Raw genomic sequence first — 72,089 nt, forward strand, 5'->3', positions numbered from 1 at the left:
TTATTATTTAATTATAAAACTTATCATATATACTAAATGAGGTCCAAATTCATGTCATGACAATACCAAAAAAAATTACAAAACTCCACCCCGAACAACGCTAAACATGTCAAGTTTTCAGGAATACAAACCGTAAAATTATTATTTAATTACAAAACTTAAACAAACTCCACCCAAATTTTTAAAGTGCATCATCTTCCCGCTCGCTTCGAGTTTAATTTTTCCGAATTCACCGTTCAACTCGAAATAATTTTACAAACACAACGTAATTAGGTACGCGCGAAACGGACTGTTTTTAAAAGACGCTAAATATTTCGAGATATTTTTTATACATTTACACACACGTATAATACAGATCGATGGTTCTGATCCCTTTTTTATGCGGTTTTTCGAGCGCTAAAAACGTGGAGTCTATTACGCATAATAGATACTAACCACGTGTTTCCAACCATACCCGTAACAACGCATTTTTAATTCTGTAAATATATAACGTTATGTTAATTATGAATATGCAACTCGAAAGATCTCGCCACATCGCGCGGGCCGGTATTTTCCTACTTCTCTACATTTGTTGTTGTTTTGCTTTTCATTTTTTTTAAGGCAATCAAAATTTTTATTAAACATAGTAAGAAAATTACAACCGAAACCACTGTACATATACAGTCGAGATCTAACAAAAACATAATAAATCGATGCTATGATATACATAATGGTTGGAACGCCACATACGAAAAGGGTAAAACAATATGAGAAAACAAACTTGACAATAATCAAGCTGGGAAGAGAACATGACACAGTACTGAGACAATCAACGACAAAGAGACCCAGACCCAACCCACTTAGCCACCCAAACGGATTACCTAGCTTAATGCAGCGTAACAACGAAAATAGTTATATGTTGTATTGAACATGAAACAAAGGCGCCTCAGACATTAAGATCAACGCAAACATGCACGAAACACGGTAACATCAGTCGATACCCGTTCGATTGGTTGAAACAGAATAACAGACCAGGGGTTAGAGATCCAAAGATTCCGATCGAGGACAAGGTTCTTATTAATTTTCTAAATCCACTCACAACTCCTCAATTGAATTTCATTAAGTACCATGTTACTTTTTTGCCTCGAGTTGGAGAAAGTAATCGCATTCTCATTTTTCCAAATCATGTAACCTGTTATCCATTCAATTGTCTGCATAAGGGTTTTCCTGTCGAAGAGGAAAACGAGTGACCATTACCAAGGAAAGCCAGTGCTAAATTTAGATGGGGTACCCAAAGACCACCAATTAAACACACGTTCCCAAATTTCAAAAGCCGCGTTGTAAAGATAAAGACACTGGTCAACACTCTCCAATCCACCATCGCAAACCGGGCATCTGTCTTTGACCTCAACATTCAAATCAACCTCTAGAATTGAAGTCTGTTGAATCTATCTTTTAAGGTCTCTTCGCAATGTCAACCTTCATTTCAATAAAAGTCGAATGCCCCTTTGCCAACAACCTTTATGAAAGAGTTCATGAAAGTAATGTTAGAGCTATCTATGACACTCCTGTTAAATTAATAGATGACCAAGTGCTTCTCGATGATGATAACCATGAAGTAGTATGATAGTGCTCCAAATGAACATATATTTAATAGCAATATCCTTCCAATATGTAAATTATTTAGTTGTAATTGTCCTATTTTAAGTTGTAATCGTTTATATTAAATAAAGTGCGAAGACAAAAGGCGAAAACGACGATTTGAAGACGCAAATGACCAAAAAACTCAAATGTACAAGATACAATCCAAGTGGTTCAATTTATTGATAAGAAACGTCTAAAAATGACAAGAGTACAAGTTGCGGAACGCAAAGTACAAGATATTAAATTGTATGCAAGGACGTTCGAAAATCCGGAACCGGGACATGAGTCAACTCTCAACGCGCGACGCAACGGACTAAAAATTATAAGTCTACTATGCACAAGAATATAATATAATATATAAATAATTATATTAATTATTTATATTTTATATTTATATATATAAAACGTCGGCAAAGAAAATCCAAAAGGGTGTGAGCTGTATTCCATTTCCCCGCGACTCGCGGAGTTCTCAGGCACCAAGTGCCGCGACTCGCGGAGCACAAAAATTTCAGAATGCCTATAAAATCTCACGAATTCTGCGAGTAAAAAGAACATAATAATAATAATAATACTCCGTAAGATAATAAATAAATAAATATATAATATATATATATATATATATATATATATATATATATATATATATATATATAAAATATAGATTAGTGTTATATTAGATTAGTTCGGGTGATGTAAAGGTTATTTTACGGGTTTTAAAGTCGGAGTTCTGTCCGTGTAACACTACGCGATAAATAATCAATGTAAGCTATGTTCTCCTTTTAAATTAATGTCTCGTACTTAAGTTATTATTATGCTTATTTGAGCTAAAGTAATCATGATGTTGGACTAAATATTAAAGACAGGGTAATTGGGCTTTGTACCATAATTGGGGTTTGAATAAAAGAACGACACTTGTGGAAATTAGACTATGGGCTATTAATGGGTTTTATATTAACTAAACAATACCTTGTTAATTTAATATACAAACTTATAATTCGACGTATTTATATATAACCACATACGCTTAATCGGACACGATGGGCGGGGTATTTATATGTACGAATAATCGTTCATTTAACCGGACACGGGGATGGATTAATAGTCAATGGACTCATTAAAACAGGGGTGGATTACATTCAAGGGTAATTGGTGTAATTGTTAACAAAGTATTAAAACCTTGGTTTACACACAGTCGATAACCTGGTGTATTCATTAAGCAAAGTATTAAGACCTTGTTACAGTTCGAATCCCCAGTTAGTTGGAATATTTGACTTCGGGCATAAGGTTAAATTTACCGAGCATTTTATAATTATGATCGATGAACTATTGTGGACAAAAACCAGATAGGTTTCAAATACATCCAGGACAAAGGACAATTAACCCAGGACAATAAATTAAAATCAAAACGTCAAACATCATAGTTACGGAAGTTTAAATAAGCATAATATATTTTATTTCATTTTTCCTCGTACTTTTATTGATTGTCATTTTAATTATTGTTATTTATTTTATATTGTTAGTTAAATATCGTCATTTACTTTATGCTTCGCTTAAAATATAAAATCGACAAACCGGTCATTAAACGGTAAACTCCCCTTTTATATATTATTATATATAATTATATATATTTTGTACAAATATAGTTGTTTAAAAATATAGTGTGCAATAAGCCCGCTCCCTGTGGAACGAACAGGACTTACTAAAAACTATACTACTCTACGATTAGGTACACTGCCTATAGTATTGTAGCAAGGTTTAAGTATATCCCATTTGTAAATAAATAATTAAAACTTGTGTAATTTGTAACATATTTCGTAGTAAAATATAGTACTATCACGTACCCCCACGCTACGACATCAAGTTTTTGGCGCCGCTGCCGGGGAACTCGGCGAAACGCTATATTTTTAATTTATTTTTGTATAAATATATTTATATATCATTTTAGAAAAATAATATAAAATTTAAAAAAAAAATTATAAAAAAAAAAAAACCTGTCGAACGATTTTGGCCTGCACCTAATCTAAAATTTCATACCCCGCGACCCGCGGGGTTTTTGAACTGGGTTCACCGCGACTCGCGGAGCCGCCCAGACAGGTCACACAGAAGCCCTGAATTCGCATTAATTACGGGTTTTTATTATTATTATTTAAATTAAACCCTAATTAGAGTTATATTTTTATATAATTTAGTTTAGTTTATTTATTATTTTGTATTTTTAGTTAAATTAGTTTAATTAATTTATAAACTTAATAGTTTTATAAAATAAATAATATAAAAATAATATTTTTATAAAAATTGTACTTTTTACAACTTTAAGATTATTTTTATATTTTGTATCTTTTTATTTGTTTTAGCGTAATATTTGTATTTTATCGCTCGTACTTAGTTTTAAGTCATAGTTTTTGCCGTAGTTATTTTTATTTCTAGATTTTTAGGCTTTGTCATAAAATCCCTTAAGAGCTTTTTCTTTAGACTAAGATTTAGGTGCTTTAGAATTTTGCGACGCCGTTTTTATATTTTAGTACATTTTTAAGTTATTACCATTTGGGATATAGTTTTTCTTTTAAGCTTTAATATTTTTAGACGCAACTTTTAATTCTTAGTTTTTAATTCCTTTTTATGTTTCGAAGCGCTACTTTCTTATTTTTATTTTTCGACGCCTATTATTTTTCGACACTTTTATTTTTTTGATATTTTTCGACGCACTCTTTTTCTTTCTTATTTCTCGATGCTTTAGTTTTTAGGACTTAGAAATTTTCTCTATTTCTTATCTAATATCTCAAACGGAAAGAAAAATTATTTAAGTGGTTAAATTAATGGACGTTGACAATTTTCTGCTTCGTAGTAATAGTTGGATTTGTTAGTGGCTGAGTTGTGAGCTTCCGATTTAAAGGGTTCTGGCTCCCTGCTGCATCTTTTGGCTATTCGAAACGTGGGCAAAAGCAGAAAAGTCTATTAATTGGACAACTTATATAAGTTTTTCTATTTTTATAACTAATAGGATAATTAGTAAATGCACCACATTGTAGCTAAAATTTGGCCATCACAATAAAATGGAAAATTTTGAAAACAATGCTATGGAAACTCTTTTTGATATCCAAAATCAATTAAATCAATACTCTCAAATGGGTGTTGATGACAATTCGTTCGGTCAATCTTGGATCACGAATGACGAAACAATAACTGGCTGTGAAATCTGTGGAGATTATCACTCAACATGGGAATGTTATTATTACGTTCCTATGGAAAATTACGCACCCACGGAACCTGAATGGAATGATTATGAAGAATACAATTCAAATTGGGTTATTCCCAAGAATATATCCAAACTCAACAACCAGTAGACGAGGAAAATTACGTGTCTGAAAATTTATTAGACAATATGAAAATCAAACTCGAAGAACTCAATGCTCAAAATGAACAAATGAGAGAGTTTGTAAACTGGCAAGCTGAAACTCTATCAGACTACACACCTGTTGATCTGAGGAGTATTGTGCAAGAAAATCTCATATCATCGAATTTTGATGAATTCGAGAGCTCCGAAATCACCAACTATCCCGATGATATTTTTTATTCAGCTTTACCAATTTCACAACATATCGACACATTAGCCTCTACCGACGAAATCATCGATCAATCAATGAATGAAGAAAAAGTAAGGGTGACAAATTGGTACTCTTGGGAAAACGATAACGTTAAAAACTTTACCCTCGAGACCAAAGTGGTGGGACCGATAAGTACCGTTAATGAAGACGAATCTACTCCAATCCCGAAATTCACCATTACACAACCTTCCAACCCAATATTCTCAATAGACGAGTCATCTATCGAAGATGAACTACGAGCTGTAATAGATAATGACACCTCAGATTTCACCCAATTGGGTAATAGAGGTGAAAACTTTGATCCCGAGAATAAAAGGAAGGAAATATTAGGAATTGTCCACCCTATAGAAATAAGTATGTCGGTGTATATCGATCCATTTGACCAAGAACCAGAAAAGAGACATATCCATTTACTAAAAGCTACACTTAAAAAAGAATTAGGTAGTGACGATCGGATGGGTCTAAACTTTAAACCCATTGATATAATATATACCACCCGAGATGTAAATAACTGGCTCACTATTTTAATTCGTGGAACTTATTCTACCGACTTCACATGTCGTCAGCTAAGTGTGGGGAAGTCTAACCCCACTTAACGTTAAATTAGGGGTTCGGGTTAGTGCATAACTCGTTAATAAAAATGCATGATAAGTTAGGGTAAAAGACGCATTTTCAAATATTAACAAACAGTTCAGAAAAGCAACCGTTTTTGAAGAAAAACATGTATGATAAAACAAGAAGGAATGAACGATGAGGCGCGCCATCTATCATTCGATGAGCTTTGTAATTACAAACTGGGTATTTTTAATCACTTTTCTACACTTATCACCCTCATGAATTTATAAATATAGTCTGATTTCATGCAAATGAGGGCATTACATGATCTCAAGTGTGGGGAAGGGTTATAAATTCTCTCGGGTTTATACTTGGTTTATTTTCTAAATTTTATGAAAATTTAAAAAAAAAAATTCAACTAAATGAATTCAAAATCATGTTTATATATATTTATGAACGGTGAAAACTAGGTGTTAATACCGAAATTATCGTTACCTCGGAAAGGACATAAATTGAGAAACACCCTAAAACGATTGAATTCATTTAAAATGGAATAAAGGAGAATAAAAAGGCAAAGAAAGAAACTAAGTGTGGGGAGAATGTATCAAGTTATTCAATTAAAAACTATATATCACATGTTTCTGTAAAGTTATTGCAGGTGCTTTTGTTTTGGACTAAATTAACTGTTTTACCCGATTTACTGTAATATATTTGAAAGAAAAGATGGATCTACACGATGAATCAATTCCATCATTAAAAGGAAGTAAAGTCTTCCGAAAAAGACACGCGCTTCTTGATTTAGGTCAAGAAGTTGTCGTCCAGACCAGCTGTAGGTTGACGAAAAATCTAGAAAAGTCATCACTAAAATCAGCAGGAAATCCACGGACCTCAGCATAAAACAGGGTCGCCATGTTGTCAGACTTATCCTAACCATGAGAGGATCTGTCTCGTAAAATGGGGAGGGCGCCGTGCAAATTAGCTTGATAAGACTAATGAATCAGATCCCCAGAAAGGATAATCTCCTTAAAAGATTAAAAATTAGCTTTTAAGACTGATATTACTCAATCCTTGAGATTGACCTTAAAGATTGAGAATTACAAACTCATGGAATTCGATGATATCTAAACTCGAGCTTGAACGAGAAAATATTTTGATCAAAATTAAAACCGATTTGTTTTCTGAAAAACCATTTTCAATGCGTTCATTACCATTGAACGTAAAATCCTAGGAATTCACCTGGAATTCATTAGGTCACCTGAACCAAATCGGGTGTCAACCGTAAGAATGGTGGTTGCATAGCATGGTCGGACACAGGACCTTGTGCCAGACCAAAAAAATCATAGGATGATCTTTACTATTGCTCCTACAAAGGATAGTAATAGCATCCGACACGTTTATAGACCATAATCAAAAGCAAGTCACGGGACATTGCCTTAACCGTTTCTTGTTCATCGCTTTCCTTTACAACCGGACGGTAGTTTACCGAAAGGTAATATACGGAGCAAGTATACTGGACGTGTTGCTTTCCCAATACAAGGTTAGCAAGTGGGTAACACAAAACCACAAGTGTTGAGCTAAAATTTTCAAATATGAAACCCACACAACCCACAAAAATAATTTGCAAACACCGGTGAAGGGTTTTTCCGGAAAACTTATCTAGGGTAAAAACTAGATTGAATTTTCAAAAGATCAAATATTTTCATAAAGATCCAATTTCCTTACGGATCTACATTTTCATAGTCATGTGGGACTGTAAACTGCCTTTCAAATGTGCACTTTGCTTTAGAAACCGAAAGTAAATCGGCTATTTGATTGTAAGTGTCGTTGACCTAAACCCGAGGCAACTGTGTATGACACACCCACCTTTAACCATGGTTCTATTGTTACTATCATTGTTTATACCACCATATCAAAATCACTGATGTACAAAGTGTGAAGAATAAAGAAGTGATTTGTGATGTATTATATTATTTCAAGTTATGTATTGCTTGAGGACAAGCAACGTTCAAGTGTGGGGATATTTGATAGTGCTCCAAATGAACATATATTTAATAGCAATATCCTTCCAATATGTAAATTATTTAGTTATAATTGTCCTATTTTAAGTTGTAATCGTTTATATTAAATAAAGTGCGAAGACAAAAGGCGAAAACGACGATTTGAAGACGCAAATGACCAAAAAACTCAAATGTACAAGATACAATCCAAGTGGTTCAATTTATTGATAAGAAACGTCTAAAAATGACAAGAGTACAAGTTGCGGAACGCAAAGTACAAGATATTAAATTGTATGCAAGGACGTTCGAAAATCCGGAACCGGAACATGAGTCAACTCTCAACGCGCGACGCAACGGACTAAAAATTATAAGTCTACTATGCACAAGAATATAATATAATATATAAATAATTATATTAATTATTTATATTTTATATTTATATATATAAAACGTCGGCAAAGAAAATCCAAAAGGGTGTGAGCTGTATTCCATTTCCCCGCGACTCGCGGAGTTCTCAGGCACCAAGTGCCGCGACTCGCGGAGCACAAAAATTTCAGAATGCCTATAAAATCTCACGAATTCTGCGAGTAAAAAGAACATAATAATAATAATAATACTCCGTAAGATAATAAATAAATAAATATATAATATATATAATATATATATATATATATATATATATATATATATATATATATATATATATATATATATATATATATATATATATATAATATAGATTAGTGTTATATTAGATTAGTTCGAGTGATGTAAAGGTTATTTTACGGGTTTTAAAGTCGGAGTTCTGTCCGTGTAACACTACGCGATAAATAATCAATGTAAGCTATGTTCTCCTTTTAAATTAATGTCTCGTACTTAAGTTATTATTATGCTTATTTGAGCTAAAGTAATCATGATGTTGGACTAAATATTAAAGACGGGGTAATTGGGCTTTGTACCATAATTGGGGTTTGAATAAAAGAACGACACTTGTGGAAATTAGACTACGGGCTATTAATGGGTTTTATATTAACTAAACAATACCTTGTTAATTTAATATACAAACTTATAATTTGACGTATTTATATATAACCACATACGCTTAATCGGACACGATGGGCGGGGTATTTATATGTACGAATAATCGTTCATTTAACCGGACACGGGGATGGATTAATAGTCAATGGACTCATTAAAACAGGGGTGGATTACATTCAAGGGTAATTGGTGTAATTGTTAACAAAGTATTAAAACCTTGGTTTACACACAGTCGATAACCTGGTGTATTCATTAAGCAAAGTATTAAGACCTTGTTACAGTTCGAATCCCCAGTTAGTTGGAATATTTGACTTCGGGCATAAGGTTAAATTTGCCGAGCATTTTATAATTATGATCGATGAACTATTGTGGACAAAAACCAGATAGGTTTCAAATACATCCAGGACAAAGGACAATTAACCCAGGACAATAAATTAAAATCAAAACGTCAAACATCATAGTTACGGAAGTTTAAATAAGCATAATATATTTTATTTCATTTTTCCTCGTACTTTTATTGATTGTCATTTTAATTATTGTTATTTATTTTATATTGTTAGTTAAATATCGTCATTTACTTTACGCTTCGCTTAAAATATAAAATCGACAAACCGGTCATTAAACGGTAAACTCCCCTTTTATATATTATTATATATAATTATATATATTTTGCACAAATATAGTTGTTTAAAAATATAGTGTGCAATAAGCCCGCTCCCTGTGGAACGAACCGGACTTACTAAAAACTATACTACTCTACGATTAGGTACACTGCCTATAGTGTTGTAGCAAGGTTTAAGTATATCCCATTTGTAAATAAATAATTAAAACTTGTGTAATTTGTAACATATTTCGTAGTAAAATATAGTACTATCACGTACCCCCACGCTACGACATCATAGTACCCGAACCAATACCCCTCGAAGACCCATATAAACTTTTAATGACTTTAACCAACAAGGAAGTTGATTCGGTTTTAAACCTCTATCACCACTTGCCGATTAAAGCCATATTTTTACTTTTGAGAAAGTATTTAGTAGAAAATACTTTTAAATTATATAGGACACCACTAAAATTAACTGAAGGACCTAAATATTTTCAAATTTATAGTTTTTCTTTTAAATTGTATAGGACACCACTAAATTTAACTACTCGGACCCCATATAATTTTCGAATTTATAGTATTTTTGAAGGTAAATTACCACTAATACTAAAAAATTGAACGGACCTCATTGAGTTATAATTTTGGAATCGCCACTGGATCTAGCGATATAATTCTACTACCAATTGTAACAATCAAATTGAACAAAGATGCTACTTGCAATGACCATGACTTCTATACATCTTGAATAGCATAATAAAACTCCGTAGTACTACGTAGTACAATTGGACGGACTCAAACGACAAAAAATAACCACGTTTTTGGCATGCATTTTTTGAATGTTCTATAAGTTTCACGTTTTCAGGTTTGTAAGAAAGAATTTGTCAATAGCTAAATGAATAGTACTCGTAATAGATAGAAGTACTAGATTTTTTGAGCTCGTGCGATGCACGGTGGATATAATATAACTGATTATAAAAGATTTTTTATTAAATTAGTATCAACAAAAGATATAATTTTTATTTTTTAATCACCAAATAAATTTATTTGAATTTGTGTAACAAATATTTTTTGTAAATGTTTCGATTATTCTATGATTAATGATTATAGCTATTTCATTATTTGTAGCAACAACTGGTAGTTGTTTTTAAAAAATGTTGATGCAAACATTTAGAAGTTATGATATGTAATTAATTGTTGATGGATCTCATAAAAATGAAACATAGTTCTAATTTTTAACAAAAATAACATTAAACATACATTATAGTTAATAGATTTCATAAAAATCAAACATAGTTCTAATTTTTTAACAAAAAAAAAAACATTAAACATAGTTCTAAACTTAAATCTATAAGTGTTGCAACACTTCTTTGAATACAACATTTTTGGTTTTGTTGGATATTTTATTATCATTGTCTAGAATTAATATGTTTATTCCTTGCCGATTGGTTACTCGAGAAAGTGCAACGTATAGTTGTCCATGACTAAAGACCGGTTGGAAGAAATAAACCGACATGCTCCAATGATTGTCCTTGACTTTTATTTATGGTCATTGTAAAGCACACCGACAACGGATATTGTCTTCTTTGGAATTTGAAAGGTATTCTCTTGTCCGTAGGAACAATTAGCATACGTGATATAGCTGTTATCATTCTCATATTTGAACCGGTTAAAATTTTGGCTTTGATCATTCTTTCCCCTAATTCAATAACTTGTAACCTTGTACCATTACGCAGACCTCCTGCTTGATCAACATTTCGAAGTAACATAACTGGTACACCAACTTTCAGCCTTAGATTGTGCTTTGGTAATCCACCAACTTCAATACTATTTAAGAAATCAGTATTGTATAGTTCAGAATTAAAGTCAGTGTCTCTTTGTGAAGCACATTTACTATCTGAACTCAAATAGGACCTTTCTTCACCTTCCATACAATGCATCATTCTATCATTAATGATGTCCACAACTTCATGAGTTGGAGCAAGAATAGCACGTTGTTGATAATAATGTAGATTGGCAAGATTAAGAAGATATTCTGGATAAATATTTGAGATCATAGAACCGATTGGATCAACAGAATCTGTTATCAAAAGATCTTGTGGAATCTCAATATCAAAAACTCCGTCTTCGGATTCACCGACATTACCATTGCCTATTTCTAGTATCCATTCAGCAAACTTTCTAGTATCGGCATCAGTTGAAGACGTACCAAGACCACCTAATCTCACGTTAACTGTAAGTTTCAAAACAGTAACATAATCCCACAAATAGGAGGAATTGAGTGATGCAGCCATTATATCTTGTCTTGTACCCTTTTGAATGATCGGTAAAATTTGTCGAAAATCACCACCAAACACAACAATTTTACCCCCAAATAGAGTATCCATGCTATGCTATGAGGATTGATTTGTCGGCATATATCACGAAAAGACCAATCCAATGCTTCAACACACATCTTGTTCACCATCGGGGCCTCATCCCAAATAATAAGTTTCGCCCTCCTAATGAGCTCAGCCAAATTGCTGTCCGACTTAATAGTACAAAAGGACTCATCTGTCGGTTGAAGTGGTATTCTAAAACGTGAATGAGCTGTCCGACCTCCAGATAACAATAAAGCTGCAATACCACTTGTTGCAACATTTAAAACAATTTCTCCTTTACTTCGTAATGCAGCTGTTAGTGTTTTCCAGAGAAATGTTTTTCCAGTACCACCATAACTGTACAAAAAGAACACAGCTCCTGTGCCTTCATCAACAGCTTTTATTATCCGATCATATGCATCCTTTTGTTCTGTTGTTAACTTGGTAATGAAATCTGCATGTTCAACTTCAAGTGTACTTTTGTCGTAGGAGAGCTCATCTATAATAAGATGGTTTTCAGAAATATTCCTTGTATTATAATATGTGAAAGGCATTGAACTAAAATTTCTCAATGAACTACTATTACGTTGAAGTAGTCTTTCGATCTCTTGTAAAGTTAAATCTTTCAAAAGTTCGATCCCAATTTTTGTTCCTGCAATCAATTACATTTGATTTATTAGTATATTGTATTTGACAAAAATCGAATAATATAATGTAAATATCATTACATGTTCTATTTGGATGAACGACATCTACCGACAAAAATTCAAATATTTTGTCAAATACATTTTCCGGTCGACTCATAGTGTTAGTTAACAGTAGTTGTGCAAAAAAATTTCTAACAAAATGTCTACCCTCCCCAAAAAAAGCCTCTTTAATAGCTTCTGTATACTCGTTATCATCATCCAATAAACCTAAATGGTAGCAAGCATCTTTGAAGTTATCAAATAGGATACCATTTACCGTCCTGATTTCTTCATACGAAGTTGGACCTTTAACGTTGTTGAGTAGAATTCTAAGATAAAAAAAGATCACCAGCAGCTGGTGAGACATGATGAATACGCCCAATTGCACCGGTTTTCCTTTTACGCAACTTCCACACCCTGTTGTCTTTGTCCCAAATGAACTTTGTCGGGAAATCAACGTAAGTCAACTGACGTGCTTGTTGGTTGCACCCATTACACTTCATCCATTCAAGAAACATTGATGTATTCACAGATGGTTTTTCTAATACTTGTTCTATTACTTCATCTTCATCAAAAATGATTTGGTGTTCTCCTTCAAAATGGAACAGCAGTCTTATAACTGATGGGCGATGATGATGTATATCGAATGAGAAAATTCTCCACATGGCTTCACAAGATGAAACACATCGATAATCATAGTATTGTTTTATTTCATCAGTTTCTTAATCACAGAGATGTGCTGTAATCTTATCATTGCCTTTGTTGATATATTTGAACAAATATCGAATTGAACCTATTTGGTTACACCACTCTACATTGAGATGTGCTTGGTACATTTTAAGTAGTTGAGGGTTATAAGGTACCACACAGCTGTTATCCAAATCGTGACCTTGTTTTCTGACCGTTCTTCCGTCATTCCTTATTCTGTAGATTGGATAACCGTCTTGATCAGTTTTTGTGACATCCGAGAAAGGTTTTGGAAACCTTTTTGTACATTTTTTGGTTTCTGTATCGGTGCATTGGCACGATGGATTCTTGTCCCCACAAGGGCCGTGTATCATTAAATCTGACACGAGTTGATACAGTTCTGGTTTGTTGATTTCATCCGGTATTTCAGCGCATATATACTTATCTACATCTTCTAGTTGTGGCATTTTGCTTCTTTCATCAAGGAATAAGCATATATGAGCATGAGGCAAACCACGTTTTTGAAATTCCACGGTATAGACTTCTAAAAAAATAAAGAAACAAATTATTAATAAGGGAGTTATCTATTATTGGATGATGTAAATTGTGTTGTATATTAGTAGTTATTGACATAGTATGTAAACATTAAATATAAAAAAATCAATTTAACACATAATGAAATTGGTAAAGTAGATAAAAGTTATTAGTCAAACCTGCTTTCAAAGTACCAAAAATCTTTTTTTTCCTTATATCTTTCATCAGTTGGTCGAGCTTCATTTTAAACATCCTTGCACACAAAGCATATTTGTCTTCTGGTTTAAAACCTGTACCGTCCAATTCTCTTGTGATTTCGGGACACTTTGGATTACATGTAAAAGTTAAAAATAAGTCGGGATAGCCAAATACACGACAAAGTGCCATAGCATCACGATAATTCTCAATCATATATCTAGCACTACCCGTGAATGAGAAAGGAAGTTTTATCATATTGCCCATCATACTATTCACCGCATTACCCGATAACGATGCATTCATTATGTTGGTGAAAGTATCAGCTCTTAGAATATTTTGATTCTTCCTTATGTATGATATTCTTTCTGCCTCAATCATAGTGTAAGCATCTACTACGAATTGTTGATACAACTTACGACCCAAGTGCACAAGTGTGGGTACAGCACGTTCCTGAAGTTTATATGCAAAAAATTCACGCATAGTAACCCTTTTTTTCTTCCATGTGGTATGCTCGTAGACATCGACATCACGATGAAGTATGTCTGCACGGTACCCATCTTCTGCATAAATAAACAGAAGTGGATATTGTAGAGCTAAATATTCAGGATGAAGCTCAGAGATTCTTTTTAATCCTTCAACGTGACTCTCAATTAATATATCCCTTTCGTCAAAGGAAGATACATTGATATCACCAACAATAAGTGCTGCAACTTCATCAACCGTTGGTAGATTATAATTACGTGCAAATTTGGTTCGTCTACCAATTAATTTAATTTTCAACTGCATATCAGGATCATCTTTAAACCGTTCACGGGCCATCCAAAAAGTCTTGACCAGAGGATTATGTTCACCGAGAACTTGCATTATTTGAACAATGAGATCCTCGTCTAGTGAATAACGTGAAGACGTTGACTTGTCTTGTTTTTCCTGATGTTATTAAGTCAAACACAAACAAATTAACCTGTTAATATTCTGAATTTGTTTTTAGTATTCCTATTATGTGATGTTACAATATATGAATTAGACTAATCATACCTGATTGCTTCTTTCCTGTTATTGGCTTCATTTGAAGTATCATATATGTATAACTATCCGAATCTGGGTTTTTGACCAATATTTGGTAATAAACCTCCATACTGGTGAAAATTTTGTCCACTCATACGAAATGTATAAGGGCCACGATTATTGTTGAATCGATTATCCACCTTGCCACCTATGGAAGTAAATGCAAAAATCATGTTGTACTGTCTAATATTCTCAAGGAAATGTTTACTTTTTGGATGCTTGTTGTTATATAGATCCCAAATTAATTTAGGAGGAGACTTGGTGAACTCGCGCGATTTTACCTTTTTGACAACATAGTGACTCTGCTACAGTAAAACATTGATTCAGTTTCCCACGTTTAGTCTATTTAAGCCACAATTTAGCACCGCAAGCAGAACATATATACGTAAGATCTCCGTAATCAACATAATCTGTCAAAACTAACAATTAATTAGTTTATCTTTTCAAATATATAATAAGTGAACAAATGTTAAAAAAATCAAAATGAGAACCGTTAGAAATTCCCTTGAATGATGATTTTTGAAAATCATTGGAGATCGGTTGTTCAATGTCGAAAGCAATTGGTGTAATATTTCGCCTCCAATGCTTGTTGGTATTTTTTCGCTTTGACCGTGCATCTAAAAATACATTTTAAACACTAATTATGACAATTTTAATAATTTAAGGTAAAAGCAAATATAACATTCCTCCAATATAATTACCTTTGGATACACTATCCGATGTACATTCACGTTGGTCACTATTTGTAAGTGATGGATTTCCTAATCTAAGACTTGGTGTTTTTGGTGCCGGAGTTGCAATGGTATGTGAACATTCACCCTCTTTATATGACGATTGTTGAAACATGTTTTCTTTACTGACGCTTGATGTAAATTGTGTTCTAGATGAATTCAGAAACGTTGTTCCAATTGTGTTGGTTAAATCCGAATCAACAAATAATTCATGTTTACTTAAAATCTACACCGGAAAATTATATACATATTTAAACCAACGCTACCACATAACTAAAGTATTAATAGCAAAACCACATGTTAGTATTAAACTGGATGGGGTGCATTGTTGCCCAATTGTTGTGTTTAGTTTTGTCTGATTTATGTGTTTCCTTATAATGTTACTAACAATTCTCTTTGCAGTGGAGGAGTTTCCTAAGAACGATAGAAGTGAAATAACATTTACAATTGATTCATTATCAAGAAATGCAAAAAATTTAAAATGTTAATGTAAGTTCATAAGTCAGGTAAGCATTACCTGGATTTGATCCATTAATATCAACCTCAAAATCCCCTAATGGTTGTTTTCTCTTGTTGATAAGTTCTTCGTTACTACTATTTGTTTCTTTTAGTTTTGATTGATTGTTACGTGATGATCTTCTCAAAACCCTATCCATTTCAAGTTTATTTTATGAAAGAGATGCTGAAAATTTGATTCTTGAAGATGATTTTAGTTGATCCATTTATTCATGTTTGATAATTTCAAATTTCAAATTTTGTAAAAGTGGTTAGTGTCTAAATCCAACAGGTAAAGGCATGTTTATTTTGTTAATTGTTTTATTGGTAACATGAACTAAAACCCTATTAGTAGGGATAAGTCTAAGGTAATCATGGTTTTTTAGTCAAACTTTTAAACTTTAGTCTTTCCAACACACAATTTACTTCTTCCACTCCATTTTGATGTGTATTTCTCAAAATGTCCTATCATAATTTAACTCTTATAAAGTTTTAAATAATTTGTGTAAGCATTTCATTAAGGGTAGTTTAGACAATTCATGTGGAAGAAGTAAAATTCATGTTGGATTTATGATCTCCAATTATTATTTATGTTATTGTGTAACTTTTTTCATAGATTTATATTTTATAATCTATTCTAAAAGTAAATTTAATCTATTGTAATTATGTAAGTTACAGGTTAAGGGATGTAGGTTTCAAAGTCCAATAACCAACAAAATAATAATTAAAGGTCATGTATAAGCCCAACAACTAAGCCATTTAATTAGAATAGATTACAATAACAACAAATGACTAAAACATAAAAATGTAGTATTGATATTTTCAAACATATTGTTCAAATACGTTTAACCCAAAATGTAGTACTTATAAGTGTGAGTAAGTATAAAAGTTCTTATTATTTACCACTTAATTGTTTTGTGGGATGTAAGTAATAAAATCTAATAATTGTTAGTCCTATGGTATTAATTATGAAATATTTTCTTTTTAGTATTCATACTATTAGATATACATCCACATTGCACATTATAACATAAATGAACGATAGAAGAAATATACACAAAGTGATATTTGTGATATTAAATTAATTTTTCATTAATGTCCATAACTTATAATATAAAATATGACCAAACTTTTTCACAACTTAGTAGAAAATATGTCCATAATTTTTAATACACCTATTGATAACGAAAGCGGTGAACAAAAACCCCCAACTCATAAGCCCAGAAACACGACATGCACTCGGGTGGTTGCAATTCTTGATCCCAGCCATGTGCATCTGGAAAATAACCTTGGTGGGCTAAGTTAGGGCACCTCCTTCTCACGTTCTCAAAAGGTTGGCGGTTAAACAACCATAACCTGGCTAGCATAGCAAAAACCCGGTTTCTAACCGCAACAATCAAATCAGGTAAGGGTGGGAATGTTTGAATTAGGATTTATAAACCGATACCCCTAAACTGTATTTGGTGCTTAGCAAACATTATCAAACCATAAACATAAACAGCTTCTAATACTTTCATATCCGAAGCTTGTTTTAATAAAAGAAGCCCTAACTCGTTATAGTGACTATTAAAATAACAGATTAAACCCTTTCGATAAATCATATTAGTGTAACATCCGTTTTTGTTCAGCATGTGGGACGCCGTCCAAAGGCCTGGGACGCCGTCCAAGTTTTAAGGGCTGGACGCCGTTCGGATTTTGGGACGCCGTCCAGAAGCACTGACTGGCCAGTTTGGGTTTTTTAGATATTTTAAAGGGCATTTTGGTATTTTCACTCTTGGAATGAATTGAAGGCCTTTAGGTCAGTTTTGGGGGAGTCATTACTCCACTTACACCAACCTCATCTTCTTCACTTCATTATAGAGAGAGAGTGATTCCTAGAGTGAGAGAGCTCAAGCAAAGGAGGAAGAAGTTATTTTCGGGTCTTAGCTCGCGTTGTAAAGTTGTTCATCCAGTCGCTAGCTACACGGTGATAGTGGTGGTAAGTCCTAATCTCCATTTTCTTACTTAATTAGTGTTAAATGGTTAGGGTTTGGGTTAGGGTTGAACATAAAACCCATATGTGATGATTTTGGGTAAAGATGGTTCATGAAAGACTCAAGACTTACTAACCTAGGGTTTCAAAGTCATAATTGGTGCTAAGGAGTCTTAAAGGTTTAATAAATCACTAGCTCACTTGTGTTGTTAGTTGATAGTGTTATTAGGGTTCATGGTTGACTTGAAATGGGTAAAATGGGTGAGTTTGACCTAGCGGGTTAAAATGGGTATGAAAACACCCTAGTTATGTATGATGAGAGTCTTAGAACCTTAATTATTAGTCTTTAGTGATTTGTTGAGGAGTTGGACCTTAAATTGGCGATTTTAGGGCAAATGGGTCATAAATACCCATTTGGGTCATAAATGCACTAGTTAGGCTAGTTGGTGGAAAGTCTGACATACTATGTGTATTAATTGAGAGTTAATTGTGTTAGGTGACTCGCTTTGAAGGATTCAAGTTGTTATTGGAAATCTCGCCTAGACGACAAGGTGAGTGGAATGATTATATATGTGTGTATATAATGTATTTACTTGTACAAGATTCGATGTGGGTTTAAGTTCGGGCGGTCGATACCACATCGGGTCAATATATGATATGGATTTAAGTTCGGGCGTTTGATGCCATGTCATGTATGTGTGTGGGCTTGTAGCGTGGGTTTAAAGTTCGGGCATTCGATACCACATTACACGTGACGGGTTGGTTTAAAGTTCGGGTGATCGATACCACTCCGGGGTTAGTGTTATAATTCATTGTACGCTAACAGTTGTTGGGAACACCGATGGGAAATTCAAAGTACCATTCCTTTGTACTATTGGTTAACCATGGTTATGTGTTTGTTGTGTGGCATTTATATTATTCGGGTTATATATGCTATTGTTCATGCTAGCTTATGGTCTTGGGGATTTAGCGTTGTACCTTGCGTTGGTATGTTATTTATATTGCTTGTATGTATGAGGTAATTGTGTACGTGATTGCAAGTAAGTAGGTTATATATGTATATGTATAATTATTGCATTCACTAAGCGTAAGCTTACCCTCTCGTTGTTTACCTTTTTAGGATCCGGCTTGGATAAGGGCAAAGGTATTCGCTTGGACTAGTGGCTCTCGGGGGTTCTAGCTTTTGGGGAAAGTTCGGCCAAGATTTGGGTAGTTTAACCCCAAACACCATGCTCTAAGTGTCGTTTGGTATTTAAACTTTTTTGGTCGAAACTTATATTTTTGAACGAAATTGTAAAACGGGTCGTTGTGGGCCCGGTGATGTAAACTTGGTTTTATTGTGGGAATCTCTTAGTTTTACATATATTGATGTGATGTGATAATTGGTTTCGCTGAAAAGTGTCGGGAGTCATTTTTTTTGCACACGTGTAAAACGGGACAGATCAGTCCCTGGCAGTTCATTGGGACGCTGTCCCAAATCCTTGGACGCCGTCCCAGTATTAAAGGCTGGACGCCATCCAGAATTCTGGACGCCGTCCAGATGGTCTGTCCAGGAATTTTTATTTTTTTGGGTCATGTTTTTGGTATAATGAGGGTTGGGTTGTTACAAGTGGTATCAGAGCATGGTCTAAGGGATTTAGGTGACTTGAGATAGGCGCCTAGACTTAGACTTTTGTGTTGTGGAATTATATGCGGGACTTGTAGGACTATGGGTCAGTGCGGGGTTTGATTAGTTCTTTGATGCATAAGTGGACAACTATGCTATGTTATGATGTTACTAATCGTGTGTTATTGTTTTAAACATCGAACAAGATGGTTGTGATACGTTTGAGCATGGCACGGCATGTGAGCGTAATAGTGAGTCGCGACCACTATTACGGTTGCAAGTCAAGTCAAGCAAGGATGTGCGACAAGTATCGAGCTAGATGTGGTGTGTGTGCGGTCATATGCATAGGTATATATGTGTATTAAATTGTTGGTGATGTCTAATCCATTTTTAATCTTTAGAATGAAGACGAGAAACGGAACGAATACGAATGGCAATGGTGGTCCCTCTCATGTGGAGGAAGATGAGATGACTACCAAGATTGAGACCGCTTTAGAAAACTATGTTTCGGTTTTCTCACGAAGGTTTAAACAAATATTCGAAGAGTCGGTTTCGGAACAAATTGTCGATATGATTCAAGAACGGATGACTAATGCTGTTAAAGAAGAAGTTGAAAGGAGGTTTCCTAGACCTCAAAATGTGGGCGAGTTGGAGTTTAGCTATAAGAACTTCTTGGCAACTAAGCCTCCTCACTTTCACGGGGATCCCGACCCTATGAAGAGTGCGGATTGGATTTCTGATGTTGAAGGTTGTTTTCGCACAACCAAGTGCCCTCCCGAAAAGAAAACAAGGCTTGCTACTAGTTTGTTAAGGGGCCATGCTAAAGATTGGCTCGATGGCAAGATTGATATGGTGGGTGATGCGGCTTTTGTAGGGTTATCTTGGGCGGATTTCAAGAAGGAGTTTTTCCTTGAATATCGTACGCAAGAGGATCTTTCCAAATTGCACAACGAGTTAAGGAACATGCGTTAAGGGTCTTTGGAACTAAACACTCTCAAAACCAACTTTCTCGCTAAGGCGAGCTTTTGCCCCGAGTATGTGGGGAATGATCAATTGTTAATGGAAGACTTTCATGCGACCCTTAGAGATGATTTGAAGGGTAAAATTAGTATTGGTCATGTTGAGACTTTTGCTAAGCTTTTGGCGGTGGCGAAGGGGTTTGAAGCGCAAGCTCCGAGTCCGGTTAGTTATGCGCCAAGTAAATGAAAGTTTGAAGCTTCTAATTTTTCGAACAAGAAGAGTAAAGGAGCTTCCAAAAGTGTGGGTAGTGTAAAGAAGGGTGCTTCTAGTGGTCACATGGTCACTTGTTTCAATTGTGGGCAAAAAGGTCACTACTCTCGTGATTGCCCAAAACCGCGTACTAATGTGATCACATGTTTCAATTGTCAACAAGAAGGGCACCGAAAGTCGGAGTGCCCCGAACTCCGAAATGATCAAGTTAAGAGAATGGAGAAGGCGGCGGGGTCGGCTAGCGGATGTAATTATTTGATGACCAATGACGAAGCCAAGCAATCCAATGAAGTCGTTTCAGGTACTTTCATGGTTAACTCAAATCCGGCAAGGATTCTATTTGATAGCGGTGCAAATTTATCGTTTGTGTCTCCAAAATTTGTGCCTAAACTTAATAAACCGTTAGCTAAGTTAAGTCGTCCGGTAGAAGTCGAAATAGCAGATGGCAAGACGGTGCTAGTGGTTGATGTGTGGAAAAATTGTAATGTTGTGTTTGGATCCGAGAACTTTAAAATTAATCTCATTCCGATGACGTTGGGTGATTTTGATATCGTGGTTGGTATGGATTGGCTCGATCATAATAGTGCCGATATTGCGTGCCATGAAAAAGCTATTCGTGTGAAGACCCCAAGTGGGGGAGAGTTAATCATTCATGGTGATAAACGTAGAAGACTTGTACCGGTATGCACTTTTGCACGGGCACGTCATTTCTTTGTTAGTGGTGGCATGGCTTTCCTTGACCATGTTGTTGATACTCGTGATGAGCCACCCCCCATTCGTGAAATTCCGGTGGTAAGTGAATTTGAAGATGTTTTTCCGGATGATTTACCGGGTGTTCCGGCGGAAAGACAAGTTGAATTTCGCATTGAGTTGGTTCCGGGAGCTACTCCCGTTGCTAAAACTCCTTATCGTTTAGCACCAATGGAAATACAAGAATTGTTGAATCAAATTCAAGAGTTACTTGAGAAGGGTTTTATTCGACCGAGTGCTTCGCCATGGGGTGCTCCAGTTTTATTCGTGAAAAAGAAGGATGGAAGTATGCGGATGTGTATCGACTATCGGGAGTTAAATAAAGTGACGATCAAAAATCGTTATCCGTTACCTAGGATTGACGATTTATTCGACTAACTTCAAGGCGCTACGTACTTCTCTAAAATTGACCTACGGTCCGGTTATCATCAAATGCGGGTCCGTGAGGAAGATATCGAGAAAAGGCCTTTCGTACTCGTTATGGGCATTTTGAATTTGTGGTTATGCCTTTTCGTCTTATGAATGCACCGGCGGCATTCATGGATCTTATGAACCAAGTGTGCCAACCTATGTTGGACAAGTCAGTAATTGTGTTCATTGACGATATTCTTGTCTATTCTAAGAGCATGACGGAACATGAACACCACTTGCGCGAAGTATTGAAGACGTTGAGAAAAGAGAAGTTGTATGCTAAATTCTCAAAATGTGAATTTTGGCTAAGGGAGGTTCAATTCCTTGGCCATATTGTGAACAAGGATGGTATTCAAGTGGATCCGGGGAAGATAGAGACGGTGAAGGATTGGGGACGACCGACTACGCCTACGGAAATCCAAAGTTTTCTCGGATTGGCCGGTTACTATCGTCGGTTTATCCAAGACTTTTCCAAGATTGCTTCGCCATTAACTAAGTTGATAAGGAAGAATACGAGATTCAATTGGGAGAACGAGCAAGAAATCGCTTTTCAATTGTTGAAAGAGAAATTGTGCAAAGCTCCGGTCTTAGTATTGCCGGAAGGTGTAGATGCTATGACGGTCTATTGTGATGCTTCTTTGAATGGGATCGGGTGTGTTCTAATGCAACGAGGTAAAGTCATCGCTTATACCTCTCGCCAATTAAAGGAACATGAAAAGAGATACCCGACTCATGATCTCGAATTAGCGGCGGTGGTCCATGCTTTGAAAATTTGGCGCCATTACTTGTATGGTGTCAAGTGTACGATTTATTCGGATCACAAGAGTTTGAAACATCTTTTTGATCAACGGGATTTGAATTATCGTCAACGTAGATGGATGGATGTGGTGAAGGATTATGATTGTGAGATACTTTACCATCCGGGCAAAGCGAATGTGGTCGCGGATGCGTTAAGCCGTAAGAGTCACCACCCGGCGTTACGATTGGGATTGTTACGTATGATTATTACTAACGATTTTTTTGAAAAACTTGGTGTGATTCAAATAGAGGCTTACGTTCACAACAAGCATGCAGAATAAATTGTGGGGCAATCGGAATTCATTACGATGGGTTCGCGTGGTTTATTGTCTTTTCAAGAAAGAGTGTGGGTGCCTAAGATGGGTGATTTCTGAAAGGTGCTTCTTGATGAGGCACACAAGTCTAAGTATTCCATACATCCGGGTGCGACAAAGATGTACCATGATTTGAAGAAAGATTATTGGTGGCCGGGCATGAAACGTGACGTTGTTAAGTATGTTGAGCAATGCGTCACGTGTTTGTAAGTTAAAGCCGAACACCAAAAGCCGTATGGTAAGTTGCAACCGCTAGAAATTCCGATGTGGAAGTGGGAGCATATTACCATGGATTTTATTACCAAGTTGCCAAAAATGGCAAGAACCCAATTTAACACTATTTGGGTGATTGTCGATAGATTGACAAAGAGTGCGTTGTTTCTTCCTATTAAAGAAGCAATTTCGTCGGAGGCACTCGTGAAGATGTTCATTAAAGAGGTGATATCGAGACATGGCGTTCCCGCGTCTATTGTTTCGGATCGGGACACACGTTTTACTTCTTGATTTTGGAAAAAGTTTCATGAAGACATGGGTACGAGGGTGAATATGAGTACGGCGTATCATCCTCAAACGGATGGTCAAACTGAACGTACGAATCAAACATTAGAGGATATGTTACGTGCGTGTATTATTGATTTTGGCGGTAGTTGGGACGAACATTTGCCATTGGTGGAATTCTCGTACAATAATAGTTTTCACTCTAGTATTGGAATGCCACCATATGAGATGTTATACGGTAGGAGGTGTCAAACCCCGATTTGTTGGGGTGATGTGGGTCAAAGGGAAGTCGGGAGCACCGACTTGGTATTGGAGACAAATAGCAAAATTGATATGATTCGGGCTCGTTTAAAGGCGGCGCAAGATAGACAAAAGTCTTACGTCGATAAACGTAGGCGACCGATCGAATTTGAAGAAGGCGATATGGTGATGCTTAAGGTTTCGCCATGGAAGGGTATTATTCGGTTTTGAAAACGGGGAAAGTTAGCTCCTCGGTTTATTAGGCCATTTAAGATTTTGGTTCGTGTTGGTGAAGTTACTTATCGGTTGGAATTACCCCAAGAGCTTGCGGGGATCCATAATACATTTCATGTTTCCCATCTCTGTAAGTGTCTTGCGGATGATTCTTCATGGATGCCACTAGATGAGATCAAGTTAAACAACAAGTTGGAGTATGTCGAAGAGCCGATTGCTATACTTGATAAAAAGGTGAAAATGTTGCATAACAAAGAGGTGAGGACTTTAAAGTCCAATTGCGTCGTAATAAAGGTTCCGAGTTTACGTGGGAACCTGAAGGGTTTGTGTTGGTTTATCTTCCTGCGTGTCATGCTGCGTGGATTGCGAGGACGCAATCCGGTTCAAGTGGGGGAGAGTTGTAACATCCGTTTTTGTTCAGCATTTGGGACGCCGTCCAAGTTTTAAGGGCTGGACGTCGTCCGGATTTTGGGACGCCGTCCAGAAGCACTGACGGGCCAGTTTGGGTTTTTTAGATATTTTAAAGGGCATTTTGGTATTTTCACTCTTGGAACGAATTGAAGGCCTTTAGGTCAGTTTTGGGGGAGTCATTACTCCACTTACACCAACCTCATCTTCTTCACTTCATTATAGAGAGAGAGAGAGTGATTCCTAGAGTGAGAGAGCTCAAGCAAAGGAGGAAGAAGTTATTTTCGGGTCTTAGCTCGCGTTGTAAAGTTGTTCATCCAGTCGCTAGCTACACGGTGATAGTGGTGGTAAGTCCTAATCTCCATTTTCTTACTTAATTAGTGTTAAATGGTTAGGGTTTGGGTTAGGGTTGAACATAAAACCCATATGTGATGATTTTGGGGATTTTGGGTAAAGATGGTTCATGAAAGACTCAAGACTTACTAACCTAGGGTTTCAAAGTCATAATTGGTGTTAAGGAGTCTTAAAGGTTTAATAAATCACTAGCTCACTTGTGTTGTTAGTTGATAGTGTTATTAGGGTTCATGGTTGACTTGAAATGGGTAAAATGGGTGAGTTTGACCTAGCGGTTTAAAATGGGTATGAAAACACCCTAGTTATGTATGATGAGAGTCTTAGAACCTTAATTATTAGTCTTTAGTGATTTGTTGAGGAGTTGGACCTTAAATTGGCGATTTTAGGGCAAACGGGTCATAAATACCCATTTGGGTCATAAATGCACTAGTTAGGCTAGTTGGTGGAAAGTCCGACTTACTATGTGTATTAATTGAGAGTTAATTGTGTTAGGTGACTCGCTTTGAAGGATTCAAGTTGTTATAGGAAATCTCGCCTAGACGACAAGGTGAGTGGAATGATTATATATGTGTGTATATAATGTATTTACTTGTACGAGATTTGATGTGGGTTTAAGTTCGGGCGGTCGATACCACATCGGGTCAATATATGATATGGATTTAAGTTCGGGCGTTCGATGCTATGTCATGTATGTGTGTGCGCGTGTAGCGTGGGTTTAAAGTTCGGGCGTTCGATACCACATTACACGTGACGGGTGGGTTTAAAGTTCGGGCGATCGATACCACTCCGGGGTTAGTGTTATAATTCGTTGTACGCTAACGGTTGTTAGGAACACCGATGGGAAATTTGAAGTACCATTCCTTTGTACTATTGGTTAACCATGGTTATGTGTTTGTTGTGTGGCATTTATATTATTCGGGTTATATATGCTATTGTTCGTGCTAGCTTGTGGTCTTGGGGATTTAGCATTGTACCTTCCGTTGGTATGTTATTTATATTGCTTGTATGTATGAGGTAATTGTGTACGTGATTGCAAGTAAGTAGGTTATATATGTATATGTATAATTATTGCATTCACTAAGCGTAAGCTTACCCTCTCGTTGTTTACCTTTTTAGGATCCGGCTTGGATAAGGGCAAAGGTATTCGCTTGGACTAGTGGCTCTCGGGGGTTCTAGCTTTTGGGGAAAGTTCGGCCAAGATTTGGGTAGTTTAACCCCAAACACCATGCTCTAAGTGTCGTTTGGTATTTAAACTTTTGTGGTCGAAACTTATATTTTTGAACGAAATTATAAAACGGGTCGTTGTGGGCCCGGTGATGTAAACTTGGTTTTATTGTGGGAATCTCTTAGTTTTACATATATTGATGTGATGTGATAATTGGTTTCGCTGAAAAGTGTCGGGAGTCGTTTTTTTTTGCACACGTGTAAAACGGGACAGATCAGTCCCTGGCAGTTCATTGGGACGCCGTCCCAAATCCTTGGACGCCGTCCCAGTATTAAAGGCTGGACGCCGTCCAGAATTCTGGACGCCGTCCAGATGGTCTGTCCAGGAAATATTTATTTTTTTGTGTCGTGTTTTTGGTATAATGAGGGTTGGGTTGTTACAATTAGGGTTTCCATAGAAAAAATAACGATTCAACAATGCTGTTAATTTAGGGTTTCCAAAATGTATGATAGGAAATATATCTAAGCAAAGTCGTTTATAAACCAAAGGATCAAAGGAGACCTTTAAAAAATCTTTGCAAACAGTCTTTGCTAAGAACAACTACTGACATGAATGTCGCCCAACTCTTGATAATATTTTGACCAGCATGTCCGTAGGTAGAGCTTCCATAATGCTATTTTAAGACCCTCCATTTATTGTATATTTTTTAAAGAAAGAAGGATGGAGGTTTTTGCTAATGTTTATTGTGTAATTTTGGGTTCTTGAGTGAAGTATGTTTAGAAGAAGATTGAAGATGACCAAATCTGTGCTTCAAATATGGTGATTGACAACTTTCTTTGGAAGTTGATTTTGGGTGCTATGAATCGACGTGAGAGGAAGCAAGTCTAATCATAATTAATGGTATAGGTTAGCACGTGTCTGGGTACAAAGCTCCAATTTTTTTTAATTAAATTAGAGATTAAATTGGAAATTTGTCTAAAAATGGTCAGCAATATTTTTTTAAAAAATATGTAAAGAATTTTAAGAGTTATTTTTTGTAATGGAAGTATTTAAAATGCATATATTAACAATTACTTATAATAAAATGTTCCACCACTTATTATGGTTAAAGAATAAAATAAAAGTAACCACTAATTATGAATAATTTTTTGAATAATATTTAAGATCAAATAAACTAATAAATTGTTTAACCACTAATAAGTAACCATTATTTTATGATTAAATGATAAAGTATAAAAGATAACAACTATTCAAAGATAATATAAAGTAACTATGGGTAGTAAACATTTTTAAGTATGTTTACACTTGTAATTTCATATGAATTCTTATGTTAGTTTTTTTAAAACGGAATATCAGTAAATAAAAACTATGTAACAGATAATTGGAAACCACATAAAAGGTTTATGTTACAACGAAAGTAGAAAACATTGTTTTGAATATGATGGTGGAGCTTAATGGGTTTAAACTTATACCATCACAAAATAGTACCGAAAGTTAAACTATTGTATGTTTTACATGCCGTTGCTGATCGGTGGCACAAATTAAATATTCAAAATTAACATTCTACAATAGTTTCAATGTTGATTGGGTTTAGGGTTGTTTCTCACAACTATCGGACCATTTTACCTTGGAAGTTGAAGACTTCATAGATCCGGGAGTAGTTAACAGTTCTTGTTTGATTTTTTTTCAGTGGGGGGCTAAAACCAATATCGTCACTTAGATCGATGGTCCGACTACCAATAGCAGAAGCATTAGAACCACACTACAATGTAAAAATTAATTAGTTTAATACTGTTAATGAATAATGAAGGTAATCAAAAATAAGTAATCATACATTAACTAAATAAGTCTGTGTCAAAGATGATGGTTCGAACTCAACATCTTCAAATTGAAATGGATGATCAACCTAATTCATATTACTCATTTGATTAGTATTGATTAGTTAAATAGAATATCAATACTAAACCCATTATATAATTAGAAAGCAATGTTATAGTATAAAATGTTACCTTGAAAGTTTCAAAGATTTCTAAATATTCAGGGTCATCGGTAGCATTTTTCACGGTGTAATTGCGAATACCCCGGTCGTTGTTGTAATTAGTGACCTCTATCTTAAAAAGTAGGGTCTTCTCTAACAAAGCTTCAAACTCATCCGGATAATCATCATCTTCAGACAACTCCTTCATTAACTGATATGCTGTTTTGGTAACAAACTTCTTCACAACCGTTTCAAAAACTGTAAAAGAGGCAGTGCCAAATGGATTTTCTACACGGATTGGCACTTTAAACCTATTATGTATAAAAATATTTATATAATTAAAGATTTACAAAACCATAAATCAATCTGTTAGCATAAGTTTTAATACTTATTTGCAATTCACCTGATTACAGGTTGCGGCTTATCTGTACATGCATTACACTTGCGTTCCAAAGCTAGTAGCTGATCAATGTCCAAAGTAAGATCATAGTTCGGGGTAACCGGTTTTGCACTCTTATTATATTTCTTGCAGGCAATGTAGTACCAAAGATCATCTGGAAGAATGGTGTTGATTGTGGCTTGAACGATGTAGATACCTTTCTGAAAGTATTTCATTTACACAGTATATCATTGGCATTAGATGTGTGTGACGACTAGGAAATTTCCGAACAAATTTAAACCTTACTCTTTATATGATTTCGACACGATAAGCAAAGTGTATTAGATTGAATCTTAGAATGTTTGAACTACTTTATATAAATGCATTTGACCTTTGACTATTACCGACGATTCACGAACAATTTGTTACAAATAAATATATATAGATACATAAATAACTGTGCATATATATAGGTAAATATATCTATATATATACATATAAAAATTAAATATATATATATATATATATATATATATATATATATATATATATATATATATATATATATATATATATATATATATATAATAGTTTGAAATAATAAAATACAATTTAATAATTTGAAATTAAAAATGTAAACTGATGAACAGAATAATTGGGTTGCTGTGAATAAATATATTTATGAAATCTATATATAAGTAAGAATATATATAGTAATATGTATAATTTATAAATATTCAATATATGATAAAAGATATTATGTAATATATATATTACGTACTTATTAAATATTATATCAAATTAATTACAAGTTTAAAATAGAATTGTTATACTAATGTTATTACTACATTCATTATTATTATTAACATTAATATTAGTATTATTAATATTATTAAAATTATAATACTGAAATTTGATACATTTGAATTATTGTTATTATTGTTAATATCATCATTATACAACTAGTGGTAAAGTTATAACGATAGTTATTACGATTAATATTAGTCTTATTATTAAACATTATTATTTTGTGGTTAATATTTGTATTAGTATGTTATTAATAACAATATCAATATTATTATTATTACTATGAACATTATCATTAATAATCATTATTATCAATAATATTATTATTTATTTGTCATTTTTATAACAAAATCATTATTAATATTATTAGTATTATTATTTATTAATTATTAGTTACTAGAATTATTGATATTATTATTATTAGTATTAATTTTATTATTATTATTCTTTATATACGTAATGCTAGTATTAATAATTACTAATAATACATGTATACATTTATTAATATAGATAATAATCATTTACATATACAGATATATATATTTATACAAAATACAGTACGTATATATCAATTACCTATACAGATTTATATATTTGAATGAATACTGTATATACATATACAAATATAAATAAATACGTATATATACTCAAGGAATCGAAATCAGTTCTAGTTGCAATCACACTATATCTAATTTTTGTATTTTGTCTCTAATTTGGTTTCAGTCCATATCAATTTACAAATGCAGGCAAATCCAGTACAGATCCATATCGGCTTTATGATTTTTTTTATTCTTGTCTGATTGAATTATTCCCGACGACACCCTAATTCCATAAATCAAGCCATTTACTAGTATTATTGGGCAACTACCCATTCGAATCTTACACCACAATTATCAAATATCAATTACAGCATCTTTTTGTTTGATGATTTCCTTCGAAATTTAAGAAAAACAGACGGTTCCCTGTTCTTATTACCTTTAAATCAAAAACTTGGATTTTGAAACAATTTCGAAAAAGTATTAATGCAAAGTGGTTAGGAATCGTTCACTTAAATGATTTGTGAAATCTCAACTTCCAATTCCTTTTATATATCTCAAATTTCGGAGTCAAAGGTTTTTGAAATAAAAGTCAACTAAATTGTTCTTGGCCAATTCGAATCCGTTTTTATGTTTTAGGATTAATTGTTGATCCAGGAAGTTTCTAATGGTGATTTACAATCTCTTTCATGTTATAAACTTTAATCAAAACGGCCTCTAATTCGATATCAATTTTTTTTTTTTTGCTGAGACGAACAGCAACCTGGTTCTACTTTTAATTTTTTTTAATCTATTAATTTAAATTCACTTATTACGAGTTGTTGTTGATTCATTTTCAAATTCCAAAACAAGAAATTCAATAACTCTGGGGTCGATTGAATTGAGTGACGAAGAAAGAGATAACAGAATTTATTACGGGTTATTTGTTTAACTTGAGGTATTAAAATAGAAATATGAAATTGGAGGAGTGGCAGGGTGTTGTAAGCAGGTTAGAGGGTGGTCGTGGGTTCGAGTCTCGGCTTCGACAAATTGTTATCTTTTTGATCCTTTAAGGTAGTAAATCATTTTTATTAGTATTACTATTATTAATATTATTTTTCTTATGATTATTATTATTGTTATTGTATTATTATTATTATTATTACTATTATAATCATTATTATAATCATTAATTAGTATTATTGTCATTATGATAGATATTATTATCAACAAAACGATCATTAAAAATAATTTACGATATTATCATTATTATTACTAGTATTATCATTTAAAAATTTATTGGTATTATCAATTCTAATATTATTGATATTATTAGCATTATTATTATTGTGTTATTATTGTTAGTCTTATTATTATGAATTTAAGGTTATTAAACATGTTAACATCACAATTATATAATAAAAGATGTTATATTAAAGAGTAATAAAATTGGTTATAATTATATGAAAACGTGTAAAAATTTTAATTATGATTACAAATTAATGTTAAAAGAAACTATCGTCATTAGTTTATAAATTAAACGCGAAGGTTATGATTATTATAACTATGATTATACAGGTTTTAATAATATCGATAAGATAATAAATATAGAAATTTTGGATATCAATATTACTATGGAAAAGATTAAAATCTTAATTAATGTATGTTTTAATAGAATTATTAAAAGTATTATAATTATTGTTATCATAATTATCTTTATAAAACTTAGTATTATTATCATTATTAATATCATAATTTTCATTAACATTATTATTATTATTATTATTATTATTATTATTATTATTATTATTATTATTATTATTATTATTATTATTATTATTATTATTATTATTATTATTATTATTATTATTATTATTATTATTATTATCACTTTTATCATTATATAGTATCAATATTTTTTTTACTAATACTAGTATTATTATAATTATTAATTTCATAAACAAATGATCTTCATATAAAAGATAAATTTAATATACATAACTTAATTATATTAATCTTACTATATATAAAATATATATATAAAGATAAATAATGAAACATATAAATTATTAAAAATAACAATTACATCACTAATAATAATATATAAATTATTCGATTACAAATATACGTTTTAATATATATATATATATATATATATATATATATACAAATGATATAGGTTCGTGAATCCGAGGCCAACCCTGTCTTGTTCAATATCGTCATATGTATTTTTACTACAAAATACATTACAGTGAGTTTCATTTGCCTTTTTACCCTTTATATTTTTGGGCTGAGAATAATGCGCAATTTTTATAAATGTTTTACGAAATAGATACAAGTAATTGAAACTGCATTATATGGGTGAATGATCGAAGCCGAATATGCCCCTTTTGCTGGGTAACCTAAGAATTAGTAAACCGATGTACTAACTGACGCGAATCCTAAAGATATATCTATTGGGCCTAACGAACCCCATCCATGGTTGCGGATGCTTTAGTACTTCGATGTTGTTTTATCATGTCCGAAGGATTTCCCGGAATGATAGGGGATATTCTTATATGCATCTTGTTAATGTCGGTTACCAGGTGTTCACCATATGAATGATTTTTGTCTCTATGCATGGGACGTATATTTATGAGAACTGGAAATGAAATTCTTGTGGTCTATTAAAATGATGAAAATGATTATTTATGTTAAAATAATGAACTCACCAACCTTTTGTTTGACACTTTAAAGCATGTTTATTCTCAGGTGTGAAAGAAATCTTTCGCTGTGCATTTGCTCATTTTAGAGATATTACTTGGAGTCATTCATGACATATTTCGAAAGACGTTGCATTCGAGTCGTTGAGTTCATCAAGATTATTATTAAGTCAATTATAGTTGGATATATTATGAAATAGTATACATTCCGTCAACATTCGATGTAATAAAAGTTTTTCTTTTAAAAACGAATGCAATGTTTGTAAAATGTATCAAATAGAGGTCAAGTACCTCGCGATGTAACCAAATGTTATTGTATTCATTCTTATGGATTAGGACGGGTCCTTACAATGTGCACTTAAATCAAACATGAAAAAATCAACTAAAAATCAACTAAAATAAACCTATGCAGGTAAACTGCAGTATAATATGATTACCATCAAATAATCTGTAATTGTAAGGAACTTATCAATATATATGGGACAAATATGATAGCATCAAAATAAGATAAATGGTCTAATTTATTCAATAGGTTAAATAATTACCAAGGTAGGGTTCAACTGATTTAAACCAAAATGCTTTGCATCTTTAAACCAAGCTTTTGGATTACGATCACGAGGTGGGATAACTGACAAAGAAGGAGCTAAGGAACCAATTGAATTGTCCGCAGAATGGATTTCATTGAGGCTATCAAATAGAAAACATAAGAAAGTTAGTTTGATAAAGTAAAGTACATTCCAATAACTATAAATGAATTAAATGGTGTATTTATGTCACAAAGATAGTTCCTCATTAAATGCTTGACATCATTAACTAACATGTAGTCATTGTAGTGATACATTGATCAATGATTGTAGTCATTTATTAGCAAATATGTTGTTGTTTCAGGAGGAGGAAACTGGAATTATTTTCACTAATCAATGTACCGCTGTCGGAAATCAACGATCTGCGGATGATTTTTGTCAACCACTACATTAGTGTAACTCTAGTCGGTAGACACGGCCAGCTTCCCTGCAGCATTAAAAAAACAAAAGAGATTGGACAAAAATCATTAAAGTTACACAAAGATCATAATCAAACAATTGCTAATATTATGTTGAATTTGATGTATAAGAAAATTAAGGTTTGTAGAATGAAAAAGTACAAACTGTTATGCGATTTGGTCACTCCAAACTGAATGATCAAGATCACAGAAGAATCATCAGACACATTTTTTATATGGTGGTCGAAATCAATTGCGAATTTTACCCACAGAGTTGCATCCACTTCCAAGCCACTATTAATCACCGAATTAAAAAAACTTACATAAGTAGAATTAAAAAAACTTACATAAGTAGAATAATAAGAATAACTAAAATTAAAGACATAAGTTAACTTAAAAGTAAAAGGTGTAAAAATAGTACTCTAAATTTATGAGTTGAAGATTCATGTACTTGTCCTTTAGTTCATCAGTGTTTTTCTAATCCTGTATTGGACCATAGAAGGATACACGTCCAATAACATCTGCACATATATTTATGAGTAAAAGATTCATGTACTTGTTCTTTACTATAAAAAAGGTTTATCATAAACAATATATGACCTGCAGAAACTCCAACTGCAAGCTCACTCTCTATCAAAGCATCAAAAGGAATGAATGTCAAGCCATTATTCCCAGTCCATTCGTTAGGTGGAATTTCAACAACAGAGGTTTTTTTAGTAAACATGAGTTTGTAATCATGTTTCACATGTTTGGACCGGTAACAAAGGGGATTATCAATTACAACGGCATAGGTAATACAATAATTGAACCATTCTTTGATGAGAACATCAAACTTGTCTTTCAGGCTGTTATGGATGTTGACTACAATTTTATGGTCCTTATATGAATAAAATAAATGTAACAAACAAAATCATCAAAATATATTTAAAAAGAACAAAAAAAGTTAACTTTATAGTAAATAAAGTAAATGAACACAAACCATATTATCACACACTATGAGCTCCAGAGTGGGCTTGCCTTCGTCAAATCCGTGACCAAGCTTTTGAATAACGCGAATGACTTTAACTTTGATTTGAAAATTCACTTGTCGTCCGTCAATTGCTGGTACAGAAATGTTCTTGATTGATCGAGACATGAGATAAACTAAAATGAAAAGAAATCTAAGTTGAGAAAACAAAATATCATTACATGAATTTTCAATTATTATCATAAATACATATAAATGTCTAAGTTAATATAAGTTGAGAAAACAAATCAACTATCTCTAAAGATTTACTAAAAATATATAATAATATAATAACTTCATATAAATCTAAATTCCATAACAGAAATTATCATGTGTAACTACATATAAGTTGAGAAAATAAATTATCATTACATAACACGAATTAAGAAACTGTAAATGATACAAAATAATTAAATGCCTGGAAGAAGAAGGTTGAAGGATGTGGAGAGAGAATATGAATTGTTAGATTTAAGCTTTAGTTTTTGAAATGGTGTTTTGATATGGTGGATATTACAATATGGTAACATGGAAATCTTGGAAGGTGTGAATATACTTGAGTGTTTGCTTTGAAAATTGTATTTATTTGTGTAATACCACGTCAAAATGTGGCATTGACGTGCTGTATTACCAGAGGTCAAAGTCTGATCGTTGCAAGCTATATGCAACGTTTTAAAAGCAATAGTGGCATTTATTCAAAAACCAAAGTGTTTACATAACTTAAAGAAAACCAACAAAGTACTAATCAAAACCAAATGTATTTAAAATGAAAAGACATAATGCCACTATCAAAGTTTAAACAAATCTTCATTTCCAAATGCATGACCTCTACTGCCTTACTAGCTAGAGCGGAAGCATTCCCTAATTACCTGAGAATAAACATGTAAAAACGTCAACACAAAGGTTGAGTGAATCATAGGTTTAAGTAGTATAAAGTGTAGAGTATAGACCACAAGATTTCGTTTGCATGCATTGCCGGCATCTTTAAAAATATAAAAAGATTCTATAAGTTTGAGCACCCGGTAACTAAGCCTTAACGTTCATTTAGTACCCCTGTTGTTATGTACACCTAACCAAAATGTACCACCTCAAATAGTATACGCCCGTTAAGTTTAAGTTAGTTTCTAACCCGGACGGACGGGGATTTCAAGCCCTATGGATCCATATACACCTATTCGCGCCCACCAGTTCTTCAACTGATAGCTACTAGTTACCAAAGCTAAGGGATTTTCGGTTATAACTCAGCATAGAATGTAAGTTTAGCACTTGTGTCTACTTGTAAAACAGAAAAAGACATGTATTCTCACCCCGAAAACAGTTTATCAAACAGTTAAAAAGTTGGGGCTATGAGTCACCTTATGAGCGCAGTAAACAGTATGATAGTAAATAGCAGTGGTAGTCCAAAGTTGTCAACCTATCATCATTAGGTTTAAGTTAGTTGGATCATCATGGTCATCATCATTATCATTATAGTTATGTGTTTGATATATATGTTCATATATATTACCAGTGTTCCTTTCTAGAGTTTTCAATGTTAATCATTCCCACAGTTTAGATGTTGCATAACTCAAACGATCCTCGTTGCTATCAAGTAAGTCAATGGACAGCCAGATGTAACTGGGGGCCAGGACTCTTGATCCGACTTTAAGTCGTGACATTCGAGATCCACAACCTTATCCCAAACTGGAAACCTAGACACCATCCATGATCATAACTAGCGGTGAGTCTCGTGAAAGTCATACATTATTTGTTTGTGATTTTTAATTCGACGTATGTTCTAGTGAGTATAGGAATACTTCACTTAATTATTTCTTTCCATGTATATACTTACACACATACACATATACATCTAATTATGAGGTACGTATATATGTATCTACATCTATACATGCGTGCACTCATGTATTCATGTATATCTACATATGCGCATGAACATAACCTTTCATATATATCTATATGCTTCATATATACCATATCCATATTTTATCAAATCTTTATCAACATAATACTTTATAGCAATAATATCCATATTCAATCATATTCGTTATAATGTAAGTATTATCTTTAAAGTTTTAATTCATAACTTATACTTAATAATATTAACTTCATAATATTATTATGTTTATTACCATTAACTTCTCATCACAATCCATTATCACTTAATAATTCAATAATGTCTTCAAAATAATCTTAATACTTTCCATGATAATATTCATAATGATACAATTTTATTCATACTTATCATCTTTATATTATCCATATTATTATTCATAACCTAGTTAATCTCTTTAAGTTCATATTATAGTTAATCACCATATTAATAGATTATTAAGTTTAGTTATATTCATACATATATATTTATAATCATCATGTTCATAATCTTTTTATGTTATCTATAAGTATGTTATAATTCATAATCTTCAAGTTTATCTATAAAATTAATTATAATCAATTCACCATGTTTATCTATAATCATATTCCTAATCATACTATAATATTTATAATCATATTCATATTCATCTTCATATTCATATAAGTATTATTAAAGTTCATAACTTTTATTAAATTCATATCCATATCAACCTATGTTCAAAATTTTATCTTTATACATATTCAAGTTCATCAATTTTTATTCATGTATAAACGTTATATTATAAGCATATAAATTAAAGATTATGTATATATTAAGTGTATAATTAAAACTTGAGTTTATGTGGTACCTTGGGAGTGAATTAACAAGAAAAAGAGATGGTTTTGATGGTTGAATGGAGGCCGAACAGTAGCAGCAAAAACATAAGCAAAACGCAACAAAAATCGAAGCTCTTTCGAGGGTGTTTGGGTCGCGGACAGCAGCAATCAAAAATGCAGCAGTAGGAAACTATTTAGGGGCTATTTTGAGGGCGGTTCTGGGGTGGTTCTCAGCTACGGATAGTAGCTAAAAGTGGGGTGGAGTTGGCAGTTTTTATGGCTACAAATAACAGCTGAAGGTGGCGGTGAAAGGCTGCTGAAAACAGCCTGCTTGCGGTGGTGGTGGGGGCGGTTTACAGCAACAAAATAGGGGCAGAGATGGGGCGGTTTTGGTGGTCGAAGGTGGTGGTGATGGTGGCTTTAGGGCTGCCGAAAATTAGAGAGGGAGGGAGAGGTTTTGGGTGATTTTTGAGAGGTGAATTGTGAATGAGAAATATGGAACTAGAAGGTTCCTTTTATAATGTAAGTGTTTAGTGTTGGAATACAATTCAAGTTGCTCAAAGATTATTCTAGAGATTTAGTGTTAGGATTAGATTACAATTAGTTTAAGTTTTAGATTAGGCTTTATCTCTTTTGATTTAGATTAGGATTAGTAGTTTAAAGTTGGAACTAAATTAGGATTCCTTTTTATATTTATCTTTTAAATGTAATTTATTTATTTATTTCTTTATTTTTTTAGCCGAGTATATATATATATTATATATATATATATATATATATATATATATATATATATATATATATATATATATATATATATATATATATATATATATATATATATATATATATATATATATTTTCGGTTTTTATATATATATTTATTATATATATAATTTAATTTTTATCATTTTAATTAATGTGCATTTTAGTCCTCGCACATTTTATTCGCGTTAGTCCTTCGTTAAATTTTTATTGATGATGACGAGCCATGATCGTTAGTTTAGGTAACCTCGTTACCCATTTCATTACTTTCATTAGTTTTGGGTTTTCTAACCGAACATGTTTGAGTTGGACTACCTAAGTTTCAAGTTCGTTCGTATAAAAAAAATAATCGAAAAAGTTGGGGTGTTATAGTACCTACCCGTTATTAGAAATTTCGTCTCGAAATTTGGTCGTTGTCGTCAGCTGGCGTTTCGTTTGCAAATAAGTGAGGATATTTTTCTCTCATGTGATCTTCACGTTCCCACGTGGTCTCGGGTCCTCGAAGCGCGTTCCATCGAACTTTGACGATTGGTATTCTACTTTGACGAAGTCCTTTGACGTTTCGATCAACGATTTCCGCGGGTTTTTCAATAAAGTTCAGTTCTTCATCAACTTGGATTTCATCAAGTGGGATGATAAGGTCCTCTTCTGCTAAGCACTTTTTCAAATTCGACACATGAAACGTATCGTGTATTCCAGCGAGTTGTTCAGGTAATTCCAGTCGATAGGCCACTGGCCCAATACGTTCGATGATTTTGAAAGGCCCCACATATCTTGGGCTCAGCTTTCCTCATTTACCAAAGCGCATCACACCTTTCCACGGTGACACCTTTAGCAGGACCATGTCGTTTTCTTGGAATTCTAACAGTTTTCTTTTGACGTCAGCATAACTCTTTTGACGACTTCGGGCTGTCTCTAGCCTTTGCTTAATCTTTACGATGTGTTTGGTCATCTCGTGGATGATCTCGGGACCAGTCAATTGTCGGTCACCCACTTCGTTCCAACAGATTGGCGATCCACACTTTCGCCCATATAGTGCCTCAAAAGGTGCGGCTTGGATACTTGAATGGTAGCTGTTATTATAAGAAAACTCAGCTAATGGCAGGAATCGGTCCCATCCTTTTCCAAAATCAATAACACAGGCTCGTAACATATCTTCGAGCGTCTGAATCGTTCTTTCGCTTTGTCCATCTGTTTGAGGATGGTAAGCAGTACTCATGTCTAACTGCGTTCCCAAAGCTTCTTGTAACGACTTCCAAAATCTAGAAGTAAAATGGCTATCTCGATCCGAAATAATAGAAACAGGCACACCATGCCTTGAAACAACTTCCTTCAAATACAACTGAGCAAGCTTTTCCATCTTGTCAGTTTCCTTCATCGGTAAAAAGTGAGCTGATTTGATGAGACGGTCAACAATCACCGAAATCGTATCATAGCCATTCGCAGTTTTTGGCAACTTCGTAATGAAATCCATGGTAGTCCATTCCCACTTCCACTCGGGAATCTCAGGCTGTTGCAGTAGCCCAGAAGGTTTCTGGTGTTCAGCTTTAACTTTAGAGCAAGTCAAGCACATGCCCACATAGGTAGCAATATCCGCTTTCATTCCAGGACACCAATATAATATTTTTAGATCGTGGTACATATTATCGACTCCTGGGTGAATCGAATACCTTGTCTTATGTGCCTCATCAAGCACTTTCTTTCTTACTTCGCCAATTCTTGGAACCCAAATTCTTCCGGCAAAATAACGAGTTCCATCTCCTTTAATTTTGAACTGCTTGTCTAAACCCCTAAGAGATTCTTCCTTCATGTTCTCTTCTTTAAGCGCTTCGAGTTGAGCATCTCGAATTTGTGTAGTCAAATTAGTATGGACAATCAGATTTAAAGCTCTGACTCGTAAAGGTTTAGCCCTTTATTTTCAGCTTAGGGCATCAGCCACTACATTTGCTTTACCAGGGTGATATCGGATATCGTAATCGTAATCATTTAATAACTCAACCCAGCGTCGTTGCCTCATGTTGAGTTGTTTTTGGTTTAAAATATGCTGCAAACTCTTATGATCAGTAAAGATGGTACACTTAGTTCCATAAAGATAGTGTCTCCACATTTTGAGTGCGAATACCACAGCACCAAGTTCTAAATCATGTGTGGTGTAGTTTTGTTCGTGAATCTTTAGTTGACGAGAGGCGTAAGCAATGACCTTTTGTTGTTGCATCAAGAGACAGCCAAAACCTTGGCGGGATGCGTCACAGTATACGACAAAGTCATCGTTTCCTTCGGGTAGGGATAGAATAGGAGCAGATGTTAGTTTTTGTTTTAAGAGTTGAAAAGCAGCTTCATGCACATCGGACCACTCATATTTCTTGCCCTTATGAGTCAAGGCAGTCAATGATCGTGCAATTTTTGAAAACCCTTCAATGAATCTCCTGTAATAGCCAGCAAGACCTAAGAATTGTCGCACTTGGGTTGGCGTCTTAGGTGCTTCCCAGTTTCTAATAGATCCAATCTTCGTTGGATCTACTTGTATCCCTTGGCTACTAACCACGTGACCAAGGAATTGTACCTTCGATAGCCAAAACTCGCACTTTGAAAACTTTGCGTACAATTGTTCCTTCTCGAGTAGTGCCAATAATAATCTCAGATGTTTCTCATGTTCCGCTTTACTCTTCGAGTATACCAAGATGTCATCGATGAACACGATTACAAACTTGTCCAGATAGGACTTGCATACACGATTCATAATGTCCATGAACACTGCAGGTGTATTTGTTAACCCGAATGGCATCACTAGGAATTCATAATGGCCATAGCGACTTCTAAATGTTGTCTTGGAGATATCTTCACTCTTCACCCTCAATTGGTGATAACCAGATCACAAATCGATCTTAGAGTATATGGATGACCCTTATAGTTGGTCGAATAGATCATCGATTCTTGGTAGTGGATACCTGTTCTTGATAGTTAACTTATTCAGCTCATGATAGTCGATACACATTCGCAGGGATCCATCCTTCTTTTTGACAAAGTGAATGGGGGCTCCCCACGGAGATGAGCTTGGTCGAATGAAACCTCTATCCAGCAATTCTTGCAATTGGTTGGACAACTCTTTTAGTTCCGATGGTGCCAATCTATATGTTGATCGTGCAACTGGTGCAGCTCTGGGTACGAGATCTATTTGGAATTCTACCGATCTATGAGGTGGAAGACCAGGTAGTTCTTCGGGAAAGGCGTTTGGAAATTCTCTAACAATTGGTACATCTTCAATTCGATTTTCTTCGGTCTCGATCTCTTTCACATGTGCAAGGATAGCTTGATAGCCTTTCCTTAAATACTTTTGTGCCTTCATGCACGAAATTAGGTTAAGTTTTACGCCAGTTTTGTCCCCATAAACCATCAAATTCTCTCCATTATCAAGGGGTATTCGAATCGCCTTCTCGAAACACACTACTTCGGCTCTATTCTTAGATAACCAGTCCATTCCTATTACTACGTCAAAGCTTCCTATTTCAATAGGCATCAGATCCACCAAAAATGGTTTTCCTTCTAAAACTAAGGTACAGTCTTTGTAGATTTTATTAGCCTTCATAAGTTTACCGTTCACCAGTTCAATACAGTACTTAGTGTCTATGGGTACATGGGTTTTATCAAGCATGCAACTAGATTCTATGGATACGAAACTTTTATTGGCACCACAATCAAACAGTCCTGAAACAATGTGATTGTTTAGAAGAAACATACCATTAACCAAATCGGGGTCCTCACGAGCCTCGTGAGCATTGATACTGAAGGCTTTTCTCTGGTCCTTTCTTGTTTGGACATTCATTTCTAAAATGCCCCTTCTGACCGCACTCATAACACGCCTTCACGGCACCATCATTAGTAGCAAGAGGATTTGCAGTACCAGTAGTCTTTGACCAGCAGTTCTTGGTCAGGTGCCCTATTTTCTTGCACTTTCCACAAGTCACAGTGCATCTTCCCTCATGCTGTCTCTCACACCTTGAACAGTAAGGAGCCTTTCCTTGATATCCCTTTCCAGAAACTTCCTGCTTTTTGGATGACTGAGATTTAGAATTTCCAGTCCACTTCCTCTTATTATCCCCCGACTTCACCTCAGCAGCAGTCCGTTGAGTAATTTGATCCATGAGATCATTTGCCATATTAATGGTCTCTTGCAAAGTTTGGGGTTTAGAAGCATGAACACTAGCTTGAATGTTTTCAGAGAGACCCTTAACATAACGGTCGATTTTCTTCCTTTCAGTTGGGACCATTCTCGGACACGGCAGAATCAATTCCAAATAGCGGTTGGTGTAAGTAGCAAGATCAGTCCCAATAACCTTTAGATCCCATAACTCAGCCTCCATCTTCTTAACTTCATTATCGGGACAATACTCAGCAGTCATACGGGTTTTGATGTCTTCCCAAGGGATGGCATAAGCAGCCTCGAGACCCATAGGTCGAGCAATAGAATTCCACCAGGTCAAAGCTTTACCTTCCAGTGTGGAAGTAGCAAATTTTACCCAGTTAGCTTGAGCACAGTTACTAATACTAAACACTGACTCCATCTTCTCAATCCAATGGGTTAAACCCACCGATCCTTCAGTACCTTTGAATGGTAGTGGCTTACAAGCCATAAACTCCTTGTAAGTGCAGTTTTGTCTCGTGTTCGAGTCTCCAGGCATAGTAGCCAATGCAGCGGAGACACCTTCATTGATAAGGGCTCTAAGTTCTTCAGGACTGTAAGTTCGTCTTCCAGACATTGTTCTTCAAACAATAAATACATAGTTAGCATCTTAGATATGTATGCATATTGTCAAATAGTCGGGGTAATTTCTCCATTCGGAGGAGGTCGTAGTAGCTCGGTGAATGGTTAGGACTTTCGTCCTCGGAGTCGGAGAGTATGATGGGGTTAGCTTTTTAACTAAAAGAAAACGAGTAAATCTAGAGTAACCAGTAAGTAAGGCAACTTATAATCGTCTAGTTATAGATTAGGCTTATTAACGTATCCTATACGCAGACACACTAATGCATCCTAATTCCCTATAACCAGAGCTCTGATACCAACTGTAATACCCCGTCAAAATGTGGCATTGACGTGCTATATTGCCAGAGGTCAAAGTCTGATCGATGCAAGCTATATGCAATGTTTTAAAAGCAATAGTGGCATTTATTCAAAAACCAAAGTGTTTACATAACTTAAAGAAAACCAACAAAGTACTAATCAAAACCAAATGTATTTAAAATGAAAAGACATAATGCCACTATCAATGTTTAAACAAATCTTCATTTCCAAATGCATGACCTCTACTGCCTTACTAGCTAGAGCAGAAGCATTCCCTAATTACCTGAGAAAAAACATGTAAAAACGTCAACACAAAGGTTGAGTGAATCATAGGTTTAAGTAGTATAAAGTGTAGAGTATAGACCACAAGATTTCGTTTGCATGCTTTGCTGGCATCTTTAAAAATATAAAAAGATTCTATAAGTTTGAGCACCCGGTAACTAAGCCTTAACGTTCGTTTAGTACCCCTGTTGTTATGTACACCTAACCAAAATATACCACCTCAGTATACGCCCGTTAAGTTTAGGTTAGTTTCTAACCCGGACGAACGAGGATGTCAATCCCTATGGATCCATATACACCTATTCGCGCCCACCAGTTCTTCAACGGATAGCTACTAGTTACCAAAGCTAAGGTGTAACGACCCTGGATTTTCCAACGTTTAATTAATAATATTTATTATTAATACTTGTGATTTAACAAATGTATTTTTTATACATTTACTTGTTACCGTACTTGACTTTGCATGCCCCGTCTTTGTGACACACGAACTTTTCACGAATAATATCTAGAATATTATTTACATTCATGATTAATTTTTATTAAACATTTTTAATTAACTAAGGTTACTAGTTAATTACTTGGGCTTTGTTTATTTAATTGTTACTTACTTACATACTTGGGCTTTATAAATGTACATGGTCTTAGAAGCCCACCCTACACACTTAATGGACTAAGTTAGCCCATCTTTTATGCAAGTATTTCATTTAGATGAAACTAGATTAGTTAGTGTTATGTGGAGGCTAGTTACAAGTTTACTTACACCATTTTCCAACATCATTTTACTTTAATACCACTTCTAGCTATCACCTTCTCCCCATGTTTGAAAGAGCAATTGATTCCTTCCCTTTTCTTTTTTTTTTTTGAAAACCCACGGCCAAGGAAGGGTAAAGGGAGGAGTTCAAAATTTTTTTTTGTATTACTTACTCACTTGTATCCTCTCACATTTACACACACTTACTTACACCTTCTTTCTCCAAGCATTTTTTTTCTCTCTAGTTTGTAAGTAAACAAACTTTATTTCTTCTTCTTTTTCTTGTCTTAAAACCGTAGCATATACAATATACATCATCATCATTTGCTTGTTTTGATTACTTGTTCTTTGTTGTTGATTACTTACTTGTTGTTTATCTTTGTTAAAGATCAAGTTCTATAACTTGTATCTTCATCTAATCTTGGTTACTTTCATCTTTTGTTGTAAAGAACCAAGAACAAAGAATCTAAACTTTCTAGTTTATGGTTCTACACTTAATGTTTTAAAGATTTAAAGTTCATGAGTTGTAAAAACCATACTTGTGTTCATTTTGTAAACTTAAGGTTTGCTTTCTTAAAGATCAAAGCCTTGGCTTGAATCTTTAAAGTATGAACAACCATGGACTTGTCACTTGTAAATTTAACTTATTTCTTCCTTTTGTTCATGTTTTAAAGTTGTGATTCTTGTTAAGCTTGGTCAAGTGTTACTAGTTAACCTTGATTTCATTTTTCTTGAACTAAAGTTAACTTTGTAAGTTCAAGAACATGTAAGTGAAACTTTTTAATTGTAACTTTGTACACTTATGCTGATCTAGACTTATGGGTCTAGGATCTTCAAGATCTAGCTAAGAACTATGTTCTACAACTTAAGATCTTGATTATATAAGTTTACTTTCAAGTTTATAGCTTAATGTTACTTTTATAATTCATGTATGTGTTGGATCTAAGATTTTGATGTAACTTTGGTTCATAAAACTCCATACAACTCTTAAGTGAGTTGTGCTACATATCTTAGACTTACACTAGTATCATGATAGTCAAAACTTGGTTAATATTACTTTTAGAGTTCATGTATGTGTCGGATCTAAGATCTTGATGTAACTTTGGTTCATCAACCTTCATGCAACCCTTAATTGAGTTGTGCTACATATCTTATACTTGCACTTGTGTTATGATAATCAAACCTTGGTTAAGATGATGCAAACACATCAACGATTTGTACACTTGAAGCTACAAGCATCAAGGATGAGAACCGTGATGCGCATCAAGCACCAAGAACCCACCGGAACACCTTTAGCTACTGTTTATGGAACTGATTAGACCATCTGGGCTACTGTAAAGGTGGTTTTTTAGTTTTCTCAGTTCGTGTAGATGACTTTTCATTTAAGAATCATCTTAATCCGAGTTACGGTATAGGATTTATGGCCCTCCGAATGTCACTATGTCCTTTTAACGTTATGCTGAAAATTCTGACCTACTCGCACTTAAACCGTCGCCACGGTCAAATGAAGACGAGTTTTGTTCTGGAATTTTTACAGCAACTAAGGGACTCATATACGGAGCCATGGCCACTGGTCTCGCCTCATTTCAGTTTGTATAGAGGCCGTGGCGACTGGACGAAGTCAGCCTTTGTTTTAAACCCTATTCTTGAATGAAAACTTACTTTACCCTTTTGACTTAATGATGAATGATGATGATACTTAAGACCTAATTTACATACTTTTAAACCTATTAGAATGATTTACTGACTTAGTAACTTTTGACTTAGGTTGAGGACCTTTTCGGACGATCATACTTGCTTACTTTTCCCGTGTCAACTTAACTACTTAATCACTGTGAGTTATAGCATCCCTTTTTACTTTAACTATTTTGAGAACTGAGAATACATGCGCATTTTACGTTTTACATACTAGGCACAAGTTTGTGGGTTATACAATGGCATAAACTTTCCCCTTAGCTCGGTAACGTTTAGTCATTGGTCTTTGAACCGGTGAACGCAAATCTTAGATATGGATCCATAGGGTTTGACATCCCCACTCGGGCTAGTAGCGCTAGCATTTAACGGGTGTTTAATACTTCGTAATCATACGCACTCGCCAAGTGTACTTTTAGGGGGTGATAAACGTTAAGTTATTTACCAAGTGCCCACGATTATATATATACTTTTCATACTGTTTTGATACGCTATTTGTAGCACTGAAATCTCGTGGCCTACCTTACATTACTGTTATACTTAAACTATAGCTCACCAACCTTTGTGTTGACGTTTTTAAGCATGTTTTTATCAGGTACTTAAGGTTTGCTTGCTTCCGCTGTACTAGTCATGCTTTGTAGACACCCGCTGCGCTTGTTAGAGTTGTCACCGCATGAAACGTTTTATTTGCATTCAAACTATGTTACCTTTTGAAACAATGATTTGTAACGACCATTGGGTCACGTACTATTACTAATTGCTTCTGTTCATTGAAGCATACTTTTGTTGTAAGACATTTGATGTTGGTTAAGACATCACCTTTATTCACAAATGCAAACTTCTTTTGAAACCGCATATAGTATTTGACCTTGTAATGATCCCGTTGTTGATGATTCATACACGATGGTTTTGTACGGGGCATCGCATTTGGTATCAGAGCATTGGTTGTAGGGAATTAGGTTGCATTAGTGAGTCTAAGACCGAACCAAGTAGGATTCACTAATAGGACTAATCTACAACTTGCTAGTTTAGTTGATTCTGCGAAACTTACTGCATGCTGTTGCTTACTTTTACTGCTATATGTCGTATACTGTTAGTTGCTTTCACTACTGCATGCTATTATCTGCTTTCGATTGCATGCTACTTCCGTACAAATTGTTATTATTGCCATGCTATTTACTGCTATACATGATTTAGACTGTCATAGTTACTTTGCCTAATACGTGCTTGCTTTATGACTTACTGACATGGAAAAAGTTATTTTTCCTTGTTCAGATGTCAGATATTCCACTGTCATCATTTTAGACAGCGACACAGACTCATCAGCCACCCCACCTGCCATCGTTGCCGATTCTCAGATCCCGTCGTCGACACCCTCCAGTGACTCAGGCGCTTCGTCCTCCTGAGCTAATAGCCATGCACCTGGCCCGGTGATTACCTCAGACGGAGCCGAGGACCCACCAGAGATTCCAGCTCCACTTGCCCCAGGATCCTCGGAGCCACAGCACCATTCCGGTGGTGCTGTGATTCCCGCGGAACTTGGGGAAGGTCCAGTTCGTAATGAGCATAACCATTGGTGCCGACGCCTTCCTGATGGACGTCTCGTGCCGATCGGGCCCGGCAGATACCGACAGATGATGGCCGCCCGAGAAGAGCCACCCGTGCAGCCACCCCCAGCCGATCTAGACGACCCATCATCCGCCGATTCTTCATCCGACGAATCATCCTCTGACGAATCTAGTGACGAGGATTCATATGAGGACCCTGATGATGCACCTGTACATCCACCCTCCACCCCGCCGAAGAAGCAGTACCGTTTCGATGGTACCGTCATTCCAGGGATTAATGGAGGTCAACCATTCGTTGACGCTCATGGTCGGCGTCGTAGGGTTACCGCCCGAAAGCGGCTTATACCGTATCCTGCTGATCCCTTCATCCGTAAGCCTTACCGCTTCGCAGCCTCCACTTCTGGAGCTGGACCGTCTGCACCACCAGCTCCACCAGCACCACCCGTACCGACTGCACCGCCTGCCCTACCATCTCCCTCTGTCGAGGAACTGATGAGGGAGGTGGAGATCCTCCATGCTCGGGTAACTGAGCTCGAGGACCAGATGTCCCACGTATTGGACATCCTACAACCACCGTCACCGTAGGGCTTTTGTAGTAGATTTCATTATGTAATCTAGTTGTAGTTTCATGTTTCACTTATGTATTGTACGAACCTATGCAAATGTATGCAACTTATTATTATTAATGAATGGAACTTTGCGTTATTTAATTCTTGCACGGTGTTCTATTTACGTTACTGTATGATGATTCTGTGGTATTTGTACCTAGTTGCATTACTTAATAAACATGTGATGTGTTGATTCCATGTTGGTTACAATATACTATATTATTACTATTTGATTACTGGATTTTGACTTGAGTCAAAATTTTTGTTTAGAACATCAATGGCCAACGGAAGATCAACACCCACCGCAGCCCAAATCGAGGAAATGATCAATGAACGAGTCGCCGCAGCTTTAGCGGAAATGAACCCCCAAGCTCCACCGCCACCAGTTATCCAGCCCATTCGTAATGGATGCACATACAAAGAGTTTCAAAGCTGCAAGCCCCACAATTTTAGTGGAACTGAGGGGCCAGTTGGTCTCACTAGGTGGTTTGAGAAATTAGAATCTGTGTTTCGAGTTAGTAACTGCTCAGAGGCGAACAAAACCAAGTATGCTTCATGTACGCTGTCAGACGGCGCACTAACTTGGTGGAACACTCTGGCTCAAGCAAAGGGTATTGACGAGGAGTATGCTACACCGTGGGAAGATTTCAAGGGGGCCATGATTGAAGAATATTGCCATAGGACCGAGATCCAGAAAATGGAGATTGAGTTTATGCAGTTGAAGGTTGTGGGAAACGACCTCGATGGTTACAACCGTAGGTATCTTGAATTAGCCCTGATGTGTCCTACCATGGTTACCCCGGAGTTTAAGCGTATGGAAAGGTACTTGTGGGGACTTCCTAAGTCCATTAAGGGAAATGTCACCTCGTCTAAGCCACCCAATGTCCCGGAAGCAATGTGCATGGCGCATACCTTAATGAACCAAATCATCATCTATGAACCGAAAAAGGCAAAATCTGAAGCTGGTAGTAGTGATAAGCGAAAGTGGGATAACAACAAGGGTAGAGCCTATGATCAAAACCCAGCGAAGCGACATGAGGGTTTCAAAGGAAACAACAATGGTGGGAACCCCAACCCGAATACTGGCTCAAACCCTAACTACAAGGGTACTCTACCACAGTGCAAGAGGTGCTACAAGCACCATACCGGGTACTATAACGTTATTTGTGAAAAATGCAAAAAGACTGGGTATATTGGCAGGGACTGCAAGATCACCACCATGAATGGGAAGCCGAACCCCAATGGACCGAGAAAGTGTTATGAATGCGCACAGACGGGCCACTTTAGAAATGAGTGTCCCAACAAGCGAAAGGAAGGCGGACCACCGCGTGGAAGAGCATTCAATGTAAACGCAAGGGATGCCCGTGAGAACCCCGACTTGGTCACAGGTATATTCACTATCAACAATCTATTAGCTTCTGTCCTATTTGATACTGGTGCCGATAGAAGTTATGTATGTAGACACTTTTGCGATAAGATAAATTGGTCGTTAGTTCCTTTAAAGGAGAGTATGCTTGTACAGGTAGCCAATGGAAAACTTGAGAAAGTTGACCAAATTAGCCGAGGAGCTATTATCAACATAGCTGGTGTAGATTTCGAGATTGACTTAATACCCATTAAGTTGGGAAGCTTTGATGTTATTGTCGGTATGGACTGGTTGACCAAGATAAGGGTCGACATTATCTGTGGAGATAAAGCCCTTCGTATACCGTACGGAAATGGTGAGCCACTGATTATTTACAGAGAGAGATGTAGCTCGAAACTGAATCTCATTAGTTGCATGAAAGCGCAAAAGATCATGAAGAAAGGACGTCTTGCTGTTCTAGCACATGTGAAAACGTTAGAAACTGAGGTGAAGAGCGTGGATGAGGTACGAATTGTGAACGAATTTTCTGATGTTTTTCCGGAAGAATTGCCTGGATTACCGCCACCGAGAGCAGTGGAGTTTCAGATCGACTTAGTGCCAGGAGCTGCACCTGTAGCTCGCGTACCTTATCGACTCGCACCTTCCGAAATGCAAGAGTTGCAGAGCCAATTACAAGAACTACCAGACCGTGGATTCATCCAACCAAGTTTCTCGCCTTAGGGTGCACCTGTTTTATTTGTGAAGAAGAAGGATGGATCCTTCCACATGTGTATCGACTACCGTGAACTCAACAAATTAATGATCAAGAATCGGTATCCTCTTCCCCGAATTGACGATCTTTTTGATCAACTACAAGGATCGAGCATTTACTCTAAGATTGATTTGCGATCCGGTTATCACCAGTTGAAGGTGAAAGAGAGCGACGTGATGAAGACTGCATTCAGAACCCGTTATGGTCATTATGAGTTTCTCGTGATGCCATTCGGTTTAACTAACGCATCTGCCGTATTCATGGACCTCATGAATCGTGTATGTAAGCCATACCTGGATAAGTTCGTTATCGTCTTCATAGATGATATCCTCATCTACTCCAAAAGCGAAGAAGAACATGAGCAACATCTTCGTCTAGTGCTTGAACTCTTGAGACAAGAGCAACTTTACGCCAAATTCTCCAAGTGTGAATTTTGGTTGAAGGAAGTCCAATTTCTGGGTCATGTTGTGAGTGACCAGGGTATCAAAGTTGATCCCACCAAGATTGAAGCTATCATCAAGTGGGAGACTCCCACTACTCCAACTCACATCCGCCAATTTTTAGGCCTTGCCGGTTACTACCGAAGATTTATTGAAGGTTTCTCTCTGATTGCGCGTCCTTTGACCACGCTGACTCACAAAGGGAAGAAGTTCATTTGGGAACCTGAACAGGAATCTGCATTTCAAACCTTGAAAAAGAAGTTAACCACCGCACCTATCTTATCAATTCCTGAAGGCAGTGACTATTTCGTCGTTTATTGCAATGCTTCGAAGAGTGGTTTTGGTTGTGTACTGATGCAACGAACAAAGGTTATCGCTTACGCCTCTCGCCAACTAAAAATTCACCAGCGAAATTACACTACTCACGATCTAGAGCTTGGAGCCGTTGTCTTTGCATTAAAACTGTGGAGACACTATCTTTATGGAACAAAGAGCACTATTTTCACCGATCATAAAAGTCTCCAACACATCTTTGATCAGAAGCAACTGAATATGAGACAACGTCGATGGATCGAGACACTGAACGACTATGATTGTGAACTTCATTATCATCCTGGCAAGACCAATGTTGTAGCTGACGCTTTGAGCCAAAAGGAGAGGATGGCACCTCTTCGTGTTCTGGCACTGAACATCACCATTCATTCGAACCTCAATAGCCAGATTCGAGCAGCCCAAGATGAGGCTCTCAAGGAGGAGAACATATCTCATGAATACTTGAACATTCTCGTCTCACGATTCGAGGTTAAGGAAACTGGACTCCGATGCTATGCCGAAAGAATCTGGGTACCCCGTTATGGAGATCTACGGAACCTTATATTAGATGAAGCCCACAAGTCGAGATATTCGATTCACCCAGGAGCCGGTAAAATGTACCACGATCTCAAGGAACAGTATTGGTGGCCCAATCTTAAGAAGGACGTTGCGACGTATGTTGGTAAGTGTTTGACTTGCTCGAAAGTTAAGGCCGAACATCAGAAGCCTTCTGGGTTACTTCAACAACCGAAAATCCCGAAATGGAAGTAGGAAAGGATAACAATGGATTTCATTACGAAGTTACCAAAGACGGTGGGCGGATACGATACCATCTGGGTTATCGTTGATCGTCTTACCAAATCTGCACACTTCTTAGCCATGAAGGAAACTGATACGATAGAGAGACTCACTCAACTATACATCAAAGAGGTTGTATCTCTTCATGGTGTGCCCTTATCGATCATCTCAGATCGCGATCCCCGTTTTGCTTCCAAATTTTGGCGTTCTTTGCAAGAAGCCTTGGGAACCCGTCTCGACATGAGTACATCGTATCACCCGTAGACCGACGGATAAAGCGAATGCATGATTCAAACTTTGGAGGACATGTTGCGTGCGTGTGTCATTGATTTTGGAAAGGCCTGAGAAAGGCATTTACCACTAGCCGAATTCTCTTACAACAACAGTTATCATTCGAGTATTAATGCCGCTCCTTTTGAAGCGTTATATGGCCGCAAGTGTCGATCTCCTATTTGTTGGGCCGAAGTAGGCGAAACGCAAATCACCGGACCCTAGATAGTTCATGAAACAAATGAGAAGATTGTCCAAATTCAAGCGAGACTCAAGACGGCTCGTGATCGCCAAAAGAGTTATGCCGACCTTAAACGTAAAGACTTCGAATTCAACGTGGGTGACCGTGTAATGTTGAAGGTTGCACCTTGGAAAGGTGTGATCAGTTTTGGAAAATGTGGGAAGCTCAACCCGCGATACATTGGTCCTTTTGAAATCTTGGAGCGTGTTGGACCTGTTGCTTACCGTTTGGATCTTCCAACTCATTTGAGCCCCGTTCATCATACCTTTCATGTATCGAATTTGAAGAAGTGTCTTGCTGAACCGGAACATGTCATACCTTTGGAGGAACTTATGATTGACGACAAACTCCACTTCGTGGAAGAGCCTGTTGAAATTATGGACCGTGAGGTCAAAACTTTGAAACACAACAAGATTTCGATCGTCCGAGTACGATGGAATGCCAAACGAGGACCTGAGTTTACTTGGGAACGAGAGGATCAAATGATGCAGAAGTATCCTCACCTTTTTCCGACTCCGCCATCTACCTCAGCTTAAAATTTCGGGACGAAATTTTCTTTAACAGGTGGGTAATGTAACGACCCTGGATTTTCCAACGTTTAATTAATAATATTTATTATTTATACTTGTGATTTAACAAATGTATTTTTTATATATTTACTTGTTACCGTACTTGACTTTGCATGCCCCGATTCGTCTTTGTGACACACGAACTTTTCACGAATAATATCTAGAATATTATTTACATTCATGATTAATTTTTATTAAACATTTTTAATTAACTAAGGTTACTAGTTAATTACTTGGGCTTTGTTTATTTAATTGTTACTTATTTACATACTTGGGCTTTATAAATGTACATGGACTTAGAAGCCCACCCTACACACTTAATGGACTAAGTTAGCCCATCTTTTATGCAAGTATTTCATTTAGATGAAACTAGATTAGTTAGTGTTATGTGGAGGCTAGTTACAAGTTTACTTACACCATTTTCCAACATCATTTTACTTTAATACCACTTCTAGCTATCACCTTCTCCCCATGTTTGAAAGAGCAATTGATTCCTTCCCTTTTTTTTTGAAAGCCGACGGCCAAGGAAGGGTAAAGGGAGGAGTTCAAATATTTTTTTTGTATTACTTACTCACTTGTATCCTCTCACATTTACAAACACTTACTTACACCTTCTTTCTCCAAGAATTTTTTTTCTCTCTAGTTTGTAAGTAAACAAACTTCATTTCTTCTTCTTTTTCTTGTCTTAAAACCGTAGCAAATACATATACATCATCATCATTTGCTTGTTTTGATTACTTGTTCTTTGTTGTTGATTACTTACTTGTTGTTTATCTTTGTTAAAGATCAAGTTCTATAACTTGTATCTTCATCTAATCTTGGTTACTTTCATCTTTTGTTGTAAAGAACCAAGAACAAAGAATCTAAACTTTCTAGTTTATGGTTCTACACTTAATGTTTTAAAGATTTAAAGTTCATGAGTTGTAAAAACCATACTTGTGTTCATGTTGTAAACTTAAGGTTTACTTTCTTAAAGATTAAAGCCTTGGCTTGAATCTTTAAAGTATGAACAACCATGGACTTGTCACTTGTAAATTTAACTTATTTCTTCCTTTTGTTCATGTTTTAAAGTTGTGATTCTTGTTAAGCTTGGTCAAGTGTTACTAGTTAACCTTGATCTCATTTTTCTTGAACTAAAGTTAACTTTGTAAGTTCAAGAACATGTAAGTGAAACTTTTTAATTGTAACTTAGTACACTTATGTTGATCTAGACTTATGGGTCTAGGATCTTCAAGATCTAGCTAAGAACTATGTTCTACAACTTAAGATCTTGATTATATAAGTTTACTTTCAAGTTTATAGCTTAATGTTACTTTTATAATTCATATATGTGTTGGATCTTAGATTTTGATGTAACTTTGGTTCATCAAACTCCATACAACTCTTAAGTGAGTTGTGCTACATATCTTAGACTTACACTAGTGTCATGATAGTCAAAACTTGGTTAATATTACTTTTAGAGTTCATGTATGTGTCGGATCTAAGATATTGATGTAACTTTGGTTCATCAACCTTCATGCAACCCTTAATTGAGTTGTGCTACATATCTTATACTTGCACTTGTGTTATGATGATCAAACCTTGGTTAAGATGATGCAAACACATCAACGAGTTGTACACTTGAAGCTACAAGCATCAAGGATGAGAACCGTGATGCGCATCAAGCACCAAGAACCCACCAGAACACCTTTAGCTACTGTTTCTGGAAATGATCAGATCACCTGGGCTAATGTAAAGTTGATTTTCAGTTTTCTCAGTTCGTGTAGATGACTTTTCATTTAAGACTCATCTTAATCCGAGTTACGGTATAGGATTTATGGCCCTCCGAACGTCACTATGTCCTTTTAACGTTATGCTGAAAATTCTGACCTACTCGCACTTAAACCGTCGCCACGGTCAAATGAAGACGAGTTTGGTTCTGGAATTTTTACAGCAACTAAGGAACTCATATACGGAGCCATGGCCACTGGTCTCGCCTCATTTCAGTTTGTATAGAGGTCGTGGCGACTGGACGAAGTCACCCTTTGTTTTAAACCCTATTCTTGAACGAAAACTTACTTTACCCTTTTGACTTAATGATGAATGATGATGATACTTAAGTCCTAATTTACATACTTTTAAACCTATTAGAACGATTTACTGACTTAGTAACTTTTGACTTAGGTTGAGGACCTTTTCGGACGATCATACTTGCTTACTTTTCCCGTGTTAACTTAACTACTTAATCACTGTGAGTTATAGCATCCCTTTTTACTTTAACTATTTTGGGAACTGAGAATACATGCGCATTTTACGTTTTACATACTAGGCACGAGTACTTAAACTTTATATATGTGTGGGTTATACAACGGCATAAACTTTCCCCTTAGCTCGGTAACGTTTAGTCATTGGTCTTTGAACCGGTGAACGCGAATCTTAGATATGGATCCATAGGGTTTGACATCCCCATTCGGGCTAGTAGCGCTAGCATTTAACGGGTGTTTAATACTTCGTAAACATAAGCACTCGCCAAGTGTACTTTTAGGGGTGATAAACGTTAAGTTAGTTACCAAGTGCCCACGGTTATACATATAATTTTCATACTGTTTTGATACGCTATTTGTAGCACTGAAATCTCGTGGCCTACCTTACATTACTGTTATACTTAAACTATAGCTCACCAACCTTTGTGTTGACGTTTTTAAGCATGTTTTTCTCAGGTGCTTAAGGTGTACTTGCTTCCACTGTACTAGTCATGCTTTGTAGACACCCGCTGCGCTTGTTAGAGTTGTCACCGCATGAAACGTTTTATTTGCATTCAAACTATGTTACCTTTTGAAACAATGATTTGTAACGACCATTGGGTCACGTACTATTACTAATTGTTTCTGTTCATTGAAGCATACTTTTGTTGTAAGATATTTGATGTTGGTTAAGACATCACCTTTATTCACGAATGCAAACTTCTTTTGAAACCGCATATAGTATTTCACCTTGTAATGATCCTGTTGTTGATTATTCGTACATGATGGTTTTGTACGGGGCATCACATTTGGTATCAGAGCATTGGTTGTAGGGAATTAGGTTGCATTAGTGAGTCTAAGACCGAACCAAGTAGGATTCATTAATAGGACTAATCTACAACTTGCTAGTTTACTTGATTCTGCGAAACTTACTGCATGCTGTTGCTTACTTTTACTGTTATATGTCGTATACTGTTACATTTACTGTATGTTCGTTCTTCTCCCAAAATCACGCAATCGGAGTATCTCTCTTCAATCAAATCTCCATAAGTTATTTTCTCCAAACATCAATCCGTTGAGGTACACATATCCGTTCTACTGATATACATGTAAGAACTAATAGACATGTGTAAAGTGATTATTAACATGCATATCTTTCTAATACTTGCTATTTACAGACCCTAGAAGTTGAACTGAAGAAAAATATTGCAGAATCAATGCATCAGCAGATTGAAAATACATATAAAGAATATAGTGTAAGAACATGTATGTTTCAAGTATCTATTGTCAGATGCAGCTGTTGATAATGATAGAATTCAAGAAGCTCACCAAGATACATTTCATAAATGGTGTTCGAGGAGACCAGGGTTCGAGTCTCGGGGGGGGGGGGGGGGGGGGGGGGGGATTTTCGTGAATTAACTTCTAACCACTAACATTGCCTTTCAAAAAAAAAAAAAAATAATGCTTCTTTTCCCAGGTTACTTTATTAACGAAACATTTGTAATATGCCAAAAATGGTATTTAGGTGTTCAATATTTTATTGCTTTACCTAATGGTTTCTATACTAATATTAACAAATCAACCTTCATATATTGGTTATTAGATGATATTTATTGTGATGTTATATTAAGGATTTTTGGACTTTAATTGCGATTGATGATATAGTGTGGATTATAAGTTGTAAACGTCTTAAATAATTTTATTCTTTTCCTACGTTTTTACCATCGCTATCTACATACCAATATGAACTGCAAATTACATTTTACACACTCGTGCAACGCACGGGCTCAAAAACCTAGAACAAATTTCAATACATAACTTTTCAACTATATATATATAAAAGGTAACAAGCGTTCAGAAAAATAATTAACATTTACATTCTAAATATTGTAATTGTTTATATTATATTTTAAAATTTGTCAACACCACGGACTCTTAAACTCAAAAGAACGTTTAAAATTCGTTAATATCACGGGATCTTAAACTTAAATTTTTTAAAAAAAAAATTTCAACCCCACGGACTCTTAAACTCAAAAGAATTTTTTAAATTTGGTAACAATACGGGCTCTTAAATAATTTTTATATTTTTTCTATTGTTTTAGTATCGCTATTTACATAGCAATATGAACTGCAAATTACATTTTTTGCACGGTTTTTTACACACCCGTGCAACGCACGGGCTCTTAAACTTAAATTTTTTTTAAAAAAATTTCAATCCCACGGGCTCTTAAACTCAAATTTTTTTTTTTAAATTTGGTAACAATACGGGCTCTTAAATAATTTTTATATTTTTTCTATTGTTTTAGTATCGCTATTTACATAGCAATATGAACTGCAAATTACATTTTTTTGCACGGTTTTTTACACACCCGTGCAACGCACGGGCTCAAAAACCTAGTATATATATATATATATATATATATATATATATATATATATATATATATATATATATATATATATATATATGCAAAGACGTAGATATGTGATATTGTGATCTACCGGAAGTGTATTCCTCTTTCGATAATATAATAATTAAATTAATATCCCTTTTATATCAAAAACGACACGTCTACATGAGACCTTTGTTGAAACAAAAGAAATAATAATAAAGTAAAGATTAGGACCAATAGTGTTATGCAAAGTTGTAAAAGTCGCGAGTCGGGGACGCATCGGTCGAGACTTAGGAAGGACGCGTCGGTCGAGTCGGGGACGCATCGGAGACGCGTCGGATGTTGACCAACGTTGACTTTATTCATAAATTCTTAAATTTATTTTTATATATATACATAAATAGTTGATTGTATACCATAAATTTCTTAAATAAGAACTTGAATTTATAAACAATCAAACTTCAAACTCAATTAATGTTACCGAGTACTTAATTAGCAAGGACACAGAGAAAACAGCGACCCAAAAAATAAAAACAAACCGTAATTTTAAAACATATAAGATCTTGACGAAAATTTGACTGATTTTAACCGTCTTTGACCAACTTTGACTGTCTTTGACAGACTTTGACCGGATATTTACCCTTGACGGTATTTTGAGTCATTTTTAAAAAAAAACGGAACGGAGAACCCAAAAAAACGACGCATCGGCCTACGCGTCGGCCAAGTCGGTCGGCTTTTACAACACTGGTCCTATGTCAACGTTGATGTTGTTAATAACGTTAAACTTTTTAAAAAATTATTTATTACATTTTAACCCTTTAACTGAAAATCTCATGATATTTTTGGGACTAACCGGTTAAACTACTTCTAGGACGTACCGAAAGATAGACCAGACTAGTCATAAGTCCAAATGCATAATACACTACGCTTTATCACTAAACAATAAATATAAGTATTAAATATCATATTTAAATAATACTCACAAAACTAAAGTGCATTGTTGCTAAAAAAAAATAAAAAAAAATCAAGTATTTGTGATGGACCACATTCTAATTCACTATAAACATGTTAGAAGCATATAGGATACGTTCCTAAGATAGTGGGAATTTAGCATATCTAATATTCAAAGCACCGAAGAAGCATTCTCACGCGATTTGGATCTCATAAAATCATGTTCGGGAAGAAACATTTGTCAAGCGGTGAAATAGGTTTACGATTATACAATTTGGAAAAACATAACTAACATGGTTTTTCGCAAATTTAATTGTGATCCTCATGGAATTCACAACGAAATTCAACTTAAAAGCTTTCAATAATCTCATAACAACTCAAAAGACACCATTAGTTTAGCGTCAATCAACTCGGGTTTCTACGTCCTTCTATTAGATACCATAGTCAGAATTGGTTTTTCACTCATTTAACGAAGTTATGTATATATTCGCATTTGTGTAGTTCGTGACGTAGCTTTATGCATAGCAATACTCGGATGCATATTAGATACTGTAACCCATGCATAGTATTGTCTTGTCTGATAAAGGTTTATTTTGCTTTTTAAAAAAGGTTCAAAAATGTTATGTATGTGGCAAAGGTCTTCATGAAGCGAGTTATAGCGCTTGCGTGCCTATGGAGTGATACTTATGAAATAGGAGAACATACATAATAGACTCTCTATCATAAGGATGGTGACTGGTGTATTAATAATGGGTGGTGATTCGTACACCACCTATTTTTAGCCATACACCACTAAATATGTTTTACAAAATTGTGCTGTACAACTCTGTAAAGCACGTTTGGTGGTGTACGAATCACTCCCCATTAATAATATTGTAGCTCCGCATCAAGCAGTGTAAAGAGTATAATTCATGTAATCTATAGTTTAAAAAAATTAAGAGCCATTGGATTGGATCTATGATCTCTATATTTGTATTTGATGTCTTTATTACTAAGCTATTAGACCATGTGTTACGCAAGTGAGGTCATGTCGTAGCTTGCTGCATGGCAAAAGTCACACCCAAATAATGATGCTATGGGGCGTGAATTTTGAGCGTGGGACAGTTTTCAACGGAAGAAAATATGGGACTTGAGTGTTTATGATAGGTTATTTTATTTTATTTTTTGGTTTTACAATTAATTGTTTTTAATAACATTATTTTTATATATTTTTATTCAATTATCACATCAACACCCCACTTCCAACCCACACTCCAATTCACCCCATAACGTATGGTCTTATTTAGTGAACTTTTGTGCAGTGCAAGGGTGCATTTGTTTGCCTCTTAATAGAATGGTTCAGCACTGAATGCTGAACAATTCAGCATTCAGTGCGTTTGTTTTTGACCTCTGAATGACATATGGCGCTGAATTATTCAGAATTCAGCTCTGAATCATTCAGAGATGAAACACTCTCTTAACCATTAAGAGCCTAAATTATCTACTCTGTATAATATTCTCCTCAAATCATATCCTCATCACCTAACTAACAAGTATATTGAATTTTTTTATTAATGTCACACGTTAATAAGGTAGTTTTAGTGAGTTCATATCGTTCATTCTAAATTATTATCAAACAGCTTATTTTCATTCAGATGTAAGACCCAAATATTTATTGTATATAGAGTAAACGATGTACATAAAGTGTGTGAAGCATGGTGTAAATTTAAAAGCTGACAGACTGCTTTGACCATCATGCGCGCCGCGCACGGGTATGGGTGCGCGCCGCGCACTATAGCTGGCGACAGTTTTTTGTTTCTGTCAAATGAGTTTAATGAAGGGCAAAAGGGTAATTTCATATGGTGGCTGGGTTTTTGGCCACAAAACTAGTTCCAAGCTTATCTTATCTTCATTCCGCCTCATCCTCTTCCACTCAAACACTCTCTTCTCATCTTAGAGAGAGAAACCCACTTCTAGAGAGAGGAAGCTTGATTTGGGGAAGAAGAAGCTTGTTTCGGATGAAAGCTCAAGTGTTAATGTTGTTCATCTCGTTCTTGGCTACGTTTTGATTGTGGTGGTAAGCTCTAACTCCGAATTTAATTGTAAGGTTCTTGTTCATGTTTAGGATTTGAGCTAGTTAGGGTTCTAAACCCTATTTTTCTTGATAGTACTCCAAATGAACATATATTTAGTATCAATATCCTTCCAATATGTAAAGTTTTCAGTTGCAATTGTTCTATTTACAAGTGATATTCGTTTAAATAATAAAAGGTGAAGACAAAAGGCAGATTCGACGATTTGAAGACAAAAACGTCCAAAAAGCTCAAATGTACAAGATACAATCCAAGTGGTTCAATTTATTGATGAGAAACGTCTCAAAATGACAAGAGTACAAGTTACAAAACGCAAAGTACATGATATTAAATTGTACGCAAGGACGTTCGAAAATCCGGAACCGGGACCAGAGTCAACTCTCAACGCTCGACGCAACGGACTAAAAATTACAAGTTAACTATGTATATAAATATAATATAATATATAATTAATTATATAAATTATATATATATATTATATTTATATATTAAAACCGTCGGCAGACTAGGATCCAAACTTGTGTGAGCTGGATTTACGAACTCCGCGAGTCGCGGAGTTTGTAGTGCAAAAGTTCCGCAACTCGCGGAGTTTGAAATTTCAGAAATGTCCTATAAATATCAACGTTTTCTGCCGAGTTTTAAACATCAAAATAATAATAATAATACTCCCTATGTAATAATATATATATATATATATATATATATATATATATATATATATATATATATATATATATATATAGTATAGGTTAGTTTTATATTAGATTAGTTTGGGTTAATGTAAAGGTTATTTTACGGGTTTTAAAGTTGGAGCTCTGTCCGTGTAACACTACGCGATAAATAATCAATGTAAGCTATGTTCTCCTTTTTAAATTATTGTCTCGTACTTAAGTTATTATTATGCTTATTTAAGACGAAGTAATCATGATGTTGGGCTAAAAATATTAAAATTGGGTAATTGGGCTTTGTACCATAATTGGGGTTTGGACAAAAGAACGACAATTGTGGAAATTAGACTATGGGCTATTAATGGGCTTTATATTTGTTTAACTAAATGATAGTTTGTTAATTTTAATACAAAGATTTACAATTGGACGTCCCTATAAATAACCATATACACTCGATCGGACACGATGGGCAGGGTATTTATATGTACGAATAATCGTTCATTTAACCGGACACGGAAATGGATTAATAGTCTATGGAATTATTAAAACAGAGGTGAAATTATGTACAAGGACACTTGGCGTAATTGTTAACAAAGTATTAAACCTTGGATTACACGCAGTCGATATCCTGGTGTAATTATTAAACAAAGTATTAAAACCTTGTTACAGTTTAAGTCACCAATTAGTTGAAATATTTGACTTCGGATATAAGGATAATTTGACGAGGACACTCGCACTTTATATTTATGACTGATGGACTGTTATGGACAAAAACCAGAAGGGCATATTAAATAATCCAGGACAAAGAACAATTAACCCATGGGAATAAACTAAAAATCAACACGTCAAACATCATGATTACGGAAGTTTAAATAAGCATAATTATTTTATTTTATATTTCATCGCACCTTTAATTATTCGTCATTTATATTTTTTGTTATTTATTTTATTTTGTTGATTAAATTTACTTTACGCTTCGCTTAAAATATAAAATCGACAAACCGGTCATTAAACGGTAAAACCCCCTTTTATATATTATTAATATAATATATTTTGTACGAATATAATTGTTTAAAATATAGTGTGAAATAAGCCAGCTCCCTGTGAAACGAACCGGACTTACTAAAAACTACACTACTCTACGATTAGGTACACTGCCTATAGTGTTGTAGCAAGGTTTAGGTATATCCCATCTGTAAATAAATAAATAACTTGTGTAAAAATGTATCATATTTAATAGTTTTTTATTGTAAAATATACACTATTTCGTACCCCCACGCTACGACATCAAGTTTTTGGCGCCGCTGCCGGGGAACTTCGGCGAAACGCTATATTTTTAATTTATTTTTGTATAAATATATTTATATATCATTTTAGAAAAACAATATAAAATTAAAAAAAAAAAAACGTTTTGTAACCTCCGCGACTCGCGGAGATTTGATGGTACGTGGAACCGCGACTCGCGGAGCAGCCCTGACGCGCCTGGTAAACCCTAATCGCATTAATTACGGATTATATTAATTATTATTATTTTTAAAACCCTAAATTAGTTTAATTAATTTATTATTTAGTTTTAGTTTTAATTAATTAGTTTTAATTAATTATAATTAGTTTTATTATATATAAAAATTAATACTTTTATAAAATAAATATAAAAATAAGATTTTTATAAAAATAAGTAATATTATCACTTTTTATTTTTATATTTTGTATCCTTTTATTTAGTGTAATCGTAATATTTTTATTTTTATCGTTCGTAGTTAATTTTAAATTTAGTTTCGCCGTAGCTTATTTTTATTTTCTAGATTTTTAGGCTTTGCCGTAAAATCCCTTAAGTGCTTTTTCTTTAGATTAAGATTTAGGTGCTTTAGAATTTTGCGACACTGTTTATAAATTTTAGTACCTTTTAAGTTACGACGCGCTACTTTCTTTTTATTTTTCAACCTTTTATTTTTCGACATTTTTCGAAGCGCAATCTTTTTCTTTCTTATTTCTCGATACGCTAGTTTTTAGGACTTAGAATTTTTTCTATTTCTTCTCTAAAATTTCAAAACGAAAAATTATTTTAAGCGGTTAAATTGATAGACATCCAAATTTTCTGCTTCGTAGTAATAGTTGGATTTGTTAGTGGCTGAGTTGTGAGCTTCCGATTTAAAGGGTTCTGGCTCCCTGCTGCATCTATTGGCTATTCGAAACGTGGGCAAAAGCAGAAAAGTATATTAATTTGATAACTTATATAATTTTTATTTTTATAACTAATAGGATAATTAAGTAAATGCACCACATTGTAGCTAAAATTTAGTAATAAGCGCATCATGGAAAATCTCGAGAATATTTTGGAAACTCTTTATGACATCCGAAATCAATTTATTCAATACTCTCAAACGGATGTTGATGACAATTCATTCGGTCAATCTTGGATCACGAATGACGAAACAATAACTGGTTGTGAAATATGTGGAGATTATCACTAAACATGGGAATGTTATTATTACGTTCCTATGGAAAATTATGGACCCATGGAACCTGAATGGAATGATTATGAAGAATACAATTCAAATTGGGATTATTCCCAAGAATATTTCCAAACTCAACAACCAGTAGACGAGAAAAATTACGTGTCTGAAAATTTATTAGACAATATGAAAATCAAACTCGAAGAACTCAATGCTCAAAATGAACAAATGAGAGAGTTTGTAAATCGGCAAGCTGAAACCCTATCAGATTACACACCTGTTGATCTGAGGAGTATTGTGCAAGAAAATTTTATATCATCGAATTTTGATGAATTCGAGAGCTCCGAAATCACCAACTATCCCGATGATACTTTTTATTCAGTTTTACCAATTTCATAACATATCGACACATTAGCCTCAACCGACGAAATCATCGATCCATCTATGGATGAAGAAGAAGTAAGGATGACAAATTGGTACTCTTGGGAAAACGATAACATTGAAAATTTTACCCCCGAGACCAAAATGGTGGGACCGATAAGTACCGTTAATGAAGAAGAATTTGCTTCAATCCAGCCACAACCTTCCAACCCAATATTCTCAATAGACGAGTCATCTACCAAAGATGAACTACAAGCTATAATAGATATTGACACCTCGAATTTCACCCAATTGGGTAATAGAGGTGAAAACTTTGATTCCGAGAATGAACGAAAGGAAGTGTTAGGAATTGTCCACCCTATAGAAATATGTATGACGGTGTATATCGATCCATTTGACCAAGAACCAGAAAAGAGACATATCCATTTACTAAAAGCTACACTTAAAAAAGAATTAAGTAGTGACGATCGGGAGAGTCTAAACTTTAAACCCATTGATATAATATATACCACCCGAGATGTAAATAACTGGCTCACTATTCTAATTCGTGGAACTTATTCTACCGACTTCACATGTCGTCAGCTAAGTGTGGGGAAGTCTAACCCCACTTAACGTTAAATTAGGGGTTCAGGTTAGTGCATAACTAGTTAATAAAAATGCATTATTAGGGTAAAAGACGCATTTTCAATAATTAGCAAACAGTCCAGAAAAGCAGCCGTTTTTGAATAAAAGCATGTGTGATAACACAAGAAGGAATGAACGATGAGGCGCGCCATCTATCATTCGACGAGCTTTGTAATTACAAACTGGGTATTTTCAATCACTTTTATACACTAATCACCCTCATGAATTTATAATTAGAGTCTGATTTCATGCAAATGAGGGCATTGCATGATCTTAAGTGTGGGGAAGGATTATAAATTCTCTCGGGTTTACACTTGGTTTTATTTGCCAAATTTTGTGAAAATTTAAAAAATTTTAAACTAAATGAATTCAAAATCATGTTTATACATATTTATGAACGATGAAAATTAGGTGTTAATACCGAAATTATCGTTACCTCGGAAAGGACATAAATTGAGAAACACCCTAAAACGCTTGAATTCATTTAAAATGAAATAAAGGAGAATAAAAAGGCAAAGAAAGAAACTAAGTGTGGGAAGAATGTACCTAGTTATTCAATTAAAAACTATCTAGCACATGTTTCTGTAAAGTTTATTGCAGTTGCTTTTGTTTTGGACTAAATTAACTATTTTACCCGATGAAAGAAAAGAAAAGATGGATCTACATGATGAATCAATTCCATCATTAAAAGGAAGTAAAGTCTTCCAAAAAAGACACGCGCTTCTTGATTTAGGTCAGGAAGTTGTCGTCCAGACCAGCTGTAGGTTGACGAAAAATCTAGAAAAGTCATCATTAAAATCAGCAGGAAATCCACGGACCTCAGCATCAAACAGGGTCGCCATGTGGTCAGACTTATCCTAACCATGAGAGGATCTGTCTCGTAAAATGGGGAGGGCGCCGTGTAAATTAGCTTGATAAGACTAATGAATCAGACCCCCAGAAAGGATAATCTCCTTAAAGATTAAAAATTAGCTTTTAAGCCTGATATTACTCAATCCTTGAGATTGACCTTAAAGATTGAGAATTACAAACTCATGGAATTCGATGATATCTAAACACGAGCTTGAATGAGAAAATATTTTGATCAAAATTACAAACCGATTTGTTTTCTGAAAACCTATTTTCAATGCGTTCATTACCATTGAACGAAAAATCCTAGGAATTCACCTGGAATTCATTAGGTCACCTGAACCAAATCGGGTGTCAACCGTAAGAACGGTGGTTGCATAGCATGGTCGAAGACAGGACCTTGTGCCAGACCGAAAAATTATAAGGGTGAGCTTTACTATTGCTCCTACAAAGGATAGTAATTGCGTCCAGCACGTTATAGACCATAATTAAAAGCATGTCAGGGGACATTGCCTTAACAGTTGCTTGTTCAACGCTTTCCTTTACAACCGGACGGTAGTTTACCAAAAGGTAAAATACGGAGCAAGTATACTGGACGTGTTGCTTTCCTAATACAAGGTTAGCAAGTGGGTGACACAAAACCGTAAGTTTTGAGCTAAAATTTTCAAATATGAAACCCACCAAATCCACAAAAAGAATTTGCAAACACCGGTGAAGGGTTATTCCGGAAAACTTATCTAGGGTAAAAGCTAGAATAAATTTTAAAAAGATCAAATATTTTCATAAAAATCCAATTTCCTTAAGGATCTAAATTTTCATAGTCATGTGGGACTGTAAACCACATCGTTACTACCATTGTTCATACTGCCATATCAAAATCACTGATGTACAAAGTGTGAAGAATAAAGAAGTGATTCGTGTGATGTATTATATTATTTCAAGTTATGTATTACTTGAGGATAAGCAATGTTCAAGTGTGGGGATATTTGATAGTACTCCAAATGAACATATATTTAGTATCAATATCCTTCCAATATGTAAAGTTTTCAGTTGCAATTGTTCTATTTACAAGTGATATTCATTTAAATAATAAAAGGTGAAGACAAAAGGCAGATTCGACGATTTGAAGACAAAAACGTCCAAAAAGCTCAAATGTACAAGATACAATCCAAGTGGTTCAATTTATTGATGAGAAACGTCTCAAAATGACAAGAGTACAAGTTACAAAACGCAAAGTACATGATATTAAATTGTACGCAAGGACGTTCGAAAATCCGGAACCGGGACCAGAGTCAACTCTCAACGCTCGACGCAACGGACTAAAAATTACAAGTTAACTATGTATATAAATATAATATAATATATAATTAATTATATAAATTATATATGTAATGACCCGGAATTTTCCGACCAAATTATACTTATGAGATTAATATTTACATAAATTAAACCATACCAACATGATAAGCAATCCAAATTGTTGAGACTTGTGTTTTTGAAAAGAGTTTTACACAACGTTTGACCGTCCAATATGACCGATGATATCACGAACTATATAACATACGATAATTATACGTTTATGTATATATATGTATTTATATATATTTAACATGATCTAAGGATGGTTTAACATCTCGTTGTGTACTAATGACAATGAGTTATAAGTACATTTTGAAACTACTAACTTAAGTTTTCAAAACGATAACTATACGTAACATTCTTTGATATATATACTTATAATCTATAATGCTTATACATGTATCGTATATATACTGTATTTAATCACTTTTTAAGGACTTAAATACATAAAAAAATATAAGTATATTCACAAAAGATAGCTATATTTGAATTCTCGTTCCGTTTCCTCAAGATTTCTATACGTATATCTAGGGTATATATACCCGTATCATACCCAGCTTCTATACGTATTTACTATTGGTATATACACATCAAATTAACATCCTAATCAACATTATTACTGCCCTAGATATGAGGTAACTAGGATTTGTCAAGTAGTATGAATTATTAGTAAGAAAACAAAATTAGGAATCCTTTTCTTTCTTTATAAACTAAAAATATTTTTATAAATGAACACCATTTCTTCACTCCATTTTCTCATACCTACACCTTCATTTCTCTCTCAAAATATCAAAATAACCACTCATTTGAAGAAGTTTACTTCCAACCTTTTGATCTAACTCCACCACTCTTTGATTCCAAGATTATTTCTTATCTTTTGCAGTAACTTTGTCCAAGTAACTTGAGGTAGTAACCTTGTTCATAATCTTATTCAATTCATATTCATATAGCTATCTTATTTTGTGGTATAAAATTTTAACAAGAAGAACATAGTTTGAATGATTTCAAACTTGTTCGCAAACTAAATAGATCCTTCTAACTTGACTTTTAAAACACTTCAAGACCTGTAATATATTATAATGATATGATAACCTAACAAGATATAACTTGGTTTTACAAAGAACATCTTAAAAACTGAATCGACGTCGTCGGAGTGCAACCGGAGGCTGTTTTGGGTTGGATAATTAAAAACCATCTTGAACTTTGAATTGGAAGTTCATGTTCTGGAAAAATTATATTTCTTATGAATATTTTAACACATAAAAATTTCATGATTTAACTCAAAGTGTAAGTATTTTTAGAAAAATGATCATTAAATGTTGTTTTTATGATGGAAAATGATCACTTTCATAAGTTTCACCAAAGTTTGACCTATAACCTATGATTTTGAATACAAACTAAGGTATTTTCAGTTCATATTATTAAAATTTGACTCAATCCAAGGAAGTGGCAAGTTGAACCAACAAAAACAGAGTTGTAATGAAGAAACTACGACTAAAACAAGATTGGGTATCCGAAGCTAGTTTAGCTAAGAAAATATTTGGAGAAAAAGTAAATTAATTATATCTTTTCTAATTAATATGATATTTTATATATAATTACGTATGATTTGATTTTATATATTTCAGGACCACCCGTAAACAACACGAGAAGATTAATCATAAGACCTCATGATTGTACGCAACACGTCATTTGACAACACGGTACTTTATGTACGCAACACGTCATTTGACAACATGGTACCATGGGTCGAGATTAATTCTGATCAATACGAATACGATGGGGTCTTTATTTATTTTATTTAAGCAACTAATTGTGGACCACTAACATCGGACTGCTAACTACGGACTAAGAAAATATTAAAAGTATTAAAAGTATATATATATGTAACGATTACTTAAAAAGAAAATATGTTGATATATTATATATATGGTTAGGTTCGTGATATCTATCGGAGACCAAGTCGAATTAAATACCTTCAAGGCAAAAGTGAGTTTCATTTGCTCCCTTTTTAATTGCTTTTGCAATATATATTTTTGGGTTGAGAATACATGCGTTGCTTTTATAAATGTTTACAAAATAGGCACAAGTACTTAAAAATATATTCTACGTTGAGTTGTACCACTGGCATATTTCCCTGTAGCTTGGTAACTACTATTTACATGGGTATTGTAAACGCGAATCCTGTTGATAGATCTATCGGGCCTGACAACCCCAACCGGACTGGACGACCAGTATTCAACGGTTGCACAGTACTTCATTTTGGTGACTACACTTGGTACGGTGTAGTGAGATTTCATAATAAAGGGAATATGCGACGTTGATTAAATGTTAAGTATGGTTACCAAGTGCTCAACCACTTAGAATGCTTTACATACACTTGCGAGTGTATTATGTTTATGATTATGAAATCTTGTGGTCTATTAACATATTGAAATGATTGTTATGATAAACCTATGAACTCACCAACCTTTTGGTTGACACTTTAAAGCATGTTTATTCTCAGGTACAAATTAAGTCTTCCGCTGTGCGTTTGCTCAATATAAGGACATTACTTGGAGCCGATCATCGCAATGGGACCAAATGTTGATGACTTTGTCCAGGTGGATTAGGACGGGTCCTTTCAGTTGGTATCAGAGCGGTGGTCGTAGCGAACCAGGTCTTGCATTAGTGTGTCTAACTAGTAGTTGTTAGGATGCATTAATGAGTCTGGACTTCGACCGTGTCTACATGTCAAAAGTTTTGCTTATCATTTCTAGTCGGAAATCATTTGCTTATCATCCTTAGGAAATTACCTGCTTATCATTCATAAGTCTAGACACGTTTTAAGGCATTTACTGCATTGATAGTGTATAGACAAATTCTTATCTTAGCATATCTGTTATTGCGAACTCTGACTGATATCTTTTCAAAGATTCTCCGTAATTTACGGGATTTTGGTATTATATATACATATGTAAATTATGTATTGAAGAGTACCAAATCTAACTCCTATAATCTATTCCATACTAAAAATTCATTTTCCCCATTATACAAGATGGATTCCTCATCTAGTTCGAATTCTTCAGATTCCGACAGTTATGCCGATATGGATTTCCATTCGGGCTCCGAAAGCAGCGTCACCGGAATGGATCAACCAATTTTCCATCATCTATTCTGGATGAATTGGGGATGGGTTCGTAATATACTAAATCACTGGAGACAAGAAGAAGGTGATCCATTCCATCCACCAAATTGCCCTCTTGGCGATGAACCTGAAGCACTTACCGGCGAACCTATTCGAAACACCATTTTCTCTCTCATTTCTAGAGTATCTCATCACGATTATATACTATCCCATATTACAAATCTTGTTCATTCGCTCGCTCCAACCGCCAATCATCCCGGTGTACTAGCAGAAGTTAACGAACTTCGCGCTCGCGTGACGGCTTTGGAGAACATGGTGCGAAGGTTGCAAACACCAGCAGCAGCACCAGCAGCATAATCAGCACCACCATCAATAACATCAACAATACCATCATCACCACTAACAAACAACATCCGCATCACACGTCTCGACATCATAATATGTCCCACAAACATCAACATCATACGCACCATAGATACCAAGGAGTACCAACAATAATGAACGATGAAGTATTGATCCATAACTTCATTGATATTCTGCTAAGAATATGTGGTTTCAAAAAGTTTTAGAGATTTCTTATTCTAGCTCAAATCGAAAAGCAAATGAGATTAATATCATATTAACTCATTAAATTCATGATTTCATCTGAAGAAAATATATATGTATATATGTTTTCATAAAGATTGTAATTAAAAGTTCTTTTGTACAAAATATTAATGGTGAATTTTTTTTTTAACGGGTAGGTAGTACCCGAGGAATAATTAGATTTCATCTTAATAAGTTACATTGTACATTCGTCAAAGCTGATTCAACAGTCATTTACTATCCTACTTACAACCACCGATATACGTATCCGTTCACCGCAGAATAACCATTTTCATTCAATTTCATATTTGGATTTTGAATTCCCAAAAATCCAACAAGTGGCATATGAAGAAAACATATGACAAAATAAAATCTGTTAGAAACAAACAAATTAACTATGAAAAATTTAGTTAAGAATCCACGCTAACTGTTCTAGCTAACTGTTCCTAGCTAACTGATTACATTTTATTTATCGCAGTTTATTTATCGCAATTTAATTATCGCACTTTTATTTATCATCATTTAATTTCTGTAATTATTTTACGCACTTTAAATATCGGGACACGTATACAATGTTTTGACATATCATATCGACGCATCTATATATATTATTTGGAATCACCATAGACACTCTATATGCAGTAATGATCGAGTTCTCTATACAGGGTTGAGGTTGATTCTACAATAATATATATAGTTTGAGTTGTGATCGAGTCTGAGAGGTATACGGGTCACGACACGTATTAATTAATTCGTATATTATATATTAAAATATATATGAATTATTGGACTGTTACTGTGGACTATCGACTGTGGACTAATGACATTGGACAATTAAAATGAATTAAAATATTGATTATAACATATGAAACTAAACATTTCTTCAAGATTGCCACTTGATTTCATCTTAAACCTCATTGTATCTCGACGATTACAATCAGCGTTCAAATCTATCATGATTCTTAAAAACACCTCAATCGAGAGGATAAACCAACCGCACTTCATCTACGAAAGAAAATATTGATGCATATAGTTATGAACATGAAAAACCCTCAGAAACTGAGTAAACGTTTGACACGTATCTGTTCTAGTTCCTTTGACATTGTTATTACCGAAGATCATTTTGCAATCCCTTTCCAAAGTAGCTAATTTTGTCACAGCTCCAGCAAGTCAACTCCGACTTTTCATCCGAAACAACTTTATTATAACCGCGATATATATGCGTACTCTTTATTGTTACTGGGGAACCTTTTATATTCCACAATATTACCATCAGCGATTAATCATTCTAAAAACACAATTCTCCTGAAACTACCTCGGTTTGATAACCGATGACCCAGATCAGTTAACTTTGAAAATGCTGACGAAGCAGCATGTTGTAGATGATCTTAATGGCCAAAAGTTTGATGATAAAGAAAGGAGTGTTAGGAACGCTCGATAGAAAATTTAGTACCGAAAAGCGGATTATGCGAAACTATGAAGAAAGCCGTGGATAAATCACAAAGAATAAGTTTGCCTTCAAAGAATCTAAATGATTCTGTGCCTGCTGAAATCATTAGCGAACATCTTATTTCTCATCCTAAACCTTCACAGACAAATCTTCTTCATCATCTATTGATATTAGAAATTCTAAGATATTCTCGTATGTTCTATTATAAATATCCTCCATATTTCTGGCGATATTTTCACAACTATTCTTATCTGAGATCATTTATCTCTCC

General features: G+C 34.8%; 2 protein-coding genes across 2 annotated transcripts; both read right to left on the reverse strand.

Annotated features, from left to right (window-relative positions):
• Positions 1 to 10,903: 10,903 nt before the first annotated feature.
• LOC139888821 (uncharacterized) lies at positions 10,904 to 11,713 on the reverse strand. The gene has a single exon (XM_071871809.1). The coding sequence runs from the start codon at positions 11,711 to 11,713 to the stop codon at positions 10,904 to 10,906; it is 810 nt and encodes a 269-aa protein (XP_071727910.1).
• Positions 11,713 to 16,336, reverse strand: LOC139888826 (uncharacterized). The gene is made up of 7 exons (XM_071871814.1): positions 16,198 to 16,336; positions 16,069 to 16,094; positions 13,866 to 14,811; positions 13,223 to 13,696; positions 12,815 to 13,132; positions 12,634 to 12,771; positions 11,713 to 12,431 (listed from the first exon to the last, which is right to left on the reverse strand). Exons 1-7 carry the CDS (start codon positions 16,334 to 16,336, stop codon positions 11,713 to 11,715), a joined length of 2,760 nt encoding a protein of 919 aa, XP_071727915.1.
• Positions 16,337 to 72,089: the final 55,753 nt, after the last annotated feature.

This window comes from Rutidosis leptorrhynchoides, chromosome 1 (assembly GCF_046630445.1).
Source record: "Rutidosis leptorrhynchoides isolate AG116_Rl617_1_P2 chromosome 1, CSIRO_AGI_Rlap_v1, whole genome shotgun sequence".
NCBI classification, from domain to species: Eukaryota; Viridiplantae; Streptophyta; class Magnoliopsida; order Asterales; family Asteraceae; genus Rutidosis; species Rutidosis leptorrhynchoides.

Bases quoted from the DNA above. Each gene is read 5' to 3' on its own strand.
- LOC139888826 (XM_071871814.1), bottom strand. From the start codon at position 16,336: ATGGATAGGGTTTTGAGAAGATCATCACGTAACAATCAATCAAAACTA. The intron at 16,095-16,197 runs GTAATGCTTACC...TATCGTTCTTAG, and splicing joins TATTAATGGATCAAATCCAG to GAAACTCCTCCACTGCAAAG. The intron at 14,812-16,068 runs GTTAGTAACATT...TAATAACATCAG, and splicing joins CCTCCACTGCAAAGAGAATT to GAAAAACAAGACAAGTCAAC.
- LOC139888821 (XM_071871809.1), bottom strand. From the start codon at position 11,713: ATGGCTGCATCACTCAATTCCTCCTATTTGTGGGATTATGTTACTGTT.